The 65,284-nt window shown below is 36.7% G+C and overlaps 2 protein-coding genes across 4 annotated transcripts; one reads left to right on the top strand and one right to left on the bottom strand.

Annotated features, from left to right (window-relative positions):
* Positions 1-9,321: 9,321 nt before the first annotated feature.
* Positions 9,322-50,914, bottom strand: grb2b (growth factor receptor-bound protein 2b). Of its 3 annotated transcripts, XM_067381520.1 has the most exons (7): positions 50,765-50,914; positions 49,545-49,626; positions 49,309-49,459; positions 18,186-18,283; positions 12,798-12,920; positions 12,099-12,267; positions 9,322-11,049 (listed from the first exon to the last, which is right to left on the bottom strand). In XM_067381520.1, the coding sequence occupies exons 3-7, from the start codon at positions 49,384-49,386 to the stop codon at positions 10,864-10,866; spliced, it is 654 nt and encodes a 217-aa protein (XP_067237621.1). In that variant the 5' UTR covers positions 49,387-49,459; positions 49,545-49,626; positions 50,765-50,914; the 3' UTR covers positions 9,322-10,863. The 3 variants fall into 3 exon arrangements, with proteins under 3 accessions (XP_067237621.1, XP_067237619.1, XP_067237620.1); XM_067381518.1 differs by having other exon boundaries at positions 49,309-49,626; XM_067381519.1 differs by lacking the exon at positions 50,765-50,914 and having other exon boundaries at positions 49,309-49,749.
* Positions 50,915-56,389: 5,475 nt separating this feature from the next.
* mchr1b (melanin-concentrating hormone receptor 1b) lies at positions 56,390-58,397 on the top strand. Its single transcript, XM_067372545.1, has 2 exons — positions 56,390-56,459; positions 57,382-58,397. The coding sequence occupies exons 1-2, from the start codon at positions 56,390-56,392 to the stop codon at positions 58,395-58,397; spliced, it is 1,086 nt and encodes a 361-aa protein (XP_067228646.1).
* Positions 58,398-65,284: the final 6,887 nt, after the last annotated feature.

Raw genomic sequence — 65,284 nt, 5'->3', positions numbered from 1 at the left:
TAATTAGAATCTGTCGCTATTTTCACCTAGTGTAAATAGAATCTGTCGCTGTTGTCACTTAGTGTAATTACAATCAGTCGCTATTTTCACTTAGTGTAAATAGAATCTGTCGCTGTTGTCACTTAGTGTAATTAGAATCTGTCGCTATTTTCACCTAGTGTAAATAGAATCTGTTGCTATTTTCACGTAGTGCAAATAGAATCTGTCGCTATTTTCACTTAGTGTAAATAGAATCTGTTGCTATATTCACTTAGTGCAAATAGAATCTGTCGCTATTTTCACCTAGTGTAAATAGAATCTGTCGCTATTTTCACGTAGTGCAAATAGAATCTGTCGCTATTTTCACTTATTGTAAATAGAATCTGTCGCTATTTTCACGTAGTGCAAATGGAATCTGTCGCTATTTTCACTTAGTGTAAATAGAATCTGTCGCTATTTTCACGTAGTGCAAATGGAATCAGTCGCTATTTTCACTTAGTGTAAATAGAATCTGTCGCTATTTTCACTTAGTGCAAATAGAATCTGTCGCTATTGTTACTTAGTGTAAATAGAATCTGTCGCTATTTTCACTTAGTGTAAATAGAATCTGTCGCTATTTTCACGTAGTGCAAATGGAATCAGTCGCTATTTTCACTTAGTGTAAATAGAATCTGTCGCTATTTTCACTTAGTGCAAATAGAATCTGTCGCTATTGTCACTTAGTGTAAATAGAATCTGTCGCTATTTTCACTTAGTGTAAATAGAATCTGTCGCCATTTTCACCTAGTTTAAATAGAATCAGTCACTATTTTCACTAAGTGTAAATAGAATCGCTATTTTCACCTAGTGTAATTAGAATCTGTCGCTATTTTCACCTAGTGTAAATAGAATCTGTCGCTGTTGTCACTTAGTGTAATTACAATCAGTCGCTATTTTCACTTAGTGTAAATAGAATCTGTCGCTGTTGTCACTTAGTGTAATTAGAATCTGTCGCTATTTTCACCTAGTGTAAATAGAATCTGTTGCTATTTTCACGTAGTGCAAATAGAATCTGTCGCTATTTTCACTTAGTGTAAATAGAATCTGTTGCTATATTCACTTAGTGCAAATAGAATCTGTCGCTATTTTCACCTAGTGTAAATAGAATCTGTCGCTATTTTCACGTAGTGCAAATAGAATCTGTCGCTATTTTCACTTATTGTAAATAGAATCTGTCGCTATTTTCACGTAGTGCAAATGGAATCTGTCGCTATTTTCACTTAGTGTAAATAGAATCTGTCGCTGCTGTCACTTAGTGTAATTAGAATCAGTCGCTATTTTCACTTAGTGTAAATAGAATCTGTCGCTATTTTCACTTAGTGTAAATAGAATCTATCGCTATTTTCACTAAGTGTAAATAGAATCGCTATTTTCACCTAGTGTAATTAGAATCAGTCGCTATTTTCACTTAGTGTAAATAGAATCTATCGCTATTTTCACTAAGTGTAAATAGAATCGCTATTTTCACCTAGTGTAAATAGAATCTGTTGCTGTTGTCACTTAGTGTAATTAGAATCAGTCGCTATTTTCACTTAGTGTAATTAGAATCAGTCGCTATTTTCACCTAGTGAAAAATAGAATCTGTCGCTATTGTCACTTAGTGTAATTAGAATCAGTCGCTATTTTCACTTATTGTAAATAGAATCTGTCGCTATTTTCACGTAGTGCAAATGGAATCTGTCGCTATTTTCACTTAGTGTAATTAGAATCAGTCGCTATTTTCACTTAGTGTAAATAGAATCTGTCGCTATTTTCACTTAGTGTAAATAGAATCTATCGCTATTTTCACTAAGTGTAAATAGAATCGCTATTTTCACCTAGTGTAAATAGAATCTGTTGCTGTTGTCACTTAGTGTAATTAGAATCAGTCGCTATTTTCACTTAGTGTAATTAGAATCAGTCGCTATTTTCACCTAGTGAAAAATAGAATCTGTCGCTATTTTCACTTAGTGTAAATAGAATCTGTCGCTATTGTCACTTAGTGTAATTAGAATCAGTCGCTATTTTCACTTAGTGTAAATAGAATCTGTCGCTGTTGTCACTTAGTGTAATTAGAATCAGTCGCTATTTTAACTTAGTGTAAATAGAATCTGTCGCTGTTGTCACTTAGTGTAATTAGAATCAGTCACTATTTTCACCTAGTGAAAAATAGAATCTGTCGCTATTTTCACTTATTGTAAATAGAATCGCTATTTTCACCTAGTGTAATTATAATCAGTTGCTATTGTCACTTATTGTAAATAGAATCACTATTTTCACCTAGTGAAAAATAGAATCTGTCGCTATTGTCACAGTGTAAATAGAGTCGCTATTTTCACCTACTGTAAATAGAATCTATCGCTATTTTCACTTAAGCCATGCACACACTTAACGATTGTAAGGCCGATTATGAATGTAAATTGATACTTATGACTGATCGCGCTCAAACACTTCCAGTCAGAGCCAGTTGTGTTCAGTCTGTGATTACAGTCTGTGTAAGTATTTAAATCTGCTTCAGTCGCAGGAAACAATCGCTGTATGTTGAGCACAGTCTTAGAATGTTTTATCTAGTCATTAAATGTGTGCCCGGCTTTAGTGTAAATAGAATCTGTCGCTATTTTTACCTAGTGTAAACAGAATCTATCGCTTAGAAAATATGCAACTTTAACTTAGCGTAAATAGGATCTATCACTATTTGCACTAAATAGCCACTGCCTTAAATTGTTTTGTTTATGTTTTTTTTTTGTTTTTTTTGTTAACCCCAAAGATGTAATCAGTTTACCATTTCAGATGGGACGAGTTTACCATGGCAAAAAGGAAACAGCAAGTTGACTTTAAGATAAATGTGTATGATACGGAAAGTCAGTGTTCCAGAGATCAGTGTTTGCATTTTGGAACACATTTGCATGGAGTGCAGCTGTAGTTTAAAGCCAACAGGGTTTTCTTTGTCTTACCCATGACATCACACAATTCGGAAACTTCACTTCAAAACATTGCCTTCCAAGATACTATAGCACTGATCACCAGGTGAGACCCAAACATATATGTGTGTCCTCCAATCCACAGAGCGATACAATCAAGAGGAAAAAGACAGCTGACTTCATCACTCTGCGCAGTAGGACTGGCTTCTGTCTAACCCTTATGTAATATCTCCACAAGTTCAAAGTTGTGAAATTTTAAGATCATGCAGCCAAGAAATGTTTGGCAGAAACTTTATACTACTGTTCATAATTTTGGGGTCAGTAAGATTTTTTTTTTTAACCCTTATTCAGGCGAACACTGATTGAAAATTGATCAAAAGTGGGATTCATCGAAGAATCCTGAAGAAGAAAAAACTACTGTTTCCACAAAAATATTAAGCAGCACAACTGTTTTCAATACTTATAATAAGAAGAAATGTTTCTTGAGCAGCAAATCAGCATATTAGAATGATTTCTGAAGGATCATGTGACACTGAAGACTGGAGCAATGAGCTTTGCATCACAGGAATAAATTACATTTTAAAATATATTAACATAGTTATTTGAAATTATAATAATTCACAATATTACTGTTGTTTTTTTTTTTTTTACTCTATTTTTGATCAAATAAATGCAGCCTTTGAGAGCAGAAGAGACTTCTTTAAAAAGCATTTAAAAAATCTTACCAACCCCAAACTTTTTAACATTAGTGTACGTTTGTAATTGTAAAGAACTGTTAAAACTCCTTTTAGAAAACAAAAGGGCTTTTCACACTTGAAATAGTTAACCTTGGGTCATTCTAAACCCCAGGTCAACGGAATCCTATCTTACTTAATGTCTCAGACTCCTCATTATTTACCAGGGGTTAAAGGGTTAGTTCACCCAAAAATGAAAATAATGTCATTTATTACTTACCCTCATGCCGTTCTACACCCGTAAGACCTTCATTTATCTTCAGAACACAAATTAAGATATACTTGATTAAATCCGATGGCTCAGCAAGGCCTGCATAGACAGCAATGGTACTTCCACTCTCAAGGTCCATTAAGGTACTAAAAACATATTTAAACCAGTGAGTTCAGTGGTTCAATATTAATATTATAAAGAGACAAGAATATTTTTGGTGCACCAAAAAACAAAACAAAATAACGACTTATATAGTGATGGCTGATTTCAAAACACTGCTTCATGAAGCTTCAGAGCATAATGAATCATCGAATCAGCTGTTCGGAGCGCCAAAGTCCCCTGATTTCAGCAGTTTGGCGGTTTGACACGTGATCCGAATCATGATTCGACAGAATAATCATAACGAATCTTCCTGAAGCAGTGTTTTGAAATCGGACATCACTAAATAAGTCATTATTTAGTTTTTTTTTTTTTGTCGTACCAAAAATATTCTCATCACTTTATAATATTAATATTGAACCACTGTACTCACATGAACTGATTTAAATATGTTTTTAGTACATTAATGGATCTTGAGAGAGGAAATGTCATTGCTCCCTATACAGGCCTCACAGAGCCATCGGATTTCAACAAAAATATCTTAATTTGTGTTCCAAAGATTAACGGGTGTGGAACGGCATGAGGGTAAGTAGCCTAATAAAGGACAGAATTTTCATTTTTGTGTGAACTAACCCTTTAACAATTAATCCTAGGTATAAACTGGCGTCTCACATTGTACATTCCTAAACCTGGGTTAACATTCTTATTTGCATATTTGCGGTGTCAGTGTCATTGATTGGATAAAGGCAGCACGAGACCTGTTTACATAGGCTAGCTCTAGCATTGAGCATCCTCATATTGCAGACTGTACAATCAAGTTTACTGAATAATGGATACATCGGACTATAAAGGTATAAACATATAAAGGTCCCTTCTTCGCTCAACTGTCTCGTTTTCTGTCAGCATTTAACATTTTTCCTCTCAAACGCTGAATTTACTGTTTATATACAGTGCGCAGCGTGACTAAAATATAAGGCACGCGATTGGTTGTTTGTTGCTAAGCGTCTAGCTGTAACAAAACAACACCGCATCGTTTCCCACTGTACAAGTTTGGTGCTAACCCTGCTCTAAACCCCGGGTAAAAGCGGTGCTAACCCTGCTTCTAAATTTCACGTGTGAAACATTTCTTTACCCGGGGTTAAAATGGTGTTTAGAACGACGATAAGGGCAGTGTGAAAAAGCCCTTAAGTGAAAATGAAACATTTTGTCTGTATATTACTCTTTCTCTTCAGTCTGAATGTGATGCTTATTTATAAATGCAAACTGTTTACTTAGAACTTTCTGTGCTTTTGTGGGTCATGTTGACCTGCTTTAGACTTCAACAGTTTTGTTGCAATTGAATGTCAACTTTTAACCTCAAACTTCCTGACATCATTCACAAATGTGATTTAAAGTGCTTTTACTATTACCATGTATCTCAAGTGCTCAATAACAAACAGAAAATTGACTTTAGAGCTTTATTTGGTCATGTCTAGGGTCAGTTTGACCTCATAAGAGCCATCATGGTTAGGCCTGAAGTGTAGCTTTATTCAATTTGGCCACTTTCTGACTAAACAAATAAGCAGGACATCCCAGAAGTTTAATCAATACAAAGAATGGCAGTTCACGTTTGTGCCTTAATCACTATTCTCAGAAGAGTTCAGCTCAAGAACATCATATATCTTCCCTGATTTGTCATGTATTCTAAGAAGCAATATAGTGCAATGATGCTATACAAGCTTAGCTTAACGTATACGGCTACTACAATCATATTAAAGCTCATATAGCATCACAGTCATTTGAAGGCTATTGGTGGCAAAGCTCACTAACCGTCTTACAAATCTAATTGCAGTGCAGATAACATCTTATAATCAAACAGCCAGATAAGCAGAAGGGCTGTGGCATCACCATATAGATAGTGTCCTGTATTTCACCCTCAGCAGGAAGTGGGGGTTTCAGCGAAGTGTGTAAGTATGCAATTATCCATTCCAGCCACAATGAAATGACCTTTTATTATGGCCAAGAGCTGCAGAAGCGCTGCAGTGAACAGGTCTTCGTAAGTTCAAGTGCTTCTGAGGGTGACTTTGTGGTCGGTTCATTGTGCACAAGAAAATGTCAGTGTCTTAAACATTCTCACACTTTCTGCTTTGATGCATCTATAGATAAGCACATCAGATAATACACGTCTCACTTACTGTAACTTACGGTTTTCCAGTCATGTCATCTTTGCAAAATAAAGGCGGTCATCATAGATTCCACTGTGAATTAAGAAAACTAGACTCAAATGTGCTTCAACAGACTATAACAATGAGTAGCTGCAGCTTTTAAAAACAAAGAAACAAGGATTTAGAAATGCATGGAAATTAGAAACTATTTCATGTGCCGGTCAATTAAAGCACATCATTTAAAATGATTCTAAGAAATCTAGATTGTTTAGTGTGATTTCAAAAGTTGTCCTTGTCATTTTTCATACATTGACCTCAAAAAGTATTTAGATCACTCTTAGAAAGATTCACTTAATGACAAAATGTCAAATCAAATGGCATGCCTTTCAAACGTCACATACACACAGAATGTTTTAAATTAATGTTTTAATTTTGCAGAAAAGCTAATTTAACAAATGAGAACAATAGAAGCAATCAAAACAACAACAGGGCGACAATATTCAAGTGCTGTGACTAATCCCAGTTAGTCTAGCACAGTACTCATAGCATAAAAAAAAAAAAAATATATATATATATTTATATAGATATATATTTTATATATATTTTTTATATATATATATATATAAAAATATATATATAAAAAAAAAAAAATATATATATATAAAAATATAAAAAAAAATATATATATATATATATATATATATATATATATATATATATATATATATATATATATATATATATATATATATATATATATATATAAAAATATAAAAAAATATATATATATATATATATATATATATATATATATATATATATATATTATATATAGAAATAAACACACCATATTGCCAAAAGTTTTGGGACGGCTGTCTTTACGTGCACATGAACTTTAATGACATCCCATTTTTAATCTGTAGGGTTTAATATGGAGTTGTCCCACCTCAGCTCTAACAGCTTCAACTCATCTGGGAAGGATTTTCACAAGGTTTAGGAGTGTGTTTATGGGAATTTTTGACCATTCTTCTAGAAACGCATGTGTGAGGTCAGGCAGTGATGTTGGCGAGAAGGCCTGGCTCGCAGTCTCTGCTCTAATTCATCCCAAAGGTGTGCTATCGGGTTGAGGTCAGGACTCTGTGCAGGCCAGCCAAGTTCCTCCACACCAAACTCGTTCATCCATGTCTTTATGGACCTTGCTTTGTGCACAGTCATGTTGGAACAGGAAGGGGCCATCCCCAAACTGTTCCCACAAAGTTGGGAGCATGAAATTGTACAAAAAAATCTTGGTATGCTGAAGCATTAAGAGTTCTTTTCACTGGAACTAAAGGGCCAAACCCAACCCCTGAAAAACAACCCAACACCATAATCCCCCTCCACCAAACTTTACACTTGGCACAATGCAGTCAGGCAAGTACCGTTCTCCTGGTAACTGCCAAACCCAGACTCGTCCATCAGTCTGGCCAGAGAGAGAAGTGTGATTCATCACTCCAGAGAACATGTCTCCACTGCTCTAGAGTCCAGTGGCGGCGTGCTTTACACCACTGCATCCGACGCTTTGCATTGCACTTGGTGATGTAAGGCTTGGATGCTGCTGCTCGGCCATGGAAACCCATTTCATGAAGCTCTTTATGCACTGTTCTTGCGCTAATCTGAAGGCCACAGGAAGTTTGGAGGTCTGTAGCTATTGACTCTGCAGAAAGTTGACGACTTCTGCACACTGACCTCAGCATGCGCTGACCCCGCTCTGTGATTTTACGTGGCCTACCACTTCGTGGCTGAGCTGCTGTTGTTCCCAATTGCTTCCATTTTGTTATGATACCACTAACAGTTGACCGTGGAATTTAGTTGTGAGGAAGTTTCATGAATGGACTTATTGCACAGGTGGCAACCTATAACGGTACCACGCTTGAATTCACTGAGCTCCTGAGAGTGACCCATTCCTTCAGAAATGTTTGTAGAAGCAGTCTGCATGCCTAGGTGCTTTATTTTATACACCTGAATTCAATGATTTGGAGGGGTGTCCCAATACTTTTGGCAATATAGTGCATATATAGAATAGTAAGCGTTAGTATTAATCGGTCAAGTGTTGACGAAAAAGCTGCATCTTCAGCAGTTTCTTGAAAATGGCTAAAGACTTAGATGCTCGGGTGGAGTTAGGCAGGCCATTCCACCAGCAGGGAACAGTCAAGGTAAAGGTCTGTAAATTTGATTTTGTACTTTTTTGTGATGGCACCATAAGGTGCCATTCACTTGCAGAATGCAAGCTTCTGGAGAACACATAAGTCAGAAACAGTAAGTTTAGGCATAGGGGTACAGAGCCAGTGGTTGTTCTGTAGGCAAACATCAGTGCTTTGAATTTGATACTATTAGCAACCAGTGCAAGTTTATGAAGAGAGAGGTGTGACGCGCACTCTCTTCGGCTAGTTAAGGACCACTCTTGTTACAGAGGTTTGACAGTACATGCTGAAAGGCCTGCCAAGAGAGCATTACAATAGTCCAGTCTGGATAGAACAAAGCTTGGACAATGGGGATGTGTAGCATGCTCTGACAGAAAGAGCCTGAAGTTCCTAATGTTGTATAAGACAAATCTGCAGAACCGGGCAGCTCTAGCAATGTGGTCTGTGAAGTTTAACTGATCATCAATCACAACTCCAAGGTTCTTGGCTAGTTATGGTTGACAAACCGAGGTGAATGGAGAAGCTGTGTTATTATAGTTAGGTTGGCTGAGACCACAGGTAGCACTGTCTTTGCAAGGTTGAGTTGAAGGTGGTGGTCCGTCATCCAGCAAGACATGTCAGTCAGGAAAGCTGAGATCTGAGCAGTGACTGTCAGATCATCTGGCTGGGATGAGAGGTAGAGTTGTGTATCATGTGATCAGTGATAGAAAAAAACATGTTTCTGAATAACAGATCCTAATGATGACATGTAGATGAAGAGAATTGGCCCAAGCACTGAGCCCTGAGGCACACCAATTAACTAGATGTTGCCAATGTAACACCTAAATAGCTAAAACACTTAACAGACCAAATAATAGACAAGTTTTAACAGAAGAGTGTCAAACTATAGTAGTGAACATTTGAAAAGTTGACTTTTGATCAAAGTTGTCGAAACTGTAAAGGCCTCATTCACTCAAAAAAAAAAAGTATCTGACACAACAGAGACTCTTTTTTATAATTTTCTTTTTATTTATTCAAAAGAAACAAGGAAAAGGCAAAAAAAAAAAAAGTTAAGAAAAAAGGCAAGACATTTAAATAGGAACGAATGTGTGCGGGTGTGTTCAGGAGGAGGAGGGCACACATGATTTCTCACTGCGGGTCTGACGAAACCCAATGCTCAGGCTAAAGCAGCAAGCCAGAGACACTGTCACACCAGAGAAAAAGGCACTAATCCAGAGAGAACAAAAAAAACATCACAAAAAACAAGAGGGGGAGGGGGGGTTGTCGATAATACACAAGGAGGGAAACAAAATACATAAAAAGAGCTAAAACATACAACACTGAAAAGACAAAAGAGGCAGAAATAAAACAGAACGCATCACATTAGTCGATGTGACAACTCATATATTGAAATCTCTCTGGTTTCTTCTTACTGGCTTAACCGGCATCCGCCAGTCTTTCGACACCAAATCTCGTGATTTTAAATGTTTTAGTTACAAATGCAGTATGTGAACAGCTTTTTGACATTTTGACACCATGAATAGATGAGTCTCTGAAATCATGCAACTGCGGTTCAGCTCTTCAATCTGAAGTCCCTCATGATGATCTCTACTGAGTGATGTCGGCTACATTCACAACCCAAGACAAATAAAAAGTGGCTGCAATAAATACATTGGCTTAAAATGGTGGCTAGCCGGGTGGTTTTTCACATTAGATCAACTCCTGTAATACCAGAAGCTCCCTGGCGATAAATCGCTATTGCCAAGGATCCGCTCACCTATTGGTTCTAAAACAAAATAAGAATGATGTCAAATGGAATACATGATGCGTTAAATACTACGGTGTTACGTCTGGGATGCTCATAAAATTAGCATGTCCCAGAGCTACTCCGTTTCATTTGCCCTCCCCAAAAAATTAACATAATTTACAATTGGAAAAAGAAAACAAAAATGTGTTGAAAGGTAAAACTGACAGACACATACAAATATATAATATATATATTCTTAAAAAAATGGATTCTCTCTATAGGTGTTTTTCCACAGCCCAGATGTACAATGCACTTGCATTTTTTACTCTTACATTTTTTATATATTTTTAGAATGTTTTTTTTTTTCCTTTTTAAAAACAGCTTCAGGATTTACTATTATAAAGAGATTTAAACATGCAGCCAAAACAAAAAGAACAAAAACAAAACAAAAAAGTCTAATTGTAGACTAGAAAAGAAGCCAGAAGCAGCAGGATGAATCTACAGATAGAATCATTGTTTTAATTTATGCGTTGTTTACTATGCTAAGATTCAGCCTTTCCTTTGCCCTAACAGCTCAGTCTGGACTGTAAGCGTTCATGAAGACATCACGATTCTCAGGAATAATAGTTTCGCCCGGGCACCACGAAAGAGGTGGAAACGTCCAGCCTCTCTGCTACGTTTTTTTTTTCTCTCCCTCCTCGTTTTCAGTCACAATTTCCATTCTTCTGTGCCGCTTTAGATTTCACAGGACTTTAAGGGTGTTGTCGGGGACATGTAGGGTAGTCTGATTGTATGTGAATGTGAGGGGCCGATAATTACAATTTATTCACTAAATCGCTTCATTTTTTCCTTTACATGTTCCGGTTCACAGGCGTGACGTAGTTGCGTGGGAACATGCCCGTTTGGCCGTGACAGGCGCCCTTCCACCAGTTGGGGTCAGAGTTGTCCAGGACCTGAATGAAGTCTCCGCGTCTAAAGCCGAGCTCTCCGTCCTCCTGAGGGTCGAAGTCGAACAGGGCCTGCACGTATGTTGGATGCTGCAGATGCACAATAGACATGTGTAAATAACATGATGGCACGTTTAAAGGATTAGTCCACTTTTAAATAAACTTTTCCCTGATAATTTACTCACCCCCATGTCATCCAAGATGTTCATGTCTGTCTTTCTTCAGTCGAAAAGTTTTTTGATGAAAACATTCCAGGATTATTCTCCTTATAGTGGACTTCAATGGCCTCCAAACGGTTGAAGGTCAAAATTACAGTTTCAGTGCAGCTTCAAAGGGCTTTAAACGATACCAGATGAGGAATAAGGGTCTTATCTAGCGAAACGATTGGTCATTTTTGAAAAAATGTAAATGTATATGCTTTATATAAACAAATGGTCACCTTCTTAAGAGCTTCCGGCAAAACCACATTTCTGTATTCTTCAAAAAGCTTACGCCATATGCCTACGCCTTCCCTATTCTACTTACGGAACGAATGCGGCACGTGTTACATTTTTTCTGTAAGTTGAATAGGGAAGGCGTAGGACATACAGCGCAAGCGTTTGGAAGAATACGGAAAGTGGAAGCACTTACAAAGGCGATCATTTGTTTATATAAAGCATATACAGTTGTATTTTTTTCAAAAATGTCTGATCGTTTCACTAGATAAGACTTTTATTCCTCGTCTGGTATCGTTTAAAGCTCTTTGAAGCTGCACTGAAACTGTAATTTTGACCTTCAACCGTTTGGAGACCATTGAAGTCCATTATAAGGAGAAAAATCCTGGAATGTTTTCATCAAAAACCTTCATTTCTTTTCGACTGAAGAAAGAAAGACATGAACATCTTGGATGACATGGGGGTGAGTAAATTATCAGGAAAAAATTATTTGAAAGTGAACTAATCCTTTAATATCCAAGAAGTTAAAGAAGTCTCTTATGCTCACCAAGTCTGCATTTATTGATAAAAAATATAGCAAAAACAAACAATATTGTGAAATATTGTTAAAATTTAAAATAACTCTTGATAAAGTGTCACATTACAAAAGTAAAAACGGCCATTCACAAACTTTAAGGATTAAAAGTCCAAAACTGGCATACAGACCTGAGGCACCTGCTCAATGTCTCGTAGAAAGATCTGTTGGTTTCGGGAAACAGAAGTGGTGCGGTGATAGTCCACCAGCTCGTTGAGAGAGTTAAACTTCACAACCCAAAGGAAGTACTTTCCGGCCCCGTCGCGCAGCACTTTGAAATGCTGTACATCATTTCCAAACCTTAAACAAGAACACAGACACAACACTTCACAGCTGATACCGAAGAGCTTGACATAATGCACTCCTTTGTGTGCCATGATCCAAAAATAAAGTGTTACATAAGGTCAGAATGCATATTAACACATGTATGCAAAACACAGACGAGACAGGCACGAAAGACAGGGATCAAATGGGTAATTGCCCTGATGTCTATCAAAGAGCTCGGCCAACCATGACTCGCACGAGACACAGTCATTGCACATGATGACATTAAGCTACATGTCTTTACATCTACGATGCCTTTCAAAAGTTTGAGGTCGGTAAATTTTTTTAATGGTTTTGAAAGCAGTCTCTTATGCTCCCCACTGGCTGTTCAGTGGTCAAATATAGGTAGAAGCCTAAGACAAACTCTTCTAGCTACGCAAACTCGATCTCGGGCATCACTGCACTCCAGGTCAGGACTCTTGACTTGATGAAGCCTGTAGTGTGAATGAATGTATCCTGGGAATAATAAGAGGTGGATTTGAGGTTGTGTTTGTTTGTGGACGTACTTGACGGACAGGGAGAAGTCTCCAGGCGCACTCTCGCTCTCTCTGATGAGGAAGGCTCCATCGTGCCTCTGTTTGTTTAGGATCTCCTCTGCTCTGGCCCGAGGAATTCTCCCAAAGAACCACCTGAGAACGTATGAACACACAAACATTACAAATACAGCAGAACTAAGACATGTTTTTGGGAAAACTGAAAACAGAAAAATGCTGAAGACAGGGATCTGATGAATTTCACTTATTTACATGGAAGTGTGGATGAATACAAAGGAGGAGGACCATTTTCAGAGCATTAGGGCTGAGAGTAGCAGCTTAGGATGTCTGATGGAAAGCCAAGAGAGCAATTAACACTGGCAAAGAAGATGAGCGCAGATAATAGACAAAAAAAGAGAAGAAAAGACAGGCAGCACAGAGAAAAAAGAGCTCAGAAGAACACCTACAGAGTTTAGAAGATCAGCAAAACACACAAGTTCAGATGATCAGCACAGAATGTGTGTATGTGGAAAAAAAACCCAAACATGCAGATGTGGTAAGATTGTGAAAGACATCAAAACTTCTGCCTGTGGCTTTCCTGTACACACCAGTTAATAAACCATCCAACTATATAAGTTGTTAAGTATTTGTTTAATCATAACTAACATTCCTTTTTCTTGCAGGATAAATACTCAAATCAAGGCCCTGTTTAAACATGGTGTTGATGCGTTTTGGGCGATCGGATCACAAGTCGACGAGAGACACATAACCATCTACACCTGGTGTTTTAATCTTGTTTGTCCACTTTCAACCACTTCTGTCCTAATTTCTTCAAGGGGAGGTAAATGTATGTTCTTCTTCAGAAGTTTTGATTTAATAGACAAAATAACCACACACAATTTGCATATGAACGTGACTAGAGATTACAGGAAAACATACAGAGAGCATCAGCTTACAGCCACAAGACTGCGCTGAACATGGTAAGTAGAAAACCGAAATGTTTAGAGAACATTGTGCTTAGTACGTTTTTCCATCTTCAAACCAAATTTATGGCTTCAGCCAATAAAGTTTAAATCCCGTTTAAACAACACTTGGCCAAAGGGTGTCTGAATGTGTTTGAATATAACAAAAAGAGGAAACAAAACTAGATGCTGTCTGATTATAACAAGAGACCTATATATTTATATGTTTACTAAAAGGAAAAAGAGCAGAAGAAAAAGAACAGACGATCTGTGCATAGATATGTTTACGTGTAATCATATTCAATCATAACCAGTGTTTCAACCATGGAAAGATATCAATAAAACAGCTTGAGAATAAAATCTCACAGCATTGCATTTACCTCAGGCAAGTCATTTAGTGTCCACAACATGTTAGTTCACTAGAGAAATTAACTTTAGAGGGGAGCATTTCACTAAATATATGCACTATATTAGCTAATATATTTGTTATATTTACTTTACCTGTTAGTAATGTCATAATTATTCAATATACGTTTAAATAATTAGTCATTAAAAGTTATGACAGTAACCGTGTAAATTATTATATTTTAAAAATGAACTAGAGTAGAAAAATAATTGAAAAATAATTTTCTATAATTAGATTTATAAGTTAAAGGGTTAGTTCACCAAAAAAAAAAAAAAAAGAAATAAGAAACCATAAAAGAAACCATAAAGGTCTGGTCCTAGCCCATAAACACAAAGTGGAACAAACTTTCTATCTCACACACATACTCCCTATTGACCTCTATTGGATATATGTGGTCATTGCACTTTCTTTCTTTAACTATAATTCCTAAAGTTTTTCTACAAACCTGTAGATGGTAGTATTCTATCCCTAACACATAGAGCAATGTCCAAATACAATTTAGATGTAATTAAGTTCATCATTAAAGTGATTTTTTTTTTTTTATTAAAAATCAAATTTTCATAAGCCAATTTTTGGCATAGTTAAGTAATTGTGCAGTAAATGTGTAAAAAACAACAAAATATGCACAAAAACCGCATGAATGCACAGATGAGAAGTAAATAAAAAAAAAACGATATATAGTTTATATTATACATTTTTTTATATTTCCTTATGCAATAGCTCTGAAAATGTTTGGGGTCTAAGGACTAAAACGTTGGTACAATTAAGATGCGCTTAAGGGTTAATCAACGATATAACTTTGTTTTTTCCCCTACCAAGTGTAGAGTAAAAGCCTAACAACAACAACAACAACAACAACAAAAAACGTTATCCGAAATTCAATTATGCTCCCAGAAGATGTGTTATGTAAGGCTTTGCATTAAAACAGTGGCTGTCTCCGCTGTACCTGCCAAAATCTTTCCTGTCCGCTTTGATGTGGACAGCACAAGCCACAGACACACAAACACAGAGAGCATGTGACCAGGAAGTGGCATTAAAGCACTCTAGGGCAAATTCCACTCAACCACCGTCTGCACGCCGTGTCTCTCTCCGCTCAAACACGGACATTTACATTCCCTGTCCTGATAAGAGACATCCGCCTCCCCTTCCCATAAACCTGGCCAATCTTGTATAACTGCCCTAGGATATTAAAAAGAGTCGTGGTGTATTTTCTGGGATGTCAAACAAAGCGAGAAAATATTGCTCGGAATAAAAAAAAAAAGAAAAAATGTTTCTGCGACTGATGACAAATAGTTAGCACTGATGCAAAATGATCAATATTCAATTATCTGTTAAAGAGAGGAAGCAATTAATAACAAAGAGCCTCCCATAAGGACACCACAGCCAAAACTAAAGTTATAAATTCTCCTTTATTTAAAAGTTACATATTACTGTAAATATCAAGTTAAATATAAAACTGAATGTGGCTATCAAATATTTGCAAATAAGGGAAACATTTACATTGTTATTATTCAAATAAAAAAGTACTTGAGAAGTATAGCAGAAAAAAAAAATGAAGGTTCAAGCTCTTTCGGCTTGAGCAAGCAAGAAAACACTCAGGACACCCTAGCAACCACCTAGCAACACCAAAACCACCATATAACAAAAAAAAAAAACTCATGCCAAGTCACAATTCACATACTTATACTATGCCCTAAAAGTATGTACTGTTTTTGTGAAGAAAAAGTACATACTTTTGAGTGTGCAGCATTAAAATCCTCTTTAATTTCCTATCATTGATCTCCCCTCATGTTCAAATAATGATGCATTCAAAAGTTAATGACCAAACGTATCGTTATAAAAGTTCTAAATGCTGTTGCAGATTAAATATAATGTGGTTAACATTTAATAAATATATTTAATATATTAATAATCATTCCTTTATCTTAACCGCTCTGCTTAACCGTCGGTCTCACACATCCGTCATGTTTGTAGTTTTTTAGCACTTTTTATACATGTTTGTAGTTCTAATTGAATCCTTTTCCACAGCGCAATGGGTTGTGGGTGACGGATCTGCACTTGGGATTCTAACCTAATAAAGTAGACCATCCGGGTATCTTTGGAATACTCATTTCAACATACTACGATTTGGGACACACTAATTCTAAATTTCGATTACTATTTAGGATGGATAGCATGCGAATTGGGGCGCAGAATCCGTGTACCTTGGTAGCTGGCATAACTAACCATTTTAGGCATCATGGTGGCTAATTGTTGTTTCATTTCGATTTTAGAGTGAGAGGAAGAGGTCTTTGATTGGTGGATCATGTTCAGAGCCTCATTGTGTGTCATTACAAAAGTTTCAATTCTCTTTCCCAAGCACATATTAGTCAATCATTCATTCCTTCATTCATTCGAGTGGGACCAGTTTGTCCTTCCGCCTTTGCTACTGTACACTGGACAATAATCAAATTCACTGACATGAGACGAATGAGGAAGAGGATGGGAGGAACAAACCGGACCATGTACATGTACAAAGACTGAGTTCAATCAAGCTGATTGGCATCAAAAGGTTAACAAAGCGACAAATTGCAATTCTGCAAATTGCACAAGGAAGGATTTGGAAAGTAAACAGACCTAATAATCTGTGACCTGAGATAATTATTCATATGAAATATTGAAATATTAGAGCTCACAAATCATCAGACCCAAGGCTGATGGAGAATAAAGTATGAAATGTACGAGCCTAATGCCTTTGTGTGCTCTTGAAGCCCTTGGTCAGAATGCAGAAACATTTCATTCAAACTCAAGTTATTTTGTTGAATTGTTTTAAATATTAATTACAAGCTCTAGCAGGAATTCTGCAAAGCAACACAGCTATGGCCTTATAAGTGGGAAATATAACCAGTATTTGATATATTTACAATGATTTTATTTGCAATATAAAATTAAGCAACATAATATTGTAGTGATGTTAATGGGTTTTTATTTTTGTAGTTTTTTATAAAGTACCGTTCAAAAGTTTGGGCTCTTTATTTTAAAAAAGAAATTAATACTTTCATTTAGAAAGGATATATTAATTGACTTAAAAGTGACAGTAAAGACATTTATAATGTTACAAAGATTTCTATTTGAAATAAATGCTGTTCTTTTGAATAAAAAAAAAAGTTGTTTTCAACACTGATAATATAAGAAATACGAAATTAAAAAAGAAACCAGTCATTTTTAATTTCACAATATTACTGTTTTTACTGTAAATTTCCCCAAACTTTTAAACCGCTGTATTATATAAATTTACAATATACATATAATATATGTATACAACTGCTGAATTAAAATAGACTGAGTAAATATTGTGTAAAAATAATTTACAAATATATGAAAAGGCTGTTGGTATATTCTGAAACTGACACTTCACTTTCAGAATATAAAACCGATCAGAGTTTGGAAGTTCATTTCTGGGAATCAAATCTTTTAAACCATCCTTAATCGTTCACAACAATGATACACCAGTGTGTGTTATTTTAAGCTATTCTAATTCATAAATATCAAGATGCATGAACACCATCTACTGTTCATCAGTCCTTCACTCCGAGCATGCTTTCTGATGCCAATTTAAACTCATGAACGACCCTGGAAACCCTCATTCGTCTGTTTTATAACAGCTGTACACTCTGCTCAGAGATTTTGAAATGTGCTTACAGTAAAGCTCCTCAATAACACAGGCAGATTCGTGAAACAGATGTCTGCAGTGAACAGGAATACACCAGAGGAGTTTCTTTCAGAGTAGTCAATTCTTTAAACACCTCTGAAAGCACAGGGCCGTATACCAAGGAAATGACTTGTGAAAAGTCTCCAATGATTCAGCACAGCTACTTAAACTGTTATTCTAAAGAAAAATTATTCTGAATTAAATGAATCAAATCGTATTTCTTGAGGTGGAAAAAGTAGAACTATTTATATCAGTTCATTTGGTGAGGCTAGTAGCACGGAAATAACACACACTTCATCTTAAAGCTGTGAATGATGTCAGGGCAGTTGAAAGCGTATGTGGATGTAGTATCTTATACTCACGGATGTGCCTTCATCTCAATGTAGTTTTTAGGAATGAAACCGTCTTTGCCGTTTAGTTCTGCCTTGTACCAGTTCTGATCACACTCTTCATTTAATACCTGCGAATAAAAGAAGGCGATAAATACTGATTAAACATGATTCACATTTATCCAGCTGTAATTGTACATTACATTACACCATAGTTTGCATACAGCATTATGCTGTCACGCATATAACAGGATATAAAAAACAAGATCCTGCTGAATTATCATAAGCACATGAGTCACTGTGGTCAAGACCAATATCAAGGAAGCTAAACTTCAAACCAGCATCAGATCAACATCTGTGTGAAAGTGTAACGCTAGGATAGTCAAGTTAACGCCTAGTACAAACCACCTGCATTCTGTTTATTTATCTTATTTTAGCATCAGTATATGTTTGGAAATGAAAAAACTGAAAGTGTGTGTGGTGATGCGTGTAAATCTGATTGGACGCTAAATCTATGGACTGAAGCTTTATCACTTTAGGTTTCAGAGAACCACCACTCTGACTAAATCTATTACATAAATTCCAAATGTCAAAAATTTGATAAATTAATGTCTATTAATTATACTGTTGGAAACTTAATTCTGAAGAAAGTTCAATGACAGCAATGAGACCTCCAAATGGGAAAACACTAAAATAAAAAGGTTTAAACTTTTGCTGTAAACACACACTATCCCTTTAAGTTAGCTGTAGATAAAATGAATATCTTAAAACCAACAATATATTTATATATGTGTGAGTGTGTGTATATGTCAGATAGTGCCGATTATAATCAGTGGAGCTTGTTGTGACATCTTGTGAAACCGTTTCTATTTCTGATGTTTTGCACAGCTACTCCAGCATATTAATTTCCTTAATTGCCAGAAATTAATTTATTTACAAATATGTGAACTGATTGACACATTTATGCATGCGACTTAAAATCGGCCATTATCAAAGTCGGCTTGTGATGTTTTTTTATCTATTGCTTTAAATCGTATTTTTTTTTTTTTTTTATAGCATATAAACATATAGCATTTTATAGCATATTTTATAGCATACATTAAAATTATGTGTATATGATATAATATAATATAACAGACTAATATTTACTTGCAGGCATCAAAGTTTTTTTCTGTTTGGCCTTTTAGTGTTGGAAGCAGCTTTTATTTTGACAGTAATAAGAACGACAGCAGCTGAGCGCAGATGCTAGTGTAGAAATGTCAAAAATTTGATAAGTGTTTTTGTTATATAAATTATGCTGTTGGAAACTATTAATCCTGAGTAAAGTTCAATGAGACCTCCAAATAGGCAAACACTCAAAAAAAAAAAAGAAAAGAAAAAAATTGATTTTTGCTGTAATCAAACACTATCACTTTAATCTTAAAACCAAGAATCTAAAAATATGACAATAAAATATTAAATATCTAATATGGAAAGACATACTGGTGAAAAAAAATGTTGCTTTTGAATTTGTTCCAAAGGGAAAGCGTGGTGACTGTATTCAGATTCTCTGCATTGGCCAATGTCCTTTTCAATAACATTCAGATGTGAGAGGGAAGGTGGGGGACCAAATATCTGCCAGAGAACAGACTCAGAACTGTGGTTTGGAGGAAACAGAGCGTGCAACATCCTTCCGCAGCAAAGATTGATGGGTAGACAACCAAAAGGAAGAGGAGAAAAAGAGAAAGTCTGTTGACAAGGGATGGACCATTGACAAAAATGGGTTAGGAACAATTAAAGCATGCGAGACATCCACTAAACATCTAACCTGATGCCCATTTCCACTTGATATGGCAACAAATAATAACAGAAAACCATGACGGTGGATTCCATATGTGGTTTTAACATCTGGTTAGCACCTTTTGTGGTTCACTTTTACTTTGAATGTTGCTTGTGAAGAAGGTCACATGAGAGCTACAGCCATCTACATTCCAACTACAACTAAGTACAGTCACAATGCAGACCAAATTGTAGACATACTCTAACCTGCGAGTACACTAAAAAATGCTGGGTTAAAACAACCCAAGTTGGGTTGAAAATGGACAAACCCAGCGATTGGGTTGTTTTAACCCAACTGTTGGGATAAATGTTTGCCCAACTTGCTGGGTAGTTTTATTTAACCCAACTATTGTTTGAAAATGACTATATGGCTGACTTAAAATTAATCTAAAATGAAATTAAAATGTTCATTTATTAAACATTAATAAATGTTAATTTTCAAGATATTTTAGGTTAATTTTAAGTAAGCAATACTGTAATTTTTAAACAATAGTTGAGTTCAGTAAAACTACCCAGCAGGTTGGGCGAACATTTAACCCAACTGCTGGGTTAAAACAACCCAGTAGCTGGGTTTGTCCATTTTCAACCCAACTTGGGTTGTTTTTAACCCAGCATTTTTTTAGAGTGTAGTTTACTTTAAGAAATAAGCCAGTTTTCATGCACAGTACAATATTCACACAGTGTACATTTTGACAGATAATTTACATCTTTAAAAGGTGATTTAAAATTAAGTCAGTGACAACATTTTCGGTTAATGCAATCTCTGACCACACCTCAAAATTTACGCAATTGTCTTAACATTAAAAAAAAAAAAAAAAAGCCCGGCAAACTTCTCTCCTTCCCATTTTTGGAAACAATCGTCTTTTTTTGACTCAGACATACAACTGGGTGTGTTCATAACTGGAATTAAGTGGGTGCCCAGTCTGAAGTGTAGGACGACGTGTTGGGTGGTTCACAGGATGATTTCAGTGCAGCAACAGAGTGAACAAACCCACAAAGAGAAATACAGAGAGAATTGATTGTGCAGTGCTCTCCCTGATGCATACTTAAAACATAATAGGGCGCTAACAGCTCTCTGCTAAACCCAAAAGACAACAATGAGATTGACACCATCCACTCAACGGCTTCAATCTGGAGTGAAAGCTACAGATGGCCATCATTTATTTATTTAGAGAGAAAGAGATCTCGCTAAATGCCTGCATCAAGTTTGGGTCTGATCATTTACCCAACCACACGTACAAATGTACTTCGCACACTTACCACGTCATCTACACAAAAGACCACATAGTAGAGTGAATCTCAAGAAGCCTGTCAAAAGAATGTATAAATGTATACATTTCTTTGTTTTGCTGTACACAAAGGAAGTTATTTGGAAGAATGTTTGTAACCAAGTAGATCTTACATTTTCTGGATCATTTTAATGATAATTAAACATTTAAAAACCCATCCTACAATTCTAAATAGCCTACTCAAATAAATAAATAAATAAATAAATAAACAAATGCATGCAAGAATAAAGAAATAAATGCATGAATGAATGCATAAATAAACAAATGCATGAATACATAGCTGCATACATGAATGCATGCATGAAAAAAAGTGAGAAAAGGGATGGAAATTTTAGCCTCCAAAAAAAGACAGCAAAAAGGGTGAAAATCCAAATCACAAGCCAAAATTGTGAAAAGAAATTATTACTTTAACATCCAGTAACAATTATTGGCTGCGTTTCATATCATTAACCTGTATACCTTCATTCACTATTCCCTGCATTAGCCCACTAATATAGTTCACTTGAGGGAGTGAATGAAAACGAGTGAGTGAAATCGGACACTGAGTGCACTGGAAGGGCTGCTGCTTTCACATAGTTTGTACACTTGTTATTGTGGAGCATTATGGGATTGAATGAGTGCACTTGATAGCATCCTCTATGGTTATGGACACTACTACAAATGGCTGTTCCCTCAAATACTGGCCTATTTAAGGGTATGGGGGCAATTTCAGACAGTCTGTGACATCCAAAAATAAATGGCATGCACATGAAATAATCAAGATTTAAAATTGGATCTAAAACATTAATCAGACAGTGATATATTTAGAGGGAAGAGCATAAACATCCTGCAATGCAAGCCTGTCTGCAAGTTCAGACTCTTAGACAAGTGCCAATCTAAAAACATGAAGACTTAAAAGAGGATGTTCACAAGATTAAGAAAGGCAGTGTAAAGGTCATGGGCCTAATGAATGTATTGCATTATTGCAAGGCTTCATTTAATGAAAAAGGAAAATACCTAGAGCTTAAGTTTCTGGAGCAGTTGCAACTGAAACGAGATGAAAGATTTTGAGTGAACAAGATCATCAAGCCAACAAGCTTCAGGGAAGTGGCCTCATTCTCGTGTGAGAGGGAATGATCGTAGAGAGGAAATGAAAGTAACCCAAAAAGTGCATCACGGGAACTGTACAAGAAGTGTTCTTGCATAACTGCCTTTAAGCTTCAAGCAGCTTCAATATTTCTATGCAAAAGCATGTGATCCCTCGTTTCACATTTTCTGATCATAAAGGCTGACTATCCTCATGTTGTGTGTGTATCCATTACAAGACCTCAACCAAACCTGTTTCCAGAACACTCGGGACAGAACAGCAACACTATAATTCATAGAGGTGACATTAAAACTTATTATGCATTTTACAAATTAATTATTTCTAATTTTGCAAATACGTAAAATAAATTTCATTGCAGCAATATAATAATATTGTTAACTATTTTGAGGCATGCAAGTACAGCTCCTTTTGTCAAAAATAGATATTTCGATAAGTGTCGATATTAAAATATATAAAACTACTCAAATATTCCTTTTCTGAGGTATTGATACAACGATACTAACTGCATGTTCTTATTCTCTCTTCTCTCCAATGTCGAACTGACACCCCCCCCGTCTCTTCTCTCACTCACTTATTTCACTCCAGTTGATTAGTGTTGAGTCCTGAATTTCGGCATGGTTTGCGGGTATTGCACATAATTCTACTCATTCCCAATGGTTTGGCACTCACAACAAAAGACCGTGCACCACTGATTTATATAAGTGGCGCACACAAAGATTTGTGGCTTATTGAGTTTATATTGTCAAATAAACAATTATTCTGGTGAACACAGTCAGTTTTGGAATGTAAACAGTTGAGAGAAAACATGTTGTGAAACAGTATATTGGATCTGTGCATAAACTCCTAAAGTGACAGCAGCCTAATAAACCTGCTGCAGTCTGCAGCAAAGAACAAAAGACAAAGTGAAAATCACTCACTGGCCTTGACTGAATAACTTTTGTAACTTTAATTGTAAGCATTGTTCTGCATTTCATTTTTACAAAAGACTCTCCAGTGTTATTTTACATTTGATTAATTCATTTCTGTAGTATTTCTTACATGAATATACTGTTAAACCCACCTGAAACACTTAAAATAGAAGAGACAAATGCAATAAACATGGCTTTATTTATGCTATTGTTTGCAATTTATTTGTTCTTTTCGTATTACTGACATTTTACTTTAGTTCAAAGTTTCAAATAAAGCCTCCCTGTGCTGTGTGTAAGCTATTGCAACAAAATTACCCATATTTTCAAAGAATTATGAGATAATAAAATATCTATATGGAAGATTTTCCCTGATTTCCCATTTCAAAAATGGTATTGAATATCAATATTTTTCAAGGTATCATATTGAAATTAGAAATTTCAATATTTTTTCATCTAATACACACAGTTGAACCTGGAACATCTAATCAGAGATAAAGAAAACAATTTGCTTTGTTGGCAGATTCAGCAGTGGACACAACTGCGTTCTTGTGACAGGCCAGGCGCTGTGGCCTACACTTTCTCTCTCATTTACAAACACAATCTCTATCCATTGTCAACCAGTGCTGTGTCAACATCCACCAGCATTCTCCCCCGCTTTTAATCAGACTATGGCGCAACAGTAATGGCGCTTCGGTTTTGTGTGGCAGAGATAATCTCATCCACAGCTGTCGTGGCCTTCTGCTACAACCAACAGCCGCTGTTTTCCAGTCCGAGATGAGAAGACACATCGGGATACCCACAATGCGCTGCCACCACCTCTACTTCAGTCAAAATAACGGGTCGTAACCAGACCAGTGGTTTAGAATATGAATGCTAATGGAGATGACGCATCTGCGGTCACTTTGACATCAGATGAGGGTCGAGGCTAAAGTCTTCATAGCTGAATAGAGAGACAGGAGGGGGCGGCAATGCAATCCAGAGAGGATTGCGATGCATGAAGATATAGTAGATTATCTGAATGTGTGGATTAATCTGGTGTGTGGCCCTTCATCTGCTGCTGTTGTCGGTGACAAAAACACAAAACAAAACAGAAATCGATTAAGAAGTGGGCAATAATATGTGATGTCTGCCTAAGCAAATTAATTGATGCAGAAAAGAAGCAGGAACTTTGAAATCATGCAGACTGTTATAGGCCAGCCGTTCATATCATAACCCATGTGGTGTTATCAACACGGCAATACACGACTTCACAAAGGGTCAGGGCACGCTACACCACCATAGACATTGATGTGTACTACAACAAAGCTTCCTTTCATCCCAACGTCCACTTTCACAAAGACACCAGTGTGTGTGCTAGTGTCAGTCTCTGCTTATGACTGACTGGACGACAGTTGTACAGGCAATATAAGCTGTCAGTCTGTCACACGCACAAAGACTCTGCCTGATATTTTAACGTCATAGACAGTGAGAGTGAATGGGCAAGAGACGGCTAAAATAAAATATTAAATAAAATAAAATAATTAATGTTGACTTTACTCTCTGTATTTATATAGAGACAATGAACACATGCGGCATCTTGCTCCTTCACTCATACACTCTGCCTTGACCCAGTACCTCAGGCCTGACCCCGGGATGCAATCTGAACACTGTAACCCTTCCAAACAAAACAAACCATATCCACCAGAGAATCTGATCTGGGATGCTGGTGGTTCAGTTCTGAATGCGTTTCTCGAAGAAAGGGAAATTGAGAGAAACATCTTGATTTAGGGTTGCAACTCACTATACCCAGGGGTGTACATCAGTGGTACTCAGGTACGGTAAAAATAAATGCGTACCAGAAAACATGGAGGGAAGCGCTTTTGAGTGCCAACATTTTTGAGGACCGGTTCACAGGGACACATTTACTTACTGGAGTAGGATTTTTCTTTCTGGTAAGATAGCAATCATGATGACGAGTATGTTCAATGTTCAATTATTAGGTGTGCAATGGATAAGGTCCAACGGTTCGGCACGCATGTGATACGCAGATTAAATGCTAAATTTAACCATCATAGAGTGAAAGTTTATCATTTAGGCGTGTTTTGCCTCGCCAATTAGCGCATTCAAACGATTTTAAAAGCAGAAGAGGTGGCGAAAATCGGGACTCACGAGCTGTTATCTGTGCGCACAGCCTCACACCCCTGAAACGCGCACACGCAGAGAGAGAGAGAGAGAGAGAGGAGAGAGAAAGACAGTCAGACAGCACTCGAACACTGAATTAATTCCTCTTTTGCGTTGCTTGCGCTTGAACGGACACATACACACAAAATTATGTCAAAATACTTGTCTCTGCAAGTATTATCAGTTATGTCATAACTAAACAGTTGAGAAAGAACCTGGATGTGTGTCAGTTATTCGGTCCATGCTTTCCTTCTTAAAGTGACAGCAGCTTTTGCTGTCGTCTGTGTCGTTAATGTTAGTAAAAAAAAAAAAAATATATATATATATATATATATATATAAAAAAAATCTATCATTTACCATGTTTGAGAAAAAAGAAAAGTGAGGAGAGCAGTCAGGAGTAAAGTGATAAGGACAGCTTTTAGGATACGTGTGTCACGTAAAGTGTGAATACCAACAAAGTCCCTTTAACGCCTCTCGGACATCCAAGTGCAGCTCCTATCTCTTTGAATGGGAAAACAAATTCTCTAAAGCTGTTTGCCCAGCTTTTGATTTAAATTTCATATTTGAACTCACCAATGAAATCTGACAAAAACGGTCTCAAATTGTGTTTCTAAACCCTCGAATCATGACCAAAAAAAAGTCCATTCACAGTCCTAAATGCGTGTCTCTTGTGCCTGACTGTTTCTATAGGAACCGGAGCTTCTAACGGCTGCTGCAGTGACTTTACCAATCAACGATTGGTTCTCATTTAGAAGGCGGGACTTATTCCGCCATATTGCGCGTTGCAATTTCTCCTATTCAAAATAATACAAGTGACGCGTCTTGTGTTATTCTATGGTCTTTGGTACCAAGCAACATCTCCAGGTACTCCCTTGAGAACCAGACCAAAAAAAGTTATGTGCACCCCTGACTATACCATTATAAATGGTAACTGAGCAATCTGACGATTAATTAAAAGAATCAAGTAATCGTGAGAAGCCGAATCTTAATCTTTAAGGATCAAGCAGCAAAGATCTACAAGGAAATCTAGCACTTTTGAGGGGAGCATTTTATTGAAAGATTTCAAAATGCTCATATTACTTCAGGCAGTAAGACAAATGGATAAAACACATTTAAAGCCTGTTTAAATTAAGCTGTCGTAATTATAAAGTTTGACCTCATTATGGAAGCAAAGAGTCCTTATTGTAGAATTACTCCCAAGAGTCCTTTTCACGCAGAACGTTCACGGACTCGGCACTCGATTAGACATGATGTCACTACGCTTAATTATCCATACAGATGAGGAGGGCAAGGTCACGCAACCACAAATTACAATAATTACCAGGGTTTGATTACGGTTAAGTGGCATTGTTACACTTTGATTTGCATGCAATGCCATTTCTGCTGACCCTGGAGAAAACATTCATGCAGAAATGCGAAAATGGAAACTCTGAATGGAGATGAGGCAAACAGTCTCGACTTTAAAACAGCATTTAGCATTTTCATTCATGACAGAACTCAGCAATCAGAAGCAGGCAGCTGCAGGAGTCAATCAACAGTAATCATTTTCATCCTGATTCACAGCTCTCCCGCTGGGACTTCTGATTGCTGATTAAATACAGCTCACTTGCACTTATGTGCCGAGAATCCATTTCATCATATTTCAGGGATTAATGAAGTCTGGTAGAAATGCGTTCCTGAAAATAAACGAAACGAAAAGATCCCCACAGATCTCTGTGGTAATGGCTCATGTCCTTCCCTTAATGAAAGGGACTTTTCTAGGGATGCACAATATATCTGTATTAAATTGGTTATTTGCCGATATGTGTGATTCATGTAACTGTTCATGCTCATTTTCATCGTTTTTACAATTATCTTTGCTGTCATTTAATGCTCACTTAAAGTTGATCTTAAACATGAATTTAATACAGTTTCTTGTAATCTTCAACAAATCTCTAAAAGAATATTAATCGTTCATACTGTGCATATAAATGTTGTGATGCCAGGGCTCCAGACTAACATTTGAGAGCAGTGGCACTGGTGCCGCTAAGTTCTACAGATGGTGGCGCCAGCACCTGATTTGGTAGCACTGGGGGGGGTTACATTATTCAGTATGGTACATTATTAAATGTTCCATACTGAACTGACCGACAGCTTCAGTGATTATAAAAGGAGCACTCTTTACTTGCTTTCTGTGTAATCCAGTCACAATTTGAAGAAAAGCTTTTGTTTTTCATGACTATGACTTTTCTTTATATTATGGAGTGGAAATTGCTATTAAGCCAGTAAGTGCTCCTCTGCAGCCATCTACTAGTTATAGTGGTAATTTCGTGTGTTTTTTTTTTTTCTTTCATTTTTCCCCGAATGAAAGTTTGTGCCACAAAGCATTAGTTTTTCTTCATCTTTTAACTTTTAGTTTTACAAATCACATAAAAAAACAACAACATCATAACATTAAATTGAAAGCTCTGGAGTGTTGGTAATAGTTTAAAGCATTTTAAAAAGTCCTTAAAAAAAAATTCTAACGCTCTCTTACTGGATTTCCCAGTGCTGTGTAGTAACAGTATCATGTGATTGAGACTGGCACATGAGAGCCTGCTCTGAGCTAGCACTTCTCTGTTTATTATTGTCCGAGCTGATAAAAGGTCCACGCTTCGCAGCTCAAACGAGTAACGCTATATTTAAATTATTTACGCCATGTCAGCAACAAGGCTATTTTCATGGCAAAAATAGAACAAACAATTAAATTCATACAATTAACAATTAACAAAACTATACCTATAAGACATTTCATATTAATACAAGATAGAAATTCTTAAATACATCAGTTAACATCAGTTAAACATCTCAGAATAAAACCGTTGTCCATTTACATTAAAAGTTACTTTGCAGTCCAGTAATATGTTTGGCAACGTGGTGGTCACATCACTGTGACCTCTTACAAAATTTAGTCGCACAGGCAGGAAAAAAGGTCTCAAAATGCGACCGTTTGATCGCAGTCTGGAGTCCTGGATGCCTAAATTGAAATTATTTGTTTTTGTTTTTAGAATTTCAGGGAACATTTACATAATAACGATGTATTAAAAGTACATGCCAGGCCAGTAGTTGGCGATGTTAATTTGTAAAGAAACACTACGTGTCAATAGACTGAACACGTAATACACATACGCATGACGTCACCGTTTTCACAAAAGTGCGTTTTTGTAGATTTACTCGCACTTTGAAACATGATTTCAAAAGCTTGTGTTTTTAGGGCCCCAAAACGCCATAGTCATGCAAACATACAACCAAAACACATAAAAAGTTTTCGGTTTTTATTTGAAAACGGTGTTGTGTAAATGGCCCCTTAATTTTAATAGTTTTTCTTTACACAAAATACAGCATATAATTTTAGTACTGGGCATAACAGTTTTCAGTATCATCTTATAATATTGGTGTATACCTAGATTTTTTTGCTTTTTTATTGTCAGCCAAATAAAAATCTTAAAAAGATAATTCACTAAATAATTCAAGAGTGTCATCATTTACCTACTATCATGTTCATTCAAATCTGTATGATTTTCTTCTTGTGTTGAGCAAAAAAAAGATGATTTTTTTTTTTTCAAATGAGCTTTTTGTGTATGTCTGGCCCTCAACATGTCTCCTTTTGTGTTTCACAGAAGTAAGTAAGTGAACAGGACACACGGCACATGTAAGGACCGCTGATCTGAACTATACTTTTAATCCGTTCCACTCAAATCAAAAGATTAAATCAATCCTGTTTAGTTATATTGGTTGACTAAATCTTTCTGCTTGCCCATCCGTAAATTATAAATCATGGATTGTGCTGTTACATAACCCAGTGTCCTCAATGTCACATGAGCAGAAATCTGTGATCACAGTTACTGACTGACAAGTTTATGCACATGTCTCTAATCCAGAGGCAGTGAGAATAGCAAGGATGCTCCTAACAAGCCAAAGTGGTAAAGATGTGACGAGCCATGTTAATCCCTGCTTTAGGAGGCTGTTTTAATGAGCCCACACAGGATTGTGATCTTAGCCACCTTGTTCAGTACCTGCTACTGTAATCATTCAAAATTGGATTTTGCTGGTCCTTCTGTGGTTCTGCCATTTAAATACCTTGTTCAACAAGTTTGTTTCCCTTATTTCTTCCATAAAAATAACAAGATTTTGTATTTGGCGAAACATTTAAGATAGTCTATAACGCAACAAATGACATGAAGAGAGAAACATTTTTTTCAAAGTAACTTAAGCGTCAGACTGGCTTCTCTACACAAAGAGCTGATGAGTTGCTTAACCGCTCACAAGGGACGTCTAGCCACAATGACTCAGTTCCTAAAGATACTGACAGAAGCCAACAGTGCTGTGCTGCTGGAAACGGCCCTGACGAGGGCAGCAGCCTCATCCTTCATCGCCGATGCCACCTCACTCACTCTCTCCAGATGTCAGGTTATATAGTTTCATGTGAAACATGCTGAGGTAACTGTGTGCACAACATATACTGTGTCATTTCAGCAAACGCTCATGTAGAATGCATGAATGTGGCTTTTGCTAATGCAATGCTCAGAGTCATCCTGCACACAAGAGCTTTTCATGCTTCACACAGAAAAGATTAAAGAGAGACTGAGGCTGTTGTTCTCTGGTGGGCAACTACTCACACATCAGAGACAGATTATGTCTACTGGTAAACATGCAGTAACACTGAAGGTCAAGAGTGTAATATAAAACACACATACAGACTAGTGCGATAGTGTGATAGCTTAATTATGATTCATACAATTTAAAATTACAGCAAATGTACATATACACAAGTACTCATTTAAATCCTTTTTTATTTTAATAATGCATTTAAAAATGGATTTCAATAAATAGGAAATGAATAAGGAAATCATTTAACATAAGTGCATTTTAAATTATTCATTCTTTTAATTACAATTTTTGATGATTTAATTATTTTAAACTTATGTCTTAATGCATTTCTTCATAACAATTTTGATTCATTTTATTCTTTTCTTTATTTTTACTCTTCAAATAATGAATTTTTGAATATACTTAAATTGATATGTATACCTATATATCAATTATGAATCCTTAATACGAAACTTTGCTGTATCACTATTCAACTTGAAATTCTACATTAATTTGACCTAATTTAAGTGCTGCAAAATGAATCCAATCATATGCACCAAACAATTAATAATCTAGAATGATCATCAGTGGAGAGAGCACAATGAACAATTCATGAAACACAAAAGCCGAAAAATACCTGAAGGATATCAGAAAGCAAAAAACAAATTCCTAACAAGTACTGGAACGAAGTCTGAAGCAGGACGGGACATGTTTTAAGAGTGATTAGACAGTGAAGTTGCCGTAGAATCAGAAGGCTGAACGTTTGCCGCATGCACTCCACTGCAGCTCTGCGGATACAGGAAACTGCTGGGGGTGGAAGCTGTACCCAACAGGAAGTGAGAACAAAGTAGCGTTAAAGCCGGCTACAAGCTCACATGCTGATGTCACCAGGGAGCCCTTGCACATGCTCTGTCACCCTTTCGGCTGATGCCGTTTCCCAGAATGCCTGGGTCAGGAAGATGACGATGAGGAAAGAAGATTTGGTCACTGACCGTCCAATGAAGAACATCATACATATTTTACAGATTCCGAATGCAACTGCTAAGATATTAGCACTGATACATTTATAGTCGTCTCACACATCTTGTGCGAAGCACTGGCTTTCTGTGCATTACAAAAATATGGATTTTAGACCTCCAAAAAGCTCTAAAACTCTTGATGGATATAGAACATCAGTCTGAAGAGAAATCAAATATTTCATTCAGTGTTTCCACACTTTTTTGGACCAAAATACAAAATTGTTAACCCAATTAACCCCACTTTTTTTAAAATTGCTATAGCACTCAAAAAGAACCATTTGAATTTGAATTTCAAGCCATTTTGGAGCCAACCATACCTAGAAAAATGTATATTTACTATTAGGGATGCTAACAATTAATCGACTATTGATAATTTAGTTAATACAATTTATGAATGGTCGATTAATACAACATTGTACAAGACATGTAATCAATTAGGTAGGCTAGCAATCATGATTTTTTCCATAATCGAGCAGCCCTAGTAACATAACTTAGTAGCCCCCCCCCCACTTTGGATTGAAGAGGTTAAGGTTAAAGATTAATCAATGAATTGACTGTTAAATTTAAACAATCAATGATTATGGTAATTTATGTAAAGTAACAGCCTTATTTACTACATAAATTTCAATCATGGCTTCTCCAGACCTGAAAACTACAACAAGAGGGAAAAAAAAGTTTTCTATGAACATAAGACATTTTGAATTATAAAAATTAAAAGAAAAATGTAAACAACAAAATTTAATATGAAAGCATGTTGTGGAAAGCACTTTGGTGGATATGCGAGCGAATCTCATTAAAAGTTCAAAATTGCAATCTTTAATTATGACAAGTGCACAATTCATCTGAGATCATAAACCAAAGAGCATTTTTAGACAGCTCAGCTGATGTGCGTCTAATCTAGATGAGTTCCTTCTTTCTGCTGGCAGTGTGATTCAAAGCCACAAGACATCGCTGAAAATTTCCATGAGTGTCCATTTTTGGAAAAATCAGAGCTTTATAAAAAACACTGACATCTGATTGTAACAGCCAATGAATGATACTTAATCTACCAAAGATCAAAACAATCTAAAATTCAATTTATACAATCGATAGTCAGTATCAGCTTCTTAAAAGGAAGGTTAGTCAAGCACTATAACAGCCTACAGAAAAAATGGGAAGTTCAAAGTGCTGAACAAACTATGATTGTTCCAGTGTGAACCAAACTAATGAGTTTTCCACTGATAAGACACATACAAACTGTAATCAAAGCACTAGCGTTTAAACCAAGTAGCAACTGCCACATCAACTGCTACCAAATATGTGATTATATTACAGAAAAGGACATGAAAAAAGTGCCACAGTGATCATCTCAACTTGAGCAACATATAATGTCATCATTGCATGTCTGCTTCAGAGAACTCAATGTGGTCATGATGATCTAAAAAATCCTCAGAAATGTGGTCCGTAACCAGACCAGTTGAGAAGACTCTGTTGCACGGAAACAAGGTTATTACCAAACAAATGCCTGAATTAAAAATGGTAAAACAGTAGGAAGAATCCATCTGTTCAAAAAGAACATTTTAACATCCACATGAGGCTTATCGACTAGGACAAGAACTTACAAAGAGTTTTTCTTAAACTGACACTCAGCTTTTAGGTTCATTTTCAGCTTTGGGCTTATAAAAATCGATTTGTAAAGCTAAAAATTATTCTTGGAAAAATCCAGTGGTTCCATGCAGAAGACACTAGGGCTTCACACATTACAGCTTTGAAGCGATTAATGCCTGAAGGGGGGGGGGGGATAAAGTGTTTGAACTCCTTCTCTACAAAAGATATCAACAGCAATGTTACACGAAGCAACTGATAAATACATACAAAGCAAGATGACGCCAAGAATCAAGAAAGTACAAAAAAAATAAAAATAAATCATTATGTAAATTAGAATACAGTAGGGCTGTGCGATTATTCGTAATTAATTTTTTCGATTTCGATTCTGGCTTTCTAAAATTATGAAAACAAGATAATCTACGTAAAATGAGTGTTCCGCTGCCACATTCCACACAGCGCACCATCCTTTCCTTCACAGCAGTGTGCTTTCGTCAAAGACTTTATGTATAGAAAGATGTCCACTATTATTATGAATGGGAGAAATTGCAACACGCAAAATGGCGGAATAAGTCCTGCCTTTAAAAAAAAAAAAAAGAGCCAATTGGCAATTGGTAAAGTCATCGCGTCACTGCAGCGGGTGTTAAAAGCTCCGGTTCCTATAGAAACAGTCAGATGCGCGCTACCTATAGAGATGAGCACATAGGACTGCGCATTAGCTTGATTCGGCCTGAAAAATGCCATTTTTTGTCATGATTCGAGCGTTTAGGAACAAAATTTAGATAGCTGCGCTTGCACGCACGACAGGCTTTTCAAAGATGGCCGACAAATGGAATGACTTGTCTTAAAGGGACTTTGGCCTTCGTTTCTCCCTAAGCCAAACTTAACATCCAAATCAGCCGAATAAGTGAGTGTTGTAAAATGCAGTCTACTGTTGCTAAACTGCGGGACATGTTTGATATTAAACAGTGTTATTAAAAGCATATTAAACCTCGAAAGAGATACTGTTCCCAGGGTGCCTTTCTGTGCATATGCTATGAGATGGGACGAAACGCACATAAGTATACTGTGGGCTACAAATACAAGCCTAAAAAGGTCAAATAACCTACACACAAAAATGTGTAACAGCATATTGGATCCGTGCAGCTCTTAAAGTGACAGCAGCCTAACAAACCTGATGCAGTCATTAATGTTAAACAATTAAAAAAAAAGATAAAATTACTCACTGCTCTTGAATAAATAACCTTTGTGGTTTTAATAAGGATTAGTCTACATTTAATGTATACAGCAGTGTTATTTTACATTTGATTGCTTTATTCGATTTCTGTTGTCTATACCACTGTGGATACCATTGTTAGTACATCTTACTGAAAACCCTACAGCACTGTTTATTTCATTTGTATGTTTGATCTGTTGTATTTATTTGTCTGTAATTTGTTTCTTTGTTATTATATTGCTGACTGTTTACTCGTCTTCTGTAATTGTTTCGAGGACCTTTTACTTACATTAGTTAATCTAGTATTATTTTTTTCCTGAAGTGTCGATAATTAATGACATTTTGCTGATATTTAAAATGGCTCATATCATTAAATAAGACTTTGATCATATCACCTCACCCACCAATTCATGTTAAATAATCTCCATTTCAATATTGACCAAAATAATCGTGATTTGCCATAATCAAGCTGCCCTAGAATACAGTATGTCTTACTATAAGCATTTTCAAAATACAATGGCTCGATTGACAATTGTTTACTAATAACTTCAAGAGAATAATATGTCTCCAATTATCACTAATATTAATTTGGTGAAAAGCAGCTCTACCAATCCATGTTGCCATTTTATGGCTGCGAGAATCACGATTTTGTAAAAACCTCCTGTATTCCATATACACATAATCTTCCAAATACAATAATTTAGAGCAATCATTGCCAAATTTAATTGTGGTTTTCGCTCTTTAACCTTTGAAGTGTTTGTGTGACCAAATAATAACATAATGACAACTTGGAGGTGTGGCATCTAAATATTATATCTAATTCACTTTAATATTTACTGAAAATATAACTGAATATAAATAAACAGTTCACATTATTCCAAGTGAAAAAAAAAAAAAAAAAAAATCATAAGTAGAAGGCACTTGTTGGATACTGCATATCATCACGCTAAAGTGTACATGGTGCTTCCCATGCAAGTTCCCAAACATTTATAATGTAGAAGTTTCAGAGAAAAACAAACTAAACCATCTAAAATAAATGGCAAGACTGAATCTTAAAAAGCAATGGACATTTCCTTTGTGACTGCTGCTAAAACAGAAGACTAAATTTGTCCTTTGTCATTAAAAATTGAACATATTCGTGCATGTAATGAATGGACAGCTTTTTTCAATTACAGGACACAGACAGACAGCCACATTAAACCTTCTGTGACTGTCTTATGCATGAACACATTAACATTTCATCTGCTCACCCCTTTCCTGTCCTTAACCTCAATGTTATTTTAAACATTAAGGACTTTTTTTCCCCTTTTTTTTCTTTTTTTACATAAGCCACATTTTCTCAGTCCAAAGCCACTCAACTACTTAATATCCTTATCTTTCGCTTCTGCTCTTCGCAATAGGTAATGAATAGTTTAAAAGCGAGCTTGGCTTTCAGCGAAAAAGATTCAGAACTTCCATTAAGCCAAAGCAGGCAACTTTCCATTTCCCTTTATTCCATTTTAAGATGCAGTCTTAGGGGAAGTGAGGAAAATCTGCTTTCCAGATAAAAGTATTTGCACATGACAGTTTCCATTAAATGACAGCTTCTTTCTAAGACGTTGATCAGTAATAAGCAAACTTCAGTATTAGTACATGAAGTGGAGAACCTGTCTGTCACAAGTCACTTCAGGGGGATTTCATAGAAGTGTACATCTTAAGTGTGAAGCTGGGCTTATGTTTGCAAAGCGTTTAGTTCCATGATCAATGACATATCCAAGCTCTCACAGAAACCCACAAATAAAAAGCTGTGATTCATTTAAAATGATTTTATTAAATTCAAAATATTTATTTCCTGACAGGCAAAATTAGCCAAATGCTGTGGTCTACAGCCAAATAAAAAGTACAATAAATGTGAAAATATTCACAGTATTCATAATTCTGGTTTATTTTATATCACCAACAAAATTTTGGATGATACATCATAAGTATCCAATATAATGGCTCATACTTGGTTATAATCCACAACCTATATTTATATATATTATAAAAGCTACATCTTACTATGCAAAAACATGCCAACAGATGTGGATTTATTTTCTATTTTGCATGTAAAAATCACAAACAATACCAATGACAGACCGCAGACACACTGTCATCAAAGAGCTGTAATATTTGCACTTTTGGTTTGTTTTTGGCCGTATATTTACAGCTAGATGGATGGAAGTGTGTATCTACCCACTGTAAGAAAAAGTCTATTTTTTGTTGAATTAGGTTTTTAAATGGCACGCATTTGACAAAGCCAAAATGCACCATCTAATTTACCAGAAAAGCTTAGTGGCATGAAACCCTTCCAACAAATTTAAGTGGTTCACGAGCCCTTCCTGACTCAACTAAAATGCATTTCAAGACGGATCCAGCCGTGACTTCATCACGTACAGCTCTGCTCAAATAATGTAGAGGAAGAGACATTTAAATTAGAGTAGGTCACAAGGCCACAGCCTCGCCATCAGTTTGAAGAGCCCCCCTATTGATTACAGATAAAATCAAGGTAAAACCATTGAACCGTTGCTGTCGTTGAGCAAGCAATCAGCCTAAGAGTTTACACAAGCCTATTCCTATAAAGGACCTGCCATTGGCTTCAAACCCTGAGCATACATTAGAAATCAATGTCTTATCAACAACTACAAAACAGATTGGAAATATAAAATGTGACTGGATAATTGGCAGTAAAGAAGTTGCAGTACATTTGTTAAATATAAAGTGATAAGCATATTACAGTTCTAAAAAAAGTGTCCGTAAACACTGCACATCCGGTTAGTGAGGTCTGAATGCGTTTTCTGACCTCACTAACCGGATGTGGAGGGCAGTTGGACATAGTGGTGTTTTAGAGGGAAAAAAATTACATAAATACTGTTCAGTTTCTCACACAAACCGATCGTTTCGTGTCTTAGGACATCAATGTGTCGTCACGAGCCACAGGGTTTAATTTGGATTTGTCTGTGCATGTTTTTTTTTTACTCTTATAGACAAAGTTCCCACTGACACGCATTATACGACTGACAGACAGCAATCGTTGGAGTTAAAAATCATCATTTGTGTCCTACTGAAGAAACAAAGTCACCTACATCTTGGATGCCCTGGGGGTAAGCAGATAAACATCAAATTTTCATTTTTGGGTGAACTATCCCTTTAAAAGGTATAGTTCACCCAAAAATTTAAATATGTCATCATTTACTCACCCTCATGTTGATCCAAACCAGTTTCTTTATTTTGTTGAACACAAAAGAAAATATTTTAAAGAATGTTGGCTACCAGGCAGTTGACAGCACCCATTGACTTCCATAGTAGGAAAAAAAAATACTGTGGAAGTCAATGGGTGCAGTCAACTGTATGATTAACAACATGAGGGAAAGTAAATGATGACAAAATTTTACTTTTTGGGTGAACTATACCTTTATTGTGTAACTGCCAATTTGGTGAAGCTGACTGTGTTCCAGATAAAAGTAATCGTACTTGACAGTAACCACTAAGTGTAAGGGAAGACAGCCTTTTTTCTGTTTTCAGGTAGCACCGATTTCAAAACATTTTTAATATCCATTTAAGCTCCCAAACAGTCAAACCAGAAGCATGTCAGTAGCCTAAATTACATTAATGTATTCAGTCTTAAAGTGACAACAGCCTAATATATCCTTGATTAACATCTGTGTCATTAATGTTAATCAAGCAGCAAAAGACTGAGAAAATCACTCACTGATCTTGACTGAATCACTTTAGTAGCTTTAATAAAAGTTGATGTATACTTAATTTATACAGTACATTTACATTATGCAGTGCCAATGTTTTATTTTTACATTTGATTATTCAATTTCTATGCTATTAGCGGACTACTATACTGTTAAGATCGACTTATATGAAAAACTTAAAGCATTGTTTATTTAATATTTATCTTTTTTCCTATTGTTTGTCATTTTCTTGTTTATATTGCATTACTGACATTTCACTTGTCTTCAATAATTGTAATTTACTAGCGTTAGTCTAGGATTAGTCAAGGATATATTATGCAAATAATAAATTATACACAATGTACATATTGATAACATAATAAAGCAGGATGCATTGTAACATTAAAATATGTTTGTCTAACAGGTAAAAAAAAAAAAAAAAAAAACATTACGCTAACGGAAGTCACACCATAAGCAGTAACGAAGTGCAGTAACAGTGCTTTTTACGTTATTATAAAGTGCTGAAATGAAATTCAAATCCACAATTAAAACGTGTTTCACTTCATATTTGTGACGCCCACCAAACCTGCTGAACCTGCCTGCAACACGACCTGCTCTGTACAGGAATGATGTGTTCAGGATGCTGCTGAGTTGAGGAGGTAACAGCCCCCACCTCCAGATCTAGGGCACAGCAGAAAACTCCAGAACAGGTGGAAGAAACCACAAGCCTGCTGCCATTTCCCTCTGAGATGACGATGATGATGAAGATGATGAGCTTTAGCCCGCCAAGAGCAGCCTGAAGCCACTGATTGTGACTAAAAAGCACTGGCTGCTAATATAATTTCCTGTATTAACCAACTGCAAGATTATCATGTGAACTCCACTATCTGCAATCTGTTGCATCAAGTAAAGCATAAAAAAACCCCTATGATTTTCAGAATCTGATCAGTGCATTATAACATTTAGTTCACTTGTCGGTAACACTTTACTTAAAGCCTTTATGTATAATGCATATGTTATTTATCATGTATGTTATAATGCATTATATCTTTACATAAATAATTGCAACAAAAATTAAATTGCTTCATAATATTTGCAGATTTCATGTTTTAATGCAGTATATTTTATAAAGGCGTGTTCAAGTTTTAAAAATGTGTCTATGAACTAAATCCAGATTTCCACCCTTTAGTGGAATTTAATTATTCATGAAAAATATAATGACATTTCATACTTGTTTATGACATAAATTAACATTAATGAGGAGACCTTCAGACAACAATGGAAGAAACATAAGACATAAGTAAAGTGTCAATAAGAAAGTAACAGTATTTAATAAATTTATGCGCTTAGTATTGACATATCAGTAAGACCTCAAAAGCAAAAAGACTCGAAGATATTACAGAATGTACAGACTGTCATGGTTTAATTTCATCAGTTGCGCAAGACACTTGTTGTTGCGTATTTGTTGCCCGAGGTATTGATTTAGTACCACAGACTGGTTTTGCACAGAAGCCAAATTTTAATGTCAATCCAACCCTAGTATTAACTCCTATTGGTAGCCAAGTTTAAAGTAAGTTGAACTCCACTCAATTTTGTCACATCGCCAAAGGTCTCTGAAATCACCATCTCTCATCAAAAACCAATGACCAATGAGCAAAGGAGACAAGAACAGATGAAATGAGAGGGAAGCAACACAGTCTAATAGCCGACATGCTAAATTCAGCTTGACTAGAGGCCGAGGGCAATGGAGCAGGGGCCTGTTAAATCATGTCTGTCTTTACAGACTCATCTCAAGGAAAAGATCAGAGTGTGTGTCACAGTCTAGGAGGAGAGAGAGAGAGAGAGAGAGAGAGAGAGAGAGAGAGAGACAGATGGAGCGGGAGAGCAAAAGACAACACTTAAAAAACAAATGTAGGCTATTGATGTCAATGCAAATTGCATCAGTCTATTACAGCATCAGCAAACTGTATTTATCACCATTTTCCAGGATTATTTCACCTCATTTCCAAAGATAGAGGCAAATTTACCAAACTGATAAACCAAACTATGTAAAGAGCAAATAAAAGACATTAGCGCACTCTTCATAAAGTATGTGGCAGCTTTATATGGAGTTTAAACACAGGGGACGCTGAATGACAGCTGCTGAAACCATTCTAAATTCACAAGGGAGAAACTGAAACTATGAGGAGGAATGAAATGAAACCTACACAAACGGTGCTGCCAGGTTAACAGACAGCATCTGCAACCACTCATTAGTAAACCCGCGACTGACTTTTGACACATGACCCGATTCAAATCCTCTGATCTTGTTTTTTAGTTAAAAAAAAAAAAAAAAAAGAAAGTGTGACAGTTTTGCTGATCATCATGACAAATAATACAGATAATGACCAATAAATGCAGAACCAATTTTTAATAATAGTTTTATGACTGCTTTTTGGCCCAATAGAAAAATACAAGCATTAGACAACAACAGCATAGCATGAATTATAAATACTGATAATAATATTAATATTTATTATGCCATTATTTTTATTATTGTGTGCAAATTATTATGTGCAAATACGATCTAAACAGTTTCAAATGTATTGTTGGCAGTGTTGCCAAGTGGGCTACTTTAACAGTGTTACCACGGGTTGCTTTTCATGTCCGCAGGTTGAAGTGACCCCAATAATGTGATATTTAGCCTCCAGAATGCCAAAAAAAGCCCAAGGTATGCGTTTTTTACGATAAAAATAGCCCAACCCCAGGTGTATAATAGGGATTTGAATCATCACTGCACTGTAAACCCAAACAGTAATACTAACTTATAAAGATTGAGAACACTAATTAAAGTCTGTTAAATCATTGATGCAACTTACAACAATTACATTTTCTGAACGAGGAGTTTAGTTTTTTTCTGTAGCTCAACATTTGAGTAAACCCTTATACTTAAATTATTATTAAGTCATCCACGTCATGTCGTTGTAAACAGTAAACTTGCAGCAGATTTCAGATTTCATTTCCCGGCATGCTTTGCGTCACACTGTGGAAGGAGAATAAATTTTGAAATTAAGTGTTATTTTGTGTGTTTTTGATCAAGATTAATACAGGGGAAGATTTGTTATCGTTTAATGTTCTGTTATTTTGGTATTTAACAGTGTTTCTGTGATGTTGAAGTTGCCATCATGGTGAGGAGTAGCGCCTGTGGTTAGATTAAGAATGGGCTGTGAAATTTCAAAGCTATAAATAATACTGCATGTTGATTAACAGTTCATGCAAGTAAATAGTGATAGTTTCTTTGATGGTTACATTAATGCATGCTCTTGCTATCTAACATTTAACCGTAAAGATTAGCTGCTAGTTTATCCAATATTTCAATTAAATTGTAATTAGTGAGTTTGTGTAGTACAAAATACATTTCTTAAGTTCTACTAAAATAATCTTTGAGTCGTTTACTTAAATGTTTTGAGTATTCTGAACTTATCGGGTTTTACAGTGTGGTCTCACAATTCAATTCAATTACGATTATCATGTAAATGATTCGATTCCACGATGCGTTCTCAGTTTTCAATATTACTGCACATTAGGGGTGTAACGATACGCGTATTCGTATCGAACCGTTCGGTACGAGGCTTTCGGTTCGGTACGCATTATGTACCGAACAGTTCGTTGGACTAATTAATTACATTTGGAAAATAAAAAAAGTTTGTGAAATATAATGTTACGCTCAACAAGGTAGCCCAATAACCCAAACGACGTAACAGGCAACGCCCCTGACACCCGAAGAAAAAAAAACACCAACTTATACGTTTATGTTATGCTGCGTTCAAACCGAACGCGTCTGGGGCGTCTGATTTAACGTTACATGTGGCTACTCAGGCAGGCGCTCGCTCACTCAGTACGCGCTGAAGGCTCTTTGCAAAATGGCTAATGTGTTTAACACATAGACTGTAAAGGTTTAACAGACCAGAAATAGAAGATCATCCAAATAACCAACAGGTCTGGTGTTTGGGTGCACTTTGGATTCCATGTAAGCTATATAACATTTTCATTTTTTTATAAGGAGCTGTTTTTGTTTTATCTCTTTCGATCGTGAGTTTAAAATATTCTAATCTCCCCCCAGAGTGAGTTTTTTTAATGCAACCATTATTTTAGAACGTTTGCCTTTAATGTTTCCATAGCGACGCGTCTTGCGTGTCACTAGCGCTGAGCGCAGCAACAATAACACTGTATGACAGATGGATCGCTATTATTTTGTTTTTCCTTGTTTATTTAATATATTCACAAACTTGCTTACCATGTTATCAACTATCTGATATTCCGATCCTCAAATATGTGTAAGTGAGTGTGTTTTGTCGTTTAAAAGCCTTTATAAATGATCTTTATCTTGATCTATAACGCGAGATAGGCGCCGCCATCTTAGTTTGCGCTGCAGTTCACAGAGTCCTGTCAGTCGGATTTACAGCAGGTGAATTCATCATTTTCTCCCGAAATATATGCAAGTAAGTGGCTGGTGAACTGGAAGAATAATAGAGTAAACTTTATAGTTACTTAGGCCCATTATGTGTGTCTGATATGAATAAATATCGGCAAATTGTACATGAATGGATTGTTATTGCTCCTTCCACTGATGTCTGACACCAGTGTGCATTTTATGAACTCTAAATATATTGTTTTAATGGTGCTTATGCGTATATAAATGTCTGAAATCTTAAAAGAATGAACATTAAAGAACGTTATGTGGCTGAAAACACTGCATAGTTGTGATAAAACGTACCGAACCGTGACACCAGTGTATCGTATCGAACCAAACCGTGAATTTTGTGAACCGTTACACCCCTACTGCACATGGCAACATTTTTGTCAATGAATACAAGCAGTCAGATATATGAACACCTTTTTTATTTTATCTGCTCCAAGAAAGTACACTTTTACTGAATGTACCAACCATAAAAAAATAAGTCTGAACACAGCATGCGACGGAACATTTAGAACTAATAAACACTAGTAAATACTTAAAGTGCATGAAACTGTTAAGTAGTGTACTTAACTTACAATAACGCTCACACATACACCAGCTCTTATGCTGTAAACGTTAAAATAGTGGGTGCATTGTTATTACTCTCGTGTGTTGTTTCGCCTCCCTCCACCATTTTATGCTAGCGTGAGAAGCACGTATGCGTCGAATGATGTCAGAGAAACATCAGTAGGATATAATCGATTATGATCTACTACTGCATCGATGCAAAATCATCCATGTGTGCATTACAATGTATCGTAGAAACGATTAATTTCAACACCCCTAGTGTATAAGATATTCTGGTCCCCAGATGGCTCAGGTCCCTCCTTCAATGCTTATCTTGTCAATCAAAAATTTGAAGTCTAAATGCTTACAAATCTAATAGCATTACATTCATGCATTTAGCAAACGATTTTATCCAAAGCGACTCACGTTGAATTCAAGGTATACATTTGATCAGTTCATGCACTGCCTGGGAATTGAAGCCAAGACGCTGGGTAACTTATTAACAAGCCACACAATTCAAAATATCACTGTCTGCTGCATTATCAGCAAGACGTGCTGAACTTTAATACTTAGATTTAACTTAGCAGTAAAACCTTTATCTCTACTGTATCATATTCTGAATCACTCAAGAGTACTGAAATAAAACCTTTCCATTCCTTTTGGAAAAAAATGCCCTTGGTTATTTGTATAATAAAGAGTCTGGAGCATAATGACTCATTTAATAGCTGTGCTGCCTGCTATCCCAGGAAGACGCGCACATGGCATGTTTCAACAGCAGTGCAAACCCATTCGTGTCAGCGGGACAACGACCCCTCGAGCAAACGTTCTGACAGACTCCATCTCCATCGCATCTAAGATGACACAGACCAATAAACGGAGCAGTCCTTTTCAATCAGCCTCTGTGTGGAAAATTAAGAATGAATGAAAAGGTCAATTCAAAGACGCTTGGCCTTTCAGCGACAGCTATCAGTCGGTCAATGTTTAATCTGCAATATATTACAAGAGAAACAGCCACTGTTGTCCATTTAAGAAAATCATTCTGCTGGCCAATCAGCTATCAAAAGCAAAACGAGAATAGCAAAGTGAAAATAAAAAGATACAACACTCTGTCTTACAGATGAATTAGAAGTAAATTTAGAAGAAAGACCAAACTGTTCCTCTTACAGTGGTAGAAAGTAAAAACCCCACAAAAGCCCTTGACAAAAATACTTTAATGTCAGTGTGTGAGATCACCACCCCAAATCTAAACCTCCTTATAAGTCTAAGAGGAACGTACCGATATCTTTGGTGTCTTAAAGCTCAAACCACTGTTAAAAGCATGATAGCACTTCATAATGGGTCTGAATACATGCACTTACTCCTCTTGTCTAATGGACCAAACTTCAAACACAAGAGGACAAATACACTGCGGTGCATTATATCTATTCACAGTGTTCCCTACCTCTATGTGTGTCCATCACAAGCTGAAATGGGGGTGGGGTATTAAAAAAAAATATATATATATTTTATAATAATATATAAAAAAACATATTATAAAATGTAAATAAATAATTACAATAAAAAAAAAAAAAACTTTAAAATAAATCTTCTTTACTTTCTAATCAATGCATGATTCAATCAATCAAAATCAATCAAGTATGCTTCATTCAGTTCTGTAATTTAAAAGGATAGTTGTGAAAAATGATAAAAATTAAAATGATCCCATGAATCACTCACCCTCAAGCCATCATGGGTGTATATGATTCTTCCAGATGAACACAGTCAGAGTAACTTATAAAAATATCCAGGCTCTTCCAAGCTTTATAGTAGTAGTAAAAGGGGGCAGAAATTTTGAAATCACCCCATAAGACAACCCATATTTAAAACTTAATTAACTATAATAACTAGCTTCCGGCAGACGGCTGTAAGCATCGATTTTCGACAGAAGAGTAACCTCTGACCCGACGCATGATGAACACTGAAGCGCAGAGGATAGAGCAAAACAAAACACCGGTCAAAAATTAAAAGTCTAAAATGAGAAATTTTAAAAAGAGAAATGTCAGAGGATTTCGATATAGGTGAAGAGGAGCTTGAGTTTATTTCCCAAGCTTATGTTGTTTGAACATTACAGGCGTCTAAGGTTACGATACTGTGTCATACTGTGTCATCCTGTGTCATACTTCGTGTCAGAGGGTTACTCATTTGGCGCAAGTTGACTTGCACAGTCTGTGTACGGTCATCCGCCGGAAGCTAAGCTAGTTATTTTACTTTTTAAGTCTTAAGTCAGAAGGCCTTTATTAACCACCTGGAGCCATATGGATTATGTTTTATGATCAATGGATGCATTTTTAAATATATCTCTGATTGTGTTCGTCTGAAAGTAAATCAAGGAATAACTATCCTGGGTGAACTATCCTTTAATAGTAAACATGGACACAAACTAGTCAAAAGTACACAATTATGCTCACAAAACACCTGCCATAGACAGCATAAATGTCCATTTTACTCCCTGTGAAAAAAATAACACGCTGATATCAGCCAGACTGATGAATTGGTTGAGGTTTGGCTATTTTGAGATTATCAGGCAGTTTCAAAATCTACTGACATCCTTGTTAATGAATAAGGTTTTAATACACAACACATTTCTGTGGCTTAATATTGTATTAGAATAAATGTGCTTACATTTGACCATTTTGTATTTCACATTTATTGTAATTATCTTGCATTATTTATCAGACACTCTGCTCTCATGATATCAATATCAGCCTTTGGCAAACCCATATAGATTGAGCACTAAAAAGAGTCATAAAACAGCATCATAAGATGAAGCTCATTTGGCTATTGCATCAGAAAAGAAACCCAGACAAAATGACTTGAGCATGTTCACCACTGAAACCTCAGTCTGTGACGATTTAAGGTACAGTAATAAGGGTCAGACTAGATCTACGGACCGAGAGATAACCTGTGGGTTTTCAACATAACCAACATTTTCAGCCATGTCGATGTTATACTAGATCTACATGAGAGGATGACGAGCTCAAAGATAAGGAAGTCGAGAAGTTCTTTAAAAAAAAAAAAAAAAAAAAAAGATGAACTGCACATGTACCATTGGCCATTACGAGGTACTTAAGCTGGAGACACTTTGCTTAAGCACACAGAAATCTAAGGCTACATAGCAAATGCACTAAAACCCACTCAGAAGACCTTAGCAGCTGCAAAGCATCACCGTGACAACCACCAAGAACACCGTTACATTGTGGTGGTGACTTTTGCATATGCAAACACCCCTAACATTTTCATCATAAAATGTAAATCTAGTATAAAATAAAATGCTGACAGCAGACAATAAATATACCCGCTCTCTCTTCTGGATATTTTATCACCCTTGCTGACTTATGGTCTATTTTTTGCACACTCTGAAGAATCACTTCCTCATCAAATCAGAGAAAAAAACAAAACAAGAAAGTATTCACAAATGTGCACAATAGTGACCACCAAATGGCGATCTCCCCTTTTTTCTTACATCAGACTGGAGGAATTGTGGGAAGTGGGTAGATTTGGAGCCAGTCAGTGCTCTAAACTCATGACCTTTGCAATGATAAAGTAAGTAACTTGATGTCTGTGCACAATGTTACACCAAACTGCTATGGTTGTTGGGGTAGTGTGAACTACCCTATAAACACGGCAATAAAACTTGTCAGACAGATCCAGAACATTCGGACGCACAGGGCCGAACACTTATCTTGCAGTTTGTTGATGAGATTAAGCAAACTTTGTTTTTACAGACATCGTTGCGTCATTGTGACTGATGCAAAAAAGAAGTAGTACTCTTCCTGATGCAATTCGGATGACAACATTTGAAATTACTTGGGATGGTTCAGCCAAAAATAAAAATTCTCTCATAATTCTAAACCTGTCTGACTTACTTGGAACACGATATTCTGAAAAAGTGCTTTTTTTGTCAATAGAATGAAAGACTTCCAGTGAATGGACAAAACCACTCATATTTTGTGTGTTCCAAAGAAAGAAGTCAGTCATACAGGTTTGAAATGGAATAAGGGCTTGTAGATATACACAATATTCATTTATAGGTGAATGCCTGCTTGTGTAGATGGTTCTTCTACTTGCATATAAGGTAGAGGCGGCTATGATTTCTGTGATGCAGAAAACCGACAGAATCGCGGAATCCAGTCATAATAAAAGAATTTACTGTATAACACGGAATGTCAACGAATGTGTAAAATTTGATGAATAAATAAGAAGTCAGTACACTTAAATCAAATCGCGAGAGTCTGTGAATATTAAACCGCAAAAAAAGACTACTTAAATATGAATTCTGCATGTGTGTCTCTGTGTGAATGAATTGCTGCAGATGTGCGGTTTCATTTACCACGTGACGCTCGTGGTGTTTTCAGCCTCTGCCGCCTCACTATATGAAGACATGAACGCATGAACTTCATCTTCAGAGCCACTCGGAAAGTCACTTCATGAGCATTTTAACGTATTGTCATATCATGAACACACAGAAACTCAAAAGGTCTTCACGTTAACCCGTCAAAATAAAAGTTTGATTAACTTAAAGAAATTGTGACAAATATATAACTGTTGTACAGTAGAACTGAGCTACGTCTCAATGGAATAATAATACTAACACTAATAACAATGACAATTTATTATGAAAACTATTTTTTAAAGGAATAATCACAATTTCTCTTTCATGTTTTAATTTTAAAGCAAAGTTGTGCAGCACTTTGTTTGACAACAAAAAGTTTGATTAATGTCATATGATTAAAAGATAAATTAAAGTTTTATGCCTTCATTTGATTGCCAGAAAAATTTAAAAACAGAATTTCTAAAAAAAAAAAAATAAATAAAAATCATAAGGCCCAAAAAAAAAAAAAAAAAAAAAAATTAGTTTGTTAAACTTTTAATGAATTGTTGTTAAATTGTATAAGATTCAGGACTTCCAATTAATTATACATGCTTTTTGATTGCTAAAATTTAATGTAACCATTAACATGGAGTCCAAAAAATTCAAACGAGGAAAAAAAAAGAAAGAAAAAAAAAAAAAGGAATCCAGAAATATTAAAACAGAAAAAAACGGAACTGATTTCATAGAGCCCTAATAAGGCATAAAAGGGACTAAATAAAGTCAGGTCTTTGCATGTAATCAAAATAAAGCATGCATGAGAACATTCATAATTGCTCGTTGAATTATCTCATTACTGCCCTGTTGTTCTGCATGCATTACCCAACAATATAATCTAAAATTGAGGGAAAAAAGCCCAGAGGAACAATCCAATGCCATAATCCTGCCCAATGTCATCCGCTTTCTTCCTCACCACTCCAGGACAGGGTTCATTTAGTGACTCTGCCATCCCATCACAAAGACAAAGACCTGAGGATACTCTCAGGCAGTAATCATATCAAAAGAATGATGTTGTAGACGTGCTTATGACAGGCTTATACATGCATGATGCACGAACGATGCCCCCAAACTCAACCTGAAGGATTAGAATGATTGCGTTTAAATCTCAGAGCACTTGAGTACAAGCCCTTTCCTCCACACATCCGATATGTTGCAATCCAGCTCAAAGAGGGATGGCTTGAACTCTCCTTAGGGAGAGAACGAAAGAACGCGGCTTTGCATAAGCTGGACAGCGACATACAGCTGTGAGGTCTGGCCGGATTAACAGATGCTGCGCTTGAGATTAACATTCAGACGCAAGAGGAAAGAGAAATGATGTGCTTGCGTAAACGGACATTCTGAGAAGCTGCTGTTTTGATGGAAGAAACTATACTGATATCACAAAACAGATATTAGAAGAGAGGAAATAATGACCTTGAAACGCACAGGAACTAGTCAATGAAATCAACAAATGTCTCTTTTTTTGTTCATTCGTACCCACAAATGCTCTAAAATATCTACTTAGCTTCTCAGTTTCAACTTGTTTATGAAACAATGAAACTTGTTTATGTGGAAATATTACAAGTCTGTGAACAGGACGTTAAGATTGCATGCTGTAATGTCAGCAAAGGAATAGTAAAAGGAAAAGTTAATCATGAAGGAACTACAGCGAAGATGTTCAGCACAACAAATTTGATCTATATTATATATTAATATATATATTAAGAAGCGAACAAACGTTGGTCTATTGACACAAATAAGAGCCGCACAAAACGGCATGCTGAAGTTTAAACTTTTTTTTTTTCCAAAAATTGGGAGATAAAAAGTCACAATTACCCTTTAATTGAGAAACAAGCTTTCATTTGATTGGATAACAAATGTTATTTTATGTTTTATGTCATTTTATGTTACAAAGCTAAAATCAGACTATTCTGTTCTTTAATTTAAAAAAAAAAAAAATTAAATGCTGATGCTATATTGTGTTTCTTGTCATTATTTCTTGTCTGTTACTTAAATATATAATGGCAATCAACCCATTTGCTTGTAAAATATCATCAAGTACAATCGCCCGTGAAAAAGCATAATCGGTGCATCTCAACTTAAGATTTTTTTTTTATAGCACTTCCTTTTTTACAATATCAGAATCTACTTCATATAAATGGCAATTATTTCAGGCATGTGAACAGAACATCAAACAATAAAATAAAACTAATCAATAACTAACAAACCAATTGACGTAGATCCAATATAACCTATAAGTGTTGTTTAACTAGTTAATTAGTAATGAGACAATAACACACTTATACCATAACTACATGCTCATGTGGATCTATATTAATAAACAATGACACACTAAAATCATCATGCCTTACCTTCAATACCTCCCCACGTTTAAAACTCAGCTCATCATCTGCAGTTGCTTTGAAATCATACTTGGCAATGGCCTCCATGATTCAGCCTGACGGACAGCTATGTCGTAAGGTACAAAGCAGTGGAAAAAGCCTCCTGATGCAGTTTATATCCCTGTTGTGGACCAGAGGACCAGACAATGAGATCTCAATAGCGATGGTGAGCACAGATCCAAGAAGACACAATGATGTCCACCTGCCTCTCTCGCTCTCTCTCTCTCAGCCTCAGCCCCGCGTCTCTCCCCGCGTCGCGATCCTCACATAAAGATCACGGCGAGAAACCTGTGAACAAATTACACTCTTTCAGAAAATCCGATAAGGCTCGATAGTGTTGATCTAGTGTTCTAGATTGTTCAATGGGCCGCGCCCCACGATACAACTGGCATTAAAACGCAAACGCTCCCCATAAAGAGGAAGGAAACCCGTCTGCTTGACGTCTCAAGCGGCCAATTACGCCTCAAGCGGCGAATTACGCGCCGCAAGCAGAGCGGGCCGTCCAATCAGATTAACGCGTCGAAGATGACTCGGCCAATCAACGCGCTAGAAGGGACGTCAACACCCAGTTGGCGTCGCTCCGTCTGGTGTTCGACCAATAAACGCACAGCGTTGAAAAACGCAAGACTCGATAACGTCATAGCGCTATAGAACGTGCACAGAATAATATTCGTTAAACCTTTGAGCAAATATCAAGGATTGCGCAGACATAAATCAACGAGTAACACAGCTATGCAAACCAGCTGTAACGTATTAACGATATCGGATTTCTAGCGGAGAAAACTGCGTAAAAGACACCGGAAATAGAACCGCTTTAGATTGTATCTAAAGCATATATATATATGTCACTGTACATTTGAATCATATTGATATCCTGCACAGTACGTTACTACGAATCAACAGGTAACGGTTGATAATGACGTGTTACTGCCTAACTGAATGAATGTTGAAACGTTTAGCATCATATGATATAAGTTAATCACACAATGTTTACAACATTCAAATGAAATAAATATTATTGTAAACTGCTATGATTGATAGTGTTTACCATTATACATACATAAAGCTCACTTTTATTGTGTCTAAATATTATAGTCACGTTTTTAAAGTGTTGCTATGCAACTATGTAGCGTTTAAATAATAAAAGAAACATCAATATTTTCAGTGCAGTTCCGAAGGCTCTAGTTAATATAAATCCCGTAAAGTAACTTAAAAACAACATAGGAGACGGAGTTTCTTTTGTCAACTTCTTGTCGACATGTCTAGAAGCATAAAAGCGATGATTTTTTTTGGCTATAAATAATAGCGAATGTTGATAATGTATAGTAAAGCACACAGGCCTTATGGCCTTTGCTCATGTTAACGTGAAGAAGAAAAAAACACTGACGCTGGCAGTCAGAGAAAAACTGAAGTTTCATATACTCACTCTTGTAAACAACTGTAAGGGGCCAATACTCGCTCTCTCGTTTTAATGAACCAGGAATCCACTCCAGTTGGTCTTTAATCGTTGATGAGGTTGAGCTCTTGTACCTCGCCCGACTTGAAATGGTGAAAAATTGCTGTATTTTTCTGTTTATTTCCGTTTCCTCCTTGATACAGCATGTGCAGCTTCCGCCTGCCCCTAGTGGACGAGTTTATACAGTTTTATAATGATGTTCAATAGGCTGCAGCATTGCGCCATCTTCTGGTCAAATAGTGTTTTAATAAATACACCGATCAGGCATAACATTATGACCCTTGTGAAGTGAATAACAATGATTATCTCTTCATCACGGCACCTGTTAGTGGGTGGATATATTAGGCAGCAAGTGAACATTTTGTCCTCAAAGTTGATGTGTTAGAAGCAGGAAAAATGGGCAAGTGTAAGGATTTGAGCGAGTTTGACGAGGGCCAAATTGTGATGGCTAGACGACTGGGTCAGAGCATCTCCAAAACTGCAGCTCTTGTGGGGTGTTCCCGGTCTGCAGTGGTCAGTATCTATCAAAATTGGTCCAAGGAAGGAACAGTGGTGAACCGGCGGCCAAGGTTCACTGATGCACGTGGGGAGTGAAGGCTGGCCCGTGTGGTCCGATCCAACAGACGAGTTTCTGTAGCTCAAATTACTCAAGAAGTTAATGCTGGTTCTGATAGAAAGGTGTCAGAATACACAGTGTATCACAGTTTGTTGTGTATGGGGCTGCATAGCTGCAGACCAGTCAGGGTGCCCATGCTGACCCCTGTCCACCGCCGAAAGAGCCAACAGTGGACAGGTGAGCATCAGAACTGGACCACGGAGCAACGGAAGAAGGTGACCTGGTCTGATGAACCACGTTTTCTTTTACATCACATGGATGGCCGGGTGTGTGTGCGTTGCTTACCTGGGAACACATGGCACCAGGATGCACTATGGGAAGAAGGCAAGTCGACGGAGGCTGTGTGATGCTTTGGGCAATGATCTGCTGGGAAACCTTGGGTCCTGCCATCCATGTGGATGTTACTTTGACACGTACCACCTGCCTAAGCATTGCTGAAGAACATGTACACCCTTTCATGGAAACGGTATTCTGGTGGCTGTGGCCTCTTTCAGCAGGATAATACACTCTGCCACAGAGCAAAAATGCTTCAGGAATGGTTTGAGGAGAACAACAAGATTGAGGTGTTGACTTGGCCTCCAAATTCCCCAGATCTCAATCCAATTGAGCATCCGTGCTGAACAAACAAGTCCGATCCATGGAGGCCCCACCTCACTACTTACAGGACTTGTTGGTGTCAGATACCACAGCACACCTTCAGGGGTCTAGTGGAGTCCATACCTCAACAGGTCAGGGCTATTTTGGCAACAAAAATTGGAACCAACACAATATTAGGAAGGTGGTCACAATGTTATGCCTGATCAGGAGTGCCTGACAGTCTGGATGTGATGCTCGGAACATTGCTTTTTACCACATGGCTTAAATTCTGTCGTCTACACCTGTCACTACCACAGCACATTTCTACATTTTGTATCTATAATGTGACAAAGTTGAGTTGATTTCAATCTGATTCTATAAAGCAAGCAATGACCTCTACATTGCCCCATTAATTCAGTTTAATTGGTGCTTGACTTTAAATTCAGACCACCTGAGGAAAAGAACCACTGCATGTGGTCCACCTGCACATTGACTAATTACCCCTCCGTCTTACCCTGCGTCTCAATCAGTAGTCAGGGCACTGGCCACATTCATTTACACGGTATACTGATACACGACCTAGGGAGCTGATTGAGATGCAGGGTTAGTCTTTACAAAGAGGAAATACGTTAGAATATAAATTATTGAGGGCTTAAAATAAATTAATGTATTTTGAAACTTAGCCCACTTTAGCACATAAGGAGATATACACAAGAGCTTGCATTATTTTTCACAACTGTCTGTATATCTAATAATAGGCCTATCCAGAATTACACACACACACACACACACACAAATACAAATAATATTCAGCTACATTGGATATTCAAGACCAAAATTATGATTAATACTGGCAGTGTGGAATATGTTTGTGTGGAGCATCAGGTTAAAGCATTTACACTTACATGATATGACATTCGGATTGGAATATTCTTGTAAACACGTATCCAGCTGACAAAAAAATGTTATTTCTGAATGTTCCCTGAACGCTCAAAAACGCTTTCTTAAATGTTTTAAAAACCTTTTTTTCCATAAAAAAACATGTGCTCCCTATCTACAGGCCTTACTATTGTCATATCATAACTGTGATGTTCTACAAAACAAGCTTTAAAACTCTTATTACTTACTGCTGGAAGAGATAATTTACAGTGAAACCTGTTTTCTTTCAGGTAGTGTAGCTTCACTGTAAATATTTCTACATCACTCTTATCCGTGTAGCCTATTTCAACAAAAACGTATCTTTACTTTGGTTATTTTGGGAAAAACAGTAGGGGGGAGGGCGGTTTACCCCAAGGGGCCATTTTCCCCACTCTACCCTACTTGTTTCAGGGAACATTCAAAATTAACGTTCCTAAAATAATTTGCAGCATGAAAAATTATATTTTCAACAGTCATGTGGGGTAAACCGCCTCTTCCCATCATCATAAATACTGTAGTTACTCTGTTCTGAACATAGAGGCAATTAGGCTACATAAGTTATAAACAAAGTATGAAAAATGTCCAGAGTTTTCATGTGATTCGATTTTTAAAAACATTAAAGCTGCTGTCCGCGATTTTTGGCCCTCTGGTGCTTAATAATCAGAACTGCACGCGTTTAGAAGCACCGGTTTCTATAGAAACAGTCAGACGAGTGCCTCCAAAATGAAGCACGAGACGCGCATTTAGGTCTGCGCATGCGCATTAACTTGATCCAGCATAAAATACTTTTTTTTTTTTTTTGTCATGATTCGATCGTTTGGAAAAAAAATTATGAGACAGTTGTTGTCAGATTTCATTGTTGATTTCAAATATGAAATTTAATCGAAAGCTTGGCAAACAGTTTTGGAGCTGCATGATGATGATGCCCGAGAGGCGTTTCAAAGATGTCCGTCGAGTGAAATGACTTGTCTTAAAGGGACTTTGAGCTAACTTGAGGTCATTTTTAAATATTTAACTATCCAAATATTTTTCAACCAAATAGTTACATTAAATTTGATTAAAAAACAAAGGATTTGAAAATTATGATAGGACACATTTAACTTTTGTTTCACAGAAAAAAATGACAGCCCTGGCCTGGGCGGGTGGCGTTTCCCCCCCACCCCAAACATACTTGGGTAAAGTTGGTTTTATATTCGCACTTTCGGACTTCTGATAAATTCAGACTTTCCAATAAATGTAAATTAATGTTTGCGAATTTTAAGCAGCGACATGATATTGACAACCAACGATTGTCAACTTACAACATTTTTCACGGTTGATCAAAATAGTTAAGTATTGTTTTAATGGCATATTTACTTGTGAATGTCCAATGTAGTGTGATTAACAAGGCTATTGAATACGGATGTCCGAATGTGCGAATATAAAACCAACTTTACCCAAGTCCCAAACATAAATGTTAGATGCACGTCCAACTAAAACGTTTCAGAAAAAAAAAAACGTTGTATAAAGTTTTTTTTGTGCTAATATGTTGAGAACATTATGCTATTAAAGATAGGTTTGAACAAAAAATGCCAAGTTGGGTTAAATATGGACAAACCCAGCAGGTTGGGTTAAAGGGCACCTATTATGCCCTCTTTCACAAGATGTAATATAAGTCTCTGGTCTGGTCAAGTTTCAGCTTCAAATACCCCACAAATTTGCCCCTATTTGTGGGTGAGCAAAAACATGCCTTTTACTATATTAATATATTGCTGGCAAAAAAAATAAATCCAAAATTGGTTGAAAAAAAAAAAAAAAAAAAAAAAACAGTTTTTAGAGTGTATTAACGTTACCAAGAACGTTTGTTCATAACTTTGAGACAACCTTTTCCAGAGGCTAGTTAGCTATAAAGTTTCTTATCACATAGGCTAACCTTGGCTATATAAATACGACTGATTGCTGTTCCTTTTTGCATAAATTATCTGCATCAATATGTGCACTTCAAGCGTAGGCTGATGCCCTCCAGGTTTCATTAGCAAGACAACATTTAATCCTACATTCGTAAACATGTTTCCACTTTGTAGACACTTCAAACCCCTCTGATTAAACCGCTCACTAATTATAAAGGCAGTCCCAGACATGCAAACATTATGCAGTGGAAATGACATCCCAAATGGGATTAGTTGCTGTAAATAAACGTGATTAAAGTAGTTCAGACACCAGTTATGTGCAGTTTCCCGGTGGTTCTGTACCGAAAGTGCCCATCTGGATGATGATGTTCGTCGCGTCAGCAGCATCAGGCAGCAAATCAGACGCTACATCGCGCTCAACACACAACTCCTTTTCAGCAAGGCGCATTTTCCAGATGTCCTGTGTATCAGGACTGAATGAGAGCGTTAACATCATACGAGGCGCATTTCGATCGGACAATGTGTCAGTGAAGTGTGCACTAGTGAACTGGAGACATATTGGCGATGTAGGAGCATCAGTTCGTGTAGAGAGCGCGCTTGAGGAGCTGTCAACTAGTGGAATGCTTTTTTAAAGAGAAATTAAAGGCAAACCCCTGAAGATACTCGGATAAAGGTAGGTTCATGCAAATTAGATTACAGTTGACGCCTAATTGTTTTACACCAACAAAAAGTACCAAAAAATGTTTGTGGACAGGCACCATGTCAATAACACATTGACATTTTATAATATTCAAAGATGAATGCATCATGTTTTTTTGCCTTGGAGTGCAATATAAATACTATAGAAGCCTATATTGATACAGTAAGGGTTGCCTATTAATGATAAGAAACAGAAAAAAAGGGAATTATACATTTCATATACAAAGACACATTCATATAAATTAATGGGTGTGAGAAAAACAGTAAGCGTGTAAAGGTGTGTTGTTTCTAACATTACATAATTTGCTTTTAATATATATATATATAATTTTTTTCTTATTTCTTACTGCTGTGTTTATAGAGTACAAAAATCTGATTTCATGAATCTCATGATTAAAAAATGATTTTATTATACTGAATTTATTAAATAATAAAATTAAATTTTTGAAAATAATTCATTTCATTAATAAAGTAATTACATTTATAAACTTTGACAGCACTAACAATCTTTGTATAAATACATCACTGTTGTCATAAAGAGGCAACAAGGCAACCACAAGCATAATCCGAAAACAAACTCCATTTACAATCCTGGAAAAAAGCCTGACAGGCTTTCCATCCATAAAATAAATTGCTTTGTTTGGAGTTCACGGTGTGCAGAGTTGACTGTTTCCAAAACAATAAGTGTTGAATGTAAGTTTAAGTGTGTAAGTGTGTAGCTTCTACAGTCAGATATTCTAGACCAAAGACCACTAATAATTCATTTACTTAACAGTAAGTTTAGCATTTATTCTTATATGTTAAATAAAAATGTTTTGAAACATTCATATCTCATATGACAGTAGGAGCCTGTTGTTAATAACATCTGTGCATTTGTATTTTATGATCAAGTTTGTGATGGATTTCAACGTGACCCGCACTGACAACTCCAGTGATGAGTTTAATTCATCTCAACATTTAAATGCAGGTAAAATGTTTTCAAGCAACCTAAATGTGTGTCATGTGGCATATTAACAGGCTTTATTCAGGTCAAACATATTATTAGGTTTGACCATCAAAAGTAATTTTAAGGGTAAAGTCTCAATCTTAGTATTTTGTGTGTGTGTGTGTGTGTGTGTTTTTTGTTGTTGTTAATTAGATTAATTTGTGGTTCTCCGCTTGTGTGTAGCTCATGACTCACAGGGATAATGGCACGGATAATGTTCAGTCATTACCACAGAACAAACCCAGACATGATGTTTATTGTGTGATAAAGACCGGCTGACTGTACAATACCCCTGCTTATTATATGGCTACTTACAACATAAATTAATACACAGACATGAAATACTGAAAGAATATTGTTGCTAGTATCGAAAAACTGTAGAATTTAGTTTATTGATTTGAAAAAAATAGAGACCATAGAATGCCATAGCGCACATGACATATGAAAATAGCACAGTTATGTAATAAATAAATAAATAGCAGTTACCAGGAACAACAGTCAAATGCAAAATTTAATAGTCAAAAGTCAAAAGATTTTACATATTGTTCAACATTTTGAGGTTGGTAAGATTTTTTGTTATCTTATGCTCACCAAGACTGCATTTATTTGATCAAAAATAAAGTAAAAACAGAAATATGGTAAAATATTAATACAATTTAAAGTAAGTTTTCCATTTTAAAATGTAATTTATTCCTGTGATGTCAAAGCTGAATTTTCATCACCATTACTCCACTCAGTGTCACATTTCTTATGATTATTATCAATATTGAAAACATTTGTTCAAAAGAACAGAATTGATTTGAAATTGAAATCTTGAAATCTGACCTTACTGACCCCCAAACTTGTGTAACTTGAAACCTACTTAAAACTAAAAACACTAAAGTTTCTCTTTTGTTTCCTGCAGACATTGACGAACAGTATCACAATGTTCTCATGCCTAGCGTTTATGGTGTCATCTGCTTCGTCGGCATTATAGGCAACTGCATTGTCATCTACACCATCGTCAAAAAGACAAAGTTCAGGGCGCAACAGACGGTGCCTGACATCTTCATCTTCAGTCTTTCCATTGCAGATCTTCTGTTTCTCCTAGGCATGCCGTTCCTCATTCACCAGCTGGTGGGAAACGGTTCCTGGTGTTTCGGTGCCACCATGTGCACCGTTATCACAGCGCTGGACTCCAACAGCCAGATTGTGAGCACCTACATTTTAACAGTCATGACTTTAGATCGATACTTGGCGACAGTTCATCCCATCCGCTTCAACCACATTCGCACTCCGTGCGTGGCCGTGGCGGTCGTCGGCCTGGTGTGGATCCTCTCGCTGCTGTCCATCACGCCGGTGTGGATGTACGCCGGCCTCATGCCCCTGCGAGACGGTTCGGTTGGATGTGCTCTGCTCCTCCCCAATCCGGCTACAGACACCTATTGGTTTACTCTCTACCAGTTCGTGCTGGCGTTCGCTTTGCCTTTGGTGATCATTTGCGTGGTGTTTTTCAAGATCCTCCAGAACATGGCGGCCACGGTCGCCCCGCTTCCCCAGCACAGCCTTCGCGTGCGCACTAGAAAGGTCACTCGGATGGCCGTTGCCATATGCCTGGCATTCTTTATTTGTTGGGCACCTCATTACATCTTGCAACTGGCACATCTGAGCGTGCAGCGGCCCAGTTACGCCTTCCTCTACGCCTATAACATCGCCATCAGCATGGGCTACGCCAACAGTTGCATTAACCCGCTTCTCTACATCATGCTCAGTGAGACCTTCAAAAGACAATTCATCGTAGCCATCCGTCCAGTGCACAAAGACTTCCGGGCCGATCCGGGAACGGCCGACGGGAGCGTCAGTCTACGTTTGGCCCCTGACGGAGCGCAGCAGTCCCAGTCCTCCCGGGAGCTGTTGCCTGTTACCGTGGCTGTTCATTGAAACTATTATCTCACCAGGAAACCCTGGGAAACTGCACTGAGTCATGCTGAAGACATTTTTTTGTGTGTCTATAATGAGCATGCAGCTGAAAAGAAGTCTATAAAGTGTTTTGCAGAATTGGATCTGTAGTGTTGCACATTTTCCTTGTCATATTTCTGTGCAGTGAAAAAGATATGATATACTGTATATACACAACTCAATTATAGCAACACTTTTGCATCACAGTGATTTACTGCCTTGCAGTGGCTTTTACAATCATATGTTTTCTGTAAAATAGGGCTTTATAGGGTTGGTATGATATGCAGGGGAGATCAAAATTAGAGAATAACCGTCAATTTCCTCAATTTTAAGTTCAATGCTTAGTCCTATTTGAAGTGATCCTAACAGGAGTTGAAGGACCCTTTTTTAAACATATTTCATAAGTTAAATATATTCTGATATACAGAACTTTTATACTGGTTCACCCAAAAATTAAAATTCTGTCATTAATTACTCACCCTCATGTCGTTCCAAACCCGTAAGACTTAATAAAGATAAATTAAGATATTTTTGATTAAATCTGAGAGCTTTCTGTCCCTCCATTGACAGCCTACGCAACTACCACTTTCAAACCCCAGAAAGGTAGTAACGACATCATTAAAGTAATCCATGGGACTCCAGTGGTTTAACCTCACTTTTATTTTTTGTTTTTGCACAAAAAAAAATAACATAATATACCACTTTATTTACAAAATATTAATCTCCAACGCGCGTTCGAGAGCACCACAATGGTCTGGTTCTCAAGGGAGCATGATGTTGCTTGGTACTCACACTTTACACGATACATTTATCCTAAAAGCTGTCTTCATCACTTTCCTCCTGACTGCTCTCCTCACTATCTACTTTTCTCTCAAACATTGTAGTTTTTTTGTTTGTTTTTTACTAACATTAATGACATAGACAACAGCAAGAATATTAGGCTGCTGTCACTTTAAGAAGGAAAGCACGGACTGAATAATTGACACACATCCGGGTTCTTCCTCAACTGTTCACTTATGATATAACAGAGAGAATTCTTGCCGAAACAAGTATTTTGACATGATTATGTGTCCATTTAAGCATAAGTAAACTGTGTTCCAGTGCTGTCTGACTCTCTCTCTCGCTGTGCGCACTGATAACAGCTCGCGAGTCTCGTTTTTCGCCTCTTCTTCCGCTTTTAAAATCATTTTAATGTGTTAATTGGTGAGACAAAACACTTCTAAATGATAAACTTACACTCTATGATGGTTAAATTTAGCAGTTAATCCGCGAATCACCGAACCGTTGGACCTTATCCGTACGGATCACGGATTAACTGCGATCCGTTGCACACTTAATAATTAAAGAACACACTTCATCATGATTCCTATCTTACCAGAGATGCAGAAAAATCCTACTCCAGTAAGTAAACGTGTCCCTGTGAACCGGTCCTCAAAAGGATAGCCTACTCAAAAGCGCTTTCCTCCATGTTTTCTGGTGCGCATTGTTTATTTTTACTGCGCATAATGGGTCTCATTCATGAAACACGAGCATAACGAATTTTTGTGTAAATCGTGTGTAGAGTGGTTCTGGCGTAAATTTTCGGATTCATTAAAATATTAGTATTTTCCAAATGTTAGTTGGTACGAAAGAAATACCTGCTCCCAGCCACACGTAAATAGTGCGTTTAACATCCGAACGTTTTGCTCATTAATAGGGCTGCATTTTAATTCACCTTTATAATTACACAGCATTTTGAAAAAAAAATATATATATATATATATATATATATATATATATATATATATATATAGAGAGAGAGAGAGAGAGAGAGAGAGAGAGAGAGAGATAGATATAGATATATTATATATAGCATTAGATTGTCACGCGTGTTGGTAAAGCCGGTTCCCTGATTACCGCTAAATCGCCATCACCTGCTTTCAAATGGAGCGGCATTTAATAGACAGAGCCGTAGATCATTGACAAGCTACGCAATATCACGTTCATATCACAGATGAATCGCCTTCGATAATGAATGCGATATTGCGTAGCTTGTCAATGATCTACGGCTCTGTCTATTAAATGCCGCTCCATTTGAAAGCAGGTGATGGCGATTTAGCGGTAATCAGGGAACCGGCTTTACTGATGAAATGCGCGTGACAATCGCATGCGATATATCGACCAGCCCTACTTTAATGATGTCTTTACTACCTTTCTGGCACTTGAAAGTGGTAGTTGCGTAGGATGTCAATGGAGGGACAGAAACCTCTCAGATTTCTATTAAGATCTTAATTTATTCATTCTTAGAAGTGTGGAACGGCATGTGGGTGAGTAATTAATGACAGAATTTTCATTTTTGAGTGAACTAACCTTTTAAATGAGACGTCTGGAAAAAATAAATCAAAATCAGAGAACACTTTCAGATGCCTCCCAGTTATTGTTATTAATCTGGCACATGGTGCTAATCTCCTTAATTATCTGACAAACCCTATTTAACTTGAAGCATTCCTGTTAGGATAACTTTCCAATTTTCTCTGACTTTGCAAGATGATGAGCCTCTCTAAGGTGACTGAAACCCTGATGAAGGCCTAACAGATGACTCATTGCAAGAGAAATTGGTCATTCCTAATCTGTGATTTATAGAAGCAGCTTTATAATGACACTAATTCATTCAAGTCCACGTAAGACGAATGCATGAGAGGACAGGATAATGCAAAGACTCTTAATTTGGAATCGGTTCAACACTGCAACTGGAATTTCTCGCCAGTAAAGCTCTGAACAGGGTAAGGATTTGTCTTGGCATACAGTGACTTGCCGTATAAGAGAATTCGGACTGAAAGCCTACTCTGCAGTGTTCAAAATGCAAGGTTAACCTTTTCTGATGAGCATGTTGTGTGGTCAAAAGTTTAATTTGTTTGAGTCAGATAGGAAACATTATGTTCTGCGTCAAACTGGGGAAAGTCTGAGTGTGTAAAGAAGTCATTTAAAGATGGAGGAGGAATAGGTGATGTTTTTTTTTGCAGCAGCAGCAGCAGCAGCAGGAGTTGGGCCTTTTATATAGCTACATGGCAGGGCGAATGCAAATGTTTTATCAGAACCTCCATCAGCAACATGCGGTTTCTTCCCTGCGAGCCCGCAATTTTTATGCAAGACAATGCTCCCTGTCACAATGCAAAACAGTAAAGCAGTTTCTTGAAGCTAAGAACTTTGAAATAATGAAATGGCCGGTCCAGAGTGGCCAAACCCAATTGAAAATCCTTGGTGACAAAGTTTTGACTCAGAAACCCGTACTGTGGAAGAGACTGGAAGAAGAGTGGACCAAGATCACACCAGAGCAATGTGAGAAATGTGTGATGTCCTGTGGCTGCAGATGTGCTGAAGTCATTCAAAGCAAGGGCTTCTACACTTCCTACTGATCTTTGACATTTATATATATATATATTGTTTTTGAAAATCATTTTTGCTCACCAAGTTTGCAGTCATTTGATGAAAAATACAGGGAAAAATTGTAATATTAAAAGTAACTGTTTCTATTTGAATATATTTTGAAATGTAATTTATTCCTGTGATGGCAAAGCGGTTTTAGTTATTTTAGTACATTAAGTTAAACTAAATGAGTGATATTAACTTTTTTTTCAAGTGACAATTTTTTTTTATGGTTTGTTAACTATAATAACCATGATGTCAGTTTCTGCATGTTCACAATTTCCTCCTAAGTCCGTATAAATGTCACATTTTCTACCTCACAAGTGACTTGCTTGTATTACGTTATTTATAAAATCATTTTGCATTGTAAAGTCATTGAAAATTTTTGTATGTGCTATTCTTAATCATGTTATAACTAGATCAATGCTTTTTGTTGGAAACACAACTCTTATTTTTGATGTCAGTGTAAACGTGTATGTGCTGTTTTTGATATTGTATGTTTTATGTTGTCTTCTTTAATCGTAATGGTGTATTAAATCTTTAATTAATCTGTAAATAGCACCACAAAATGTCCTTTATTGTCACTAAGTAGGTTATATGAACATAGTTGGTCATAGCAAATTGTGTGTGTGTCTGTACAGAACAACAACACTAACCTTTGAAAAGAGAGGTTATTTGGATGTAAAACAGTCCCCCCCCCCCACCCCCACCCCTTTTTATGAGCATCTTCTGTTATTGAAACCAGGTATAAAAATATTTGCAAAAAACAAATTTGAAGTGCTCCATTTCCTCTCATGATTGCAGCAGAAAAAACAGGACAAAACAAGTTTGTTGCTCCAAAACTGCCTTGCAATTTCATAGCATCCCTTCAGTGCAACACACGCCTGCAGAATTGTCTATGAATTTATAATTTCAATTTCATATGCTTGTTAATGAGGGCTCATTATAAGGGCAACACCTATAGACAACAAACTTCCTCTGGCTGTGTAAAGGCAACTCTATTGAGAGGAAATTATCTGAACATATGTGAACTAATTAAAGGGTTCATGTCAAGAATCATAATGAATGTGTAAACCGTGTTACCACAGAAAATGAGCCTGAACCATGGTTCAGTGACGTTCTAGGAAACGCTGCGAGTGTGAACACGTGAATTTTGGCGCACAAGGCACTCAGGCTCACTGAGAATGTTTAGTTTGTAATAAATTAAGTGGCTTTGTGTTTTATTAATTTGAGCGCGCACGTGAATACATGATGCAATAATGCTGAGTGCCTGAAACTGTTTTAGATTTTCACAATGATAATTTGTGATATCCCGATATCTAGGACCATTTCAGGCCTTTCCTTAGGACTGGGGCACAGATCTTTCCATCAAAATGGCGTCCCCATATTTTAATACTCTTTTTTTGATACTGAATCGGATAGCCTATATAGGCATAAATTGCCTTTACCTGCGGTATTAAATGCCTTGTTCATTCGTAAGTCGCACACACACAATCAAAAACTGCTTCATCAAATGTTGTTTCATACTGTGGATCGCACGTAAAATATCAGTCCATCCAGTGCTTTTGTCATTTTTTACAAGATGAAGAAAATTTGTAACAAAAAAATTCATTAGGTTTAACCAAAATTTCGGTTTTACCGAATGACGATACCTTCAAACAATGCTAACAGGCTGATATCTAGCTCAAAAGGATAATTAAACATTTCATATCTAATACAAGTTTTAATATATTACAACATTTTCCATGTTTTATAGCGGTTGTATCAAATGACCTGATGTTTTGAGACGTGTATAAGAGAAAACATGAATTTTTCAAACAGTTAAAAGAGATTTAGTTACTTTGTTTCATGACCATGTGGTCGTTTGCAGGTGACTGAATGATGTCACATCCTGTCACATGATATTGACCGCATGACTTGATCCAAAATGGTCCCTTTATATTGGTTACTCCAAATGACATTTTACCGTTTTGCACTGATGATAAATGATGTTATAAAATCATGCCAGAATATATAATGTATACATTTATTACATTTTAAGATATTTTAATCACACATGAAATGGCTGTATTGGCCTTTGGGCGGTTAAACCGAATGACCTTTTGACACTTCAAAATCTTTAAAACACCTTTATATGTAACAAAATATAATTAAAACCGTTTGAATTTGATAAAAGAGATCTAGTTGTACTACCTTACATACTTTGGATGTCATATCTTTGTTTTTTATTATTATTAAGGCCTTTGGACAAAAAAATGACCCGCCATGTCACTGACCCATTTAAGAGTGGAACGCACATGAACGCCACCACAAAGTCGTACTGTAATACCATTGGGAAGCTCGGCGTGTCAGTGAGAAACATGGTGGAATAGCCACAATATGTATCAGTGACATTGTGTTTTTTTTTTTATTTACAACAAAATAAGCTAATTCCCTGCACAAAATATAATGTAATAAAAAATAATATAATATGTAACAAAGTTTACAATGGCTTCATAAATTAATTAAAAACATCAAAAAGCATTCATTTTCTAGAAGTAGATTTCAAAAACCTTGCTGTATTTTTGTGTAGTTAATAAGGAGAAGGTACACCTCCATCTTGCTCTGATGAAAGTGACTTCTTGAACGCACCTGATGTCGTAAACACAACTTCCCACCTGGTAATTACAAACTTCCCAGGGGGACCATTTGTAACAAGAGGGATGTTCCGCCTGAGCAATCTGAGACTAAAAACGGTTGCGTTGACAGTGCACAAATTAGTTCCCAAAGACAGACAACGCCGAAATGTAATGAAACCAGCCAAACAAATTCGTAGAGTTCATTTGAGAGAAGAAAACTCGAGAAGAGGTGTCTGTCTAATAACATCACAAGCCTTGAGCAGTTGCAAGAGCTCATGTTACTAGAAGAGTTTAAAAAGTGTGCACCTGAGAACTTAGTTGTTCATTTGATTGAGCAAAAAGTGAACACACTCTCTGGAGCCACATTGACAGCAGATGAGTTTTTGGTTACCCATAAATTGTTCAAATTGTTGTCTATGTCTTATAAGGTGTCCCGTTATGTTACAGCAGTGGTGTCCAATCATTCTCCGGGCCACTGTCTTGTGGCATTCAACCCCAATTAAACATTCCTGAACCAGTTAATCAAGGTCTTACTAGGCATACTAGAAACTTCCAGACAGGTGTGTTGAGGCAAGTTAACTCTGTAGGACAGCGGCTCCCCACCAGGACCAAGTTTTGACACCCCTGTGTCAAAATGTGAGAAACCGAACCAAATGATTCAGAGCATAAGTAAACTGAATGAAACAGTTTCAGGCATTTTTGCAAACACACACACACACACAGGTTGGGTTTCCAAGTCCCCAGGAGGTCAGAATTTACCAGTAAAAGCCTACTTTTGGGAACATCTGGTCCCCATAACGTAGGGTGTAACTACTGGCTGGTTATTAAACAATCCACGATTCCAAA

The sequence above is a fragment of the Chanodichthys erythropterus genome, chromosome 3 (assembly GCF_024489055.1).
Source record: "Chanodichthys erythropterus isolate Z2021 chromosome 3, ASM2448905v1, whole genome shotgun sequence".
In the NCBI taxonomy this organism is placed as follows: Eukaryota; Metazoa; Chordata; class Actinopteri; order Cypriniformes; family Xenocyprididae; genus Chanodichthys; species Chanodichthys erythropterus.
Note: the sequence above shows the minus strand (reverse complement) of the source record. Positions and strands in the feature narration are given on the sequence as shown.

Excerpts from the sequence above, each read along its gene's own strand:
- grb2b (XM_067381518.1), bottom strand. The coding sequence starts at position 49,386 with ATGGAGGCCATTGCCAAGTATGATTTCAAAGCAACTGCAGATGATGAG. Across the intron at positions 12,268-12,797 it reads GACTTCTCCCTGTCCGTCAA|GTTTGGAAATGATGTACAGC; the intron begins GTACGTCCACAA and ends TTCTTGTTTAAG. Across the intron at positions 11,050-12,098 it reads ACATTGAGCAGGTGCCTCAG|CATCCAACATACGTGCAGGC; the intron begins GTCTGTATGCCA and ends GTGCATCTGCAG.
- mchr1b (XM_067372545.1), top strand. The coding sequence starts at position 56,390 with ATGGATTTCAACGTGACCCGCACTGACAACTCCAGTGATGAGTTTAAT. Across the intron at positions 56,460-57,381 it reads ATCTCAACATTTAAATGCAG|ACATTGACGAACAGTATCAC; the intron begins GTAAAATGTTTT and ends TGTTTCCTGCAG.